Source organism: Gossypium arboreum, chromosome 4 (assembly GCF_025698485.1).
Source record: "Gossypium arboreum isolate Shixiya-1 chromosome 4, ASM2569848v2, whole genome shotgun sequence".
Lineage (NCBI taxonomy): Eukaryota > Viridiplantae > Streptophyta > Magnoliopsida > Malvales > Malvaceae > Gossypium > Gossypium arboreum.
The window spans coordinates 115,608,764-115,680,852 of NC_069073.1; the positions used below are offsets into that span (position 1 = coordinate 115,608,764).

Below are 72,089 nucleotides of genomic sequence, written 5' to 3' on the forward strand. Positions count from 1 at the left end.
AGGTGCACTGATTTTAACAAGAAATAGATAGGAAGAATTTATCTGATCCAGTGAATTCGGACTCGGTCAAGGAGTACTTTGTCTAAAGGAGAAGGAAAGCCAAAGTGAAAACCAGCAAAGGGCACTTTGGGACTTCTATTTCAAAAAAAAAAAAGGAAAAAAGAAAAGAAAAAAATAAAAAAAGAGAAAAAAGAAAAATGGAGAGGCCAAGGTGAAAACCCGCAAAGGGCGCCTTGAGACCAAAGGGGTTTTGAGTTGAAAACCCGAAAGGGCAGCTCAAATTTGGAAAGTCACACAGTAATCTTGCTAGATCTGATTCAACGAAGAGTGAGGCGTGTTGCATATCGGGGCATCAACAAAGTACTTTGGTCTTTTAAACACATGTTGAACTCAAGAAAGTCTTCATGGAGCTGGCATATAAACGCTCAAGCGGCGATATCTGGGGCATCTAACTTTTGTCCTATTTGCTATCTTTAGATTCTTATTCTTCTCAAAGATAGGCTTTCAGATTAATTTCCTTTGTATTTTTGACAAATTTATTCAAATCTAATAATCCTCAGGATCAATTTATTTGTCTCCCATTATTCATAAAGCATGTTGCATTGAAATAATGATAGATGAACTAAAATATCTTCACAAACGAAGTTTTGCATATTACTCGAAATTTATTATATATTATATTTTTATTATATATTATATTTTAAATTTATTATTAAATATTACATTTTTTTATATGCTCATTCTATTTATCAATTGTTTATATTATACATATATTTTTAAAACTTATGTTTTTAATTATTATACAATATTTGTTTTACTTTAGAATTAATGTATTATTGTTATGTTATGTATTTCATATGTTATGTAATATCTTAGACTTTTATAATTTACTTTCAAATGCATATTTTTATATATGTACATTGATATATTGTATTATATGCATCATTTCATTTATTAATCCATTCATGTGTACATTAAATTATTGGATTGTATATTTTATATTTTATGTAGATTCTATTTATCCATTTGCTATGCATGTCATCTATTTTTACTCATACATATTTTACACATTAATATTTACCATGTTTTTATATTATTTAATGTTTTATTTATGATATATTGTATATAATTACTGCATTTATTATGCTTTCTTTTGGGTATATACCTATTTGCTTAGCATGATTATTTTATTATTCTATTTTACCTCTATATAGTGATTGCGTTTATATAAAGTGTTATAATACTTTGTAATATACGCTATTTGAATATCTATGTTTCAGTAATATAGAATTGTCACTCTAAAAGGTCATTTAAAACAATATTTAAAAGTTTTATAAAAATAAAAAAGGTAATGCTTAGTATTTGAAATCTTCGAGAAAAGTAGTGCCCTAACTTATTGGGTTGCAACTTTTCTCGTTGAGTTCGAATAGTCAAGTACCCTTCTAAATTTTTAAGATTTTCAAAATACGAGCAACTGTCTTGGAATTTCAAAGCGTTGTGTCCTAACTTATTGGATGTGGCAATTTGTCGTTTCGAGATAGGGATTTCCAAAAGGTTAACTTAGTGTCAATGTTTTGATACGAGTGAACCCAAATTTTCAAAATCAAAGTATTTTAAAGAGGATTACATCTTAAATTTTTTTAAATTTCTGACATTAAAGACATTTGATAATCAATTAGGTACCAATTTTTGGGCGTTACGAGGTGTTAATCCTTCCTCGTGACGTAATCGACTCGAACCCGTTCTTTTATTTCGTGGACCAAAACTAATGATTTTAAAAAAAAATGTTTTAAAGGTGATCCAATCACACCTAAAAAGATTGGTGGCGACTCCCATTTTCATTTTTTAAAATCGATTCTCATTTTCCAAAACTCGATTTGAAAATGGTCTCGACAAACATAACTTTATTATCAATTTGGACGAATATGGTTTCTTTTTATCAATAAATATTTCGTTAAACTTTTGCAATTCTCATTTTTTTCATTCATAGCACATAAACGATCATTCTTAGATTCATTCATTCTTTGTATATTCTTTCATACCCCCACAGGCCCCTAGATATCAATGATATGAGCACTGATACCGCAACTCCTGATTTCTCTTGCGAGCAAGACATGTGTTTAGAGGAATCTCAGGATTTTGAAGATGTTCAAGATTGTGATGTGTCTCCTGATCTGTTAAGAATGGTAAAACAAGAGGAAAAATGAATTATGCCGCATGAGAAAGAGGCAATAGAAAATGTAGCCCTAGAGGAAGGGAAAGAGTTGAAAATTGGAACACTGATTACCGAGGACACAAGGCATGGTCTGGTTGAGTTGCTTCGAGAGTTTAAGGATATCTTCGCATGGTCATATCAGGATATGCCCGGGTTGAGTACCGACATTGTAGTACATAGTCTTCCGATAATACAAGATTGCAAACCAATCCAACAGAAGTTGCGGAGAATGCGACCAGACATTGTTCTAAAAATAAAAGATGAGGTTAAGAAGCAGTTCGATGCAGGATTCTTACAAGAGGTCAAGTACTCCGAATGGGTAGCTAATATTGTGCCGGTCCCTAAGAAGGACGGAAAGGTACGAATTTGCGTTGATTAAAGAGATCTGAATAAAGCTAGCCCAAAAGACAACTTTCTTTTGCCGCACATCGACACTTTGGTAGACAACACGGCGGGACATTCATTGTTTTCCTTTATGGATGGTTTGTCGGGGTACAATCAGATAAAGATGCATCCAGAGGACATGGATGAAACCACCTTCATAACCTTGATGGGGCACCTTTTGCTACAAAGTAATTCCGTTTGGACTGAAGAATGCAGAGGCAACCTACCAGTGGGCCATGGTGAACTTGTTCCACGACATGATGCATAGGGACATTGAAGTATATGTTGATGACATGATTGCTAAGTCCAAACAGAGAAAGAGCATATTGAAGTTTTGAGAAGACTATTCTTGAGGTTGAGGAAGTTTCAATTAAGGCTCAATCCGGCAAAGTGCACCTTCGGAGCTAGATCAGGAAAGCTATTGGGTTTCATAGTCAGTGAAAAGGGAATAGAAGTTGATTCAAAAAAAGTCAGAGCAATACGAGAATTGCCTCTACCACAAACTCAAAAAGAAGTTTGAGGATTCCTAGGAAGGTTGAATTACATCGCTCGGCTCATTTCACAACTAACTGAGAAATGTGATCCTATCTTTCGGCTCCTCAGAAAGTACAATCAAGGTACTTGGGATGAGGAATGCCAGAATGCTTTTAAAAAGGTCAAGCAGTATTTGTTGAATGCTTCGGTATTATCTCCACCTAGCCCAGATAAATCGTTAATACAGTACTTGCCAGTGTTTAGTAATTCTATGGGATGTGTGCTTGGTCAGCATGACGAGTCAGGGAAAAATGAGAAGGCAATTTATTATCTCAGTAAGAAATTCACTGACTGTGAAATGAGATATCCACCAATTGAAAAGTTGTGTTGTGCGCTGATTTGGACAACTCGGAGATTAAGACAGTAAATGCTATACCATACCACTTGGCTCATCTCAAAGCTTGATCCATTGAAATACATGATGGAGTCAACGGCTCTAAATGGGAGAATGGCGAGATGGCAAATTTTTCTTTCAAAGTTTGATATAGTCTACATAAGTCAGAAGGCTATAAAAGGAAGTGCGATAGCAGACTTCTTGGCCAGTAGGGCTCTAGAGGATTATGAGCCATTGAACTTTGATTTTCCAAATGAGGAGTTAATGTGTATAGCAACAATCGAAGATTCTCCTTGGAAGCTAAATTTTGATGGGGCTTCTAATGCAGTCGGAAATGGAATTGGGGCAGTCTTGGTATCCCCGAATGGCGATCATTACCCGTTCACATGCAAGTTGGACTTTGATTACACGAATAATATGGCTGAGTATGAAGCATGCATCATGGGACTTCAAGCAGCTATAGAGCGAGGTATAAAAACCCTAGAAGTATGTGGAGATTCTGCATTGGTAATTTATCAGCTTAGAGGTGAATGGGAGACAAGGGATCCTAAATTGATCAATTATCGAAAGGTAGTTTTGGGGTTACTTAAGGAGTTCGATGACATCACCTTCAATTATCTCCCACGAGACGAAAATCAGATGGTAGATGCTTTAGCAACCTTGGTCTCAATGATTAAGGCGAATAAAGAGGAAGAGATGAGAACAATTCAAATGAGTGTCTACGAGGCTCCAGCTCATTGTTGTAACACTGAGAAGGAAGAAAAGGATGATAACCCTTGGTATCAGGATATATTACGATATGTGAGAGATCGTAAATACCCTGAACAAGCTAATGAAAATGACAAACGAACTTTGAGAAGGTTAGCTTGTGACTATGTCTAGGACGGGGATATCCTGTACAAGAGAAGGAAAGACCAAGTACTTTTGAGATGTGTCAATGCTGTGGAAGCTAAGCTAATTTTAGAAGAAGTTCATGAAGGTGTATGTGGCATGCATGCAAATGGGTTCACGATGGCAAGGCAAATCATGAGGTTTGGCTATTATTGGGCCACTATGGAAGGGGACTGTATTAACTATACCAAGAAATGCCATAAGTGTCAGATTCATGGGGAAAAAATCCATATACCACCTTCACCTTTGCATGTTATGACTTCTCCATGGCCCTTCTCCATGTGGGGCATGGATGTCATTGGACCAATATCACCGAAAGCTTCGAATGGACATCAGTTTATCTTTGTGGTAATTGACTACTTTACAAAATGGGTAGAGGTCGTTTCTTATGCGAATGTTACTAACCCAGCTGTGAGTCGATTCTTGAAGAAGGAGATCATTTGTCGATATGGAATGCCTGAGAAGATCATATCTGACAATACATTGAACTTGAACAACAAAACAATAGCAGAGTTTACGACCAGTTCAAGATCAAGCATCACAATTCTTCTCCCTATCATCCAAAAATGAATGGGGCTGTGGAGGCCGCCAACAAGAACATTAAGAAAATAGTGGGGAAGATGACTGAGACTTATAGAGATTGGCATGAGAAGTTACCGTTTGCACTCCTGGCCTATCGAACATCTGTCAGAACCTCTATTGGGGCAACCCCATTCTCGTTAGTTTATGGGATGAAAGCAGTGTTACCTATTGAAGTAGAAATACCTTCTCTTCGAATTTTGACGGAGATAAGGTTAGATGAAGCTGAATGGGTTCAATCCCGATATGACCAGTTGAACTTGATTGAGGAAAAGAGGCTAAGAGCCATTCGACATGGTCAGATGTATCAAAAGCAAATGATGCGAGCTGATGATAAGAAAGTTTGACCAAGAGAGTTCCACGAGGGAGACCTTGTACTGAAAAAGATCATTCCTATTCAAAAAGACTTTAGGGGGAAATGGATGCCGAATTGGGAGGGTCCGTATGTCATGAAGAAAGCTTTCTCTGGCGGTGCATTGATCTTAACGGAAATGGATGGGAAAAGTTTACCCAACCCAGTGAACTCAGACTCAGTTAAAAAATACTTTGTCTAAAGGAGAAGAGAATCCAAGGTGAAAACCCACAAAGGCTGCTTTGAGGTTTCGAAAATCAAAAAAAGAAAAAAAACAAATAGAAAATCAAAAGAAAAAAAACAAAAAACAAGAAAAAAAAAGAAAAAAGAGAGAAGAGGAAAAAAGAGAAAAATGGAGAGGCCAAGGTGAAAACCCGCAAAAGGCGCCTTGTGACCAAAAGGGTTTTGAGTTGAAAACCCGAAAGGGCGACTCAAATTTTGAAGCATCCGGTAATCTTGCTCAAACGAAGAACGAAGAACATTGCATACTAGGGCATCGACAGAGTACTTTGAATCTTCTAAACACATGCCTTCATGAAGTTGATGTATAAGCGCTCAAGCGGCGATATCTAGGGCATCTAATTTTTGGCCTGTTTGCTATCTTTAGATTTTTTTTCTCAAAGATAGGCTTTCAGATTAATTTCCTTTGTATCTTTTTTGATAATTCATTCAAATCCAATTATTCTTAGAGATTTATTTATCTTCCATTATTCTTTAAGTATGTTGCATTGAAATAATGATAGATGAACTAAATATGTTCACAAACGAAGTTTTGCGCATTACTCTGGAATTTCTAGATAATACAAGAAACTAAAACAGGACAATTGTTTGAGAAATTCACATAAGTAAAGGATGAAGGAACTCGAGAAATTTCTTTCTTCCAGCCCAAAAGGAAAATGGACAAAACCAACGATTCAATTCTAAGGAAAGATTATCTTACAGACATCCTCAGTGGATCGTAGCATTTGAGGAAGGGTACAGGCCTACAGGCTGAGCAAGAATAATACTTTGAGAAAAGAAAAGACAAATGAAGGAATGAGTGGTGACGTCTAGGATAGGGGTCATGTTCATAACATGTTTAATTAGGAACATTCGACTCACTTCGATCATAGCATCATAATCATCAGGCATAATCATGCTATAGGTTATTAAAGACGACGCGCCTTAATCCCCTAAGCAGTAGGGTAATAGGCCGCAGCATAGCAGATCTGGCTGAAGCAAGATCCAAGATGGTTTGGCATCCTTGTGCTTACAAGGAACAAATTGAAGACATTGCTAATTTAGCTTTTACATGCTTATGTTGAAGCAAATCTAAGATGATTTGGCATCTCTGTATTGTCAGAGAACAAATCGAAGTTTGGCGTCTCCATATTCGACGAAGAGCAGACACATAGCAGATCTGGCCCTCAGATGTTTATACTAAAGCAGATCCAAGATGATTTGGCATCCTTATGTTTACAAGGAACAAATCAAAATCATAGTTGATTTAGCTTTCACGTGCTTACGCTGAGGCAAGTCTAAGATGATTTGGCATCTCTGTATTGTCAGAGAACAAATCGAAGTTTGGCATCTCCATATTCGACGGAGAGCAGACACATAGTAGATCTAACCTTTAGATGATTAGACTGAAGCATATCCAAGATGGTTTGGTAGCCTTGTGCTTACAAGGAGCAAATCGAAGACATAGCTGATTTGGTTTTCGCGTGTTTACGCTGAAGCAAATCTAAGATGATTTGGCATCTCTGTATTGTCAAAGAACAAATCGAAGAAGCAAATTTGGCGTCTCTGTGTTCGGCGGAGAGCAGATCGAAGATATCAACATGACAGTCATAAGTTTACAAGAAGTAGATTCAAGACCCTGATTTGATAAGACCGGTCAAATTTGGTCTTTCTAAATCTTTGCTCGATTCCCGTCACACAGCAATGAGCAAAGAGGGGCAGCTGTAATAGCCTGAATTTGACCGGGACTTAAAAATAAACTTAAAATAAATAAATAAATGTTTATTTATTTAAACAGTCCATATACAGAGGCCCAAAATCAGAACTACCCAATAGACCCATTTACACCTTACCCCTAATAAACCTATTAGCCCCTAAAACCCCTAACCCGATTACAAAACTTAAGTGGCCCAATTGGCCCAAACTTTTACACTGAGGCAGGAAACCCTAGGGTTTCTGCCTTTCCCTCCTAGCACCGCAACATCTTCTAGAAGATTCGGGGAGCGTCTGTCCAGCTCCCGAATCAAGGCCATCAATGCGCTGTCCAGAAGCCTGTCTCCCTCACGTCTGTCCAGCTCCTGAATCAAGGTCGGATCGACTCTGTTCCAGCGACCTTTCGCTACCGAGATTGTTACTCCTACAGCAATCCTGGCCTTGGATTGTGCCACCATTGGCGCTCCAGCATTCATCACGCCAGCGAATCACCGAGATCCTCGCGGTTACCTGCAAAAAAGGAAAGAAAACACAGCAGAAAAGGAAAATAGATAGGAGAAAAAGAAATCCAAGATTTCTTTCTAAATGTAAACAGTTCATAAAGGGCTATAAAAGCCTCTTCACAAATCTGTACAAAGGACCGGATTTGGAGAAAAAAAATACACTTACACATATTTATAAAGGAGAAGTTCAAGCATGTTCTTTCAAAAAGGTGATTCGAGTTTTTATTTTTTATTATTCTGTTATTTATTCAACGAATATGCAAATTGATCTTTAGCAAAGAATTGATAGTACTATGGAAAAGGAAGAGGTTACCTGCGATTTTCTTGAAAGAATGAGGGTTTTTTAACCCTCCGACCACCGAGTGTGGTGGCGCGTGAGCGCGTGAGAAGACTGGGGACGGAGGTTCGGCAGAACCCCAAGGCCGGACGCCCAAATCCTCTTTCAGAGGATTTCTTTCCTTTTTTTTTAAAAAAACCTGACTAAAATGATTTTAAAAGCTAAAATCAGGGTTTATATAACCCTACCAAAACGGTGTCATTTTGCTTAATTCAATAAGCACTAAAACGGCACCGTATCATGCAGAGGATCCGCGTGTTGACCCGATTATCCGGGGAGGATCCGCGTGTTTCCGTAAAGTGGGTTAATTGCTCAATTGGTCCTCTCGCAATTTTAATCTTTATAATTTCATTTTTTTTAAATTTAGCCCCAATATTTTAATTTTATTTCAATTTGATCCTCACAGTGGCTTTAAAATTGAGTTGGTGGAAACGGTGTCGTTTTGGGATTAGGGCTAAATTGCCCAGGGAGTCCTTTGAATTAAATACGCATTTCAATCAGGCCCAGAATTTTTATTATTTTGCAAATTAACCCCCAAATTTCTTAATTAAATTCAATTTTAATAATTTTTATTTTATATTTTTTTAAAAATATTAGTTATTCAAAATAGTATATATTCTTCATTAGACTATTATTATCATTTTTCAAAATTTTTATTATTATATATTTTATTATATACATGTATATTTGTTCTGCTTTTTTTATTTCCTTTTATATTTATTTTATTATATTTTATATGTTACATTATTATTATCATTATACATATTTCATATTACATTTCGTTATATTTATTTAAGTTTATATATATATATATATATTATTGTTGTGCATTATTAAATATTGTATTTTAATTATATATATTTTTAAATTACTCACTTTTTATATTTCAACACGTATTATGTTTTTATATATTATTATATTTTATATCATCTATATATTAAGTGCTAGTTCATAATATTATTAAGTGTCGTTTGTTTGATATATATATATATTACTACATTATTATTATTTTATTTATATATTGTCACATTTGTTTTAGTATATATATTTATATGTTTAATTGTATATCATGTATCGCTTTTTAAATTAATTGTTACTTTGTATGTCCGTATATTTTGCTTATTTATCTTCAATATATGCTATGTATATCTCAATATGTATGTTGTTATGTAACTAAGATTTTCTATATTTATGTATATATCTAGTATAGGACCTTTATATTATTACTATTATACTATTTAAATGCATGCCTTAGCTATCTATTATTGTAATATGCTATCTTACATGTTATAATGTGTATATATGGCTCTTCATGCATTAATTAAAATGAGTTTCAAAAGTTTTCAAATAAAAAGGCAATGCTTGGTATTTGGAAGCTTCGAGAAAGGTAGTGCCTAACTTATTGGGTTACAACTTTTCTCGTTGAGTTCGAATAGTCAAGCACCCTTCTAAGTTTTTAAGGTTTTCAAAATACGAGCAACTGTCTTGGAATTTCAAAGCGTTGTGTCCTAACTTACTGGATATGGCGTTTTATTGTTTCGAGATAGGAATTTTCAAAAAAGGCTAGCTTAGCTTCGAATGTCTTAAAAATATTGCATCCTAACTTACTGGATGTGATATTTTGATTCATTTGATACAAGTGAACTCTAATTAAAATATTCTAAAGGGGATTGCATCTTAAAACTTTCAAATTTCCGACATTAAAGACATTTTGATAATCAATTAGGCACCAATTTTTGAGCGTTACGAGGGTGCTAACCCTTCCTCGTACGTAACCGGCTCCCGAACCCGTTTTCTGATTTCGTAGACCGAAACTAATGATTTTTTAAACAAAAGGTTTTAAAAGGTGATCCAATCACACCTAAAAAGATTGGTGGCGACTCCTGTTTTCGTTTTTCAAAGTCAAACCCCGTTTTATTTCAAACTCGATTTAAAAAAGGTTTCGACAAAGGAAATTGAGTAATGTATTATGTATTAAATGATCAAAAATTGAAAAGGGAATGACTCGAAAACAAGTTGAGTATACTTATGTAATCAAAGATGAATCAAGTTCACCTTGTTATGATAATGTTTTGATACGTTAGGTAAAATATTGGTTATACACATTAGTTTAACCTATGTACTTGTTATATAAGGTAAGTTAACTGTTTATATTCATATAAGCTTACTAAGCATTTCATAATGCTTACCATATCACTTTTCCTTTTTTTTTTTTGTACAGATTTTGGCTTGCGAAACGTGTAAATCGGAGCCTCGAGGAGCTCACGCTATCCATCTCCTAATTCGGTAGACTTTGATCATTTGAACCCGATTATATGTGGCAGGTACTTAGGAGTATCTATATGTTCATAATTTTGCGTACGTTATGAGGCATTTTGAGTATGAATTCTTATGGAAATGCTAATTTGTTATGTTGGTAAGTTGGTGTCATGTTACATAAGGTTTGAATCATCAAAGTGAATTAAGTATTTTGAATTATTTGACTGCATGAAATGGATAAATGGTTTGGAATTGTATAAGTAGCTTAAATGACTTGTAGTAGACTATTTAATCTTGTTATGTTTTGGTGTCAAATGTGGCATATTGGTTAGATGTTTTAAAGGAAATGAGATATGATATGTTTTGGCATGAATTTTAAGTGTTTTAAACAAGCTTTCATGTTTGATAAGTGCACCTATTTGATGACTTGAGTGGTTAGTTTGAACAAATACCAAATGGCCCATTATTGTACCACACGGGTTGACCACACGACTGAGTGACTGACACAGGCTGGTGACACAGCCATGTGATCTCTAGAAGGAGCAAGTTTTTAGAGCCACACAGTTCCCGAATATTATACGGGCCAGCCACACGATCATGTGAGTAATATAGAAAAGGTCATTTTTAATCCACATGGTCTTAAAGAGTTACATGGCCTGGGCACACAGTCGTGTCCCTTATTCTTCATAAATGTCCTTATTTTTTGCAAAATCTTTCAGAATGGTCGTTATTCATACTTGGGTCAACTTAAGAGTTTTCGTAAACTCGAGTTAGACTCGATTTTGTTTGTAAATCATGACTTGTGTGTATGTATGAAATAATTACATATTTAATTAATTTTTTTTCAATTAAGTTTTGCATGTAACTGATCTGTTGACTGTTGTAACATTCTATAGCTTCGGTCTGATGCCAAGACCAGGTATGGGGTGTTACATCACCAATCGTGCCGATAATTTGTATACATAAATTTCAAGTCAAATTTTGACTTGAAAATTTGGGGTCAAATTTTATTGATAACTTAAAAAGAAGTTACAATCTTTGGATTTTTTTTACAAGAAAAACTCCTTTGATTCTTCTCTCCAGTTTGCCTTTGATCCAAGGGTTGTCTAAACTTGATCTTGGAAAGATGCAGTTTGCTTCAAGGGTTATTGAGACTTGATCTTGAAAGCGAGATGCTTACTTGAGAATTTGATTTAGATTCAAAGATCGTCGAGACTTGATCTTGAATTAATGATGTTCATTTCAAGAGTTGTCAAGATTTGATCTTGAAAACGAGTTTTAACCTCCTTTCTTCAGTTGAATTGGGTCAAAAAGGTAGCTTTTGATAAACCATAAATGTAACATGTTTTAATCTCATGCTTGGCATGTTTTTGGGTGACTTATTACATAATTTAGTGAATTCGATGCTCATAATCCTCTAATTTCACGTTTATATACTTAGGTGAGCATAGATCAGCAAACGGAGCAGAAAACAGGCCATATTCAGAAAAAATAGACTGTCTTAAGGATCCACACGGCCAAGCCAATCCCACACGGGCTGAGCACACACTAGTGTGAACCACATGGGCTGGCCACACGCCTATGTGGTAGCCCGAGTCGATATCGCTCCCTGTTTCCCAAACACGCAGAAAAAGCAAATTTTTAGGGTTTCTGAGGATTCTAAAGTCTATAGATACATACTAAAAGAGGACCTAAAGGAGCAAGCAGAGTAGAATGCAGAAATTACTCGAAGAACGCCAATGAACTCAACTCAGAAGCAGGATCTCCTTCAAGACTGAAGATCTCCATTCAATTTCTTTAGAAGTTTTTGGGTTTCTTTATGTTTTGTTGTTTTCCTATTTTTGAGATGTTTTCCTTTCCAAATATGAACTAAATTCCCTAAATACCTAGGGAAGATAAAACCTATGATAGATCTTATTATTTGATTTTCCCGAATTACATGATAAATATTTATTCTTGATCTCAATTATGTTTACTTACCTTCATTTTTAATGTTTCCAGGATATTAATTCATGATTGATGTGCTTATTCAGTAGAGCAAAAGTCCCTATTTAAGAGTAGAGCCGATACAATTGAGTGGAGTTGCATGTAATTCTAGAAATAGGACAACATAAATCTACCAGATTAGAGTCAAATCTAATAGGGGAATCCATAGATCGAGTTAATGCAACAATAGGGGTTTTAATTAGAAAGTGATTTCACTTAATCAACCTAGAGTCACTTATTTTTACTCTCGAAAGAGATATTAATATAATTTAGGGATTTCTACGGATCAAGTCAAATGAATAAATCGTTTAATTCAGATTTAAAATAATAAGTGAAGTCTAGGTGGATTCTTTCCTGGGTTGCTCTCTGTCGTTTAGTAATTAGTTTTGTTAAAATTAGATTTTAAAACAATTACTTCAATTTATAGACTAGATAATAAAAAGTTAGTAATTACTAGCACTTTTAGTCTTCGTGGATACAATATTCCTGACTCACCGTAGCTATACTACTATTCGATAGGTGCGCTTGCTTTTGTCGTATTTTAGCTAGTTCGTGATGTCATCAAGTTTGACGCCGTTGTCAGGGACTGAAATATTAGGAACACTTAATTTTATTACTTTAGCCATTTTTATTTTTTCTTTCATTTTATTTTTTTTATTTTAATTTACTAACTTTTTCTTTTATTTGCTTCTGGCAGGTTCCTTTAGTTCATGACTCGTAGAAACCCGTCAGGACCTCTATTATTTGACAGCAAAATTGAAAGTAAAGCTCGTAGAAACCGTAGAGAAGTGAGGCAAAGTCGACAAAGTACAATAGAAGAGCAAGAGGGCATTATTGTTATTACTGAGGAGATGGCTGAAAATCAGAATAATCAACTACTCCCTGTAGCTGCTGCAAATCTAAATCCTACTCTTCGTACTATGTATGATTATACCAAGCTCACTCTCACTGGGGCTGAATCGAGTATTGTTAAACCTGCTATTGCTGCAAATAATTTTGAGCTAAAACCTAACACTATTCAAATGATTCAACAGTTTATTCAGTTCGATAGTTTACAGGATGAAGACCCAAATACTCATTTGGCTAATTTTCTGGAATTCTGCGACACTTTCAAGATCAACGACGTTTCTGAATATGCCATTCGTCTACGATTATTCCCCTTCTTATTGAGAAATAAAGCTAAGAAGTGGTTGAACTCCCTACCACGAGGTTCTATCACTACTTGGGATCAAATGACCAAGAAGTTTTTGCTGAGTACTTTCCACTAGCTAAGACAGCCAAATTGAGTAATGATATCTCTTCCTTCATGCAAATGGATTTAGAAACTCTATATGATGCATGGGAGAGGTATAAGGACTTATTGAGAAGGTGCCCTAACCATGGGTTACTTCTATGGCTACAGGTTCAAACTTTCCACAATGGTTTGATGCCCTCAACTAGGCAAATGATCGATGCAGCTACTGGTGGTACTGTAAATAATAAACAACCTGAGGTATGAGTTCATAGAGGAGATGTCACTGAATAACTTTCAGTGGCAAGTCATGAAGACAAAGCCAACAAAAGTAACCGGTGTTTTTAATGTTAATGTGGTCACCATGTTATCAAACCAGGTAGAACTCTTAAATAAAAAGATTGATGGTTTATGTGTTTCTATGCAGGTATATCCAGTGATGCAATGCGACACAAGTGGTGGTGGAATGAACAACTCAGAATATTTACCCTACGGCCCCTAGCATAGAGAATGAGTAAATAAATTATATGGGTAATAATCCTAGACCTCAAAATAATCCTTACAGTAATCCTTACAATGCAGGTTGGAGGAACCATTGATATTTCTCATGGGGAGGTCAAGAAAATCAAAAACCACAACCCCCTCCAAGTTTTCAGCAACAACGTTATTGGCAGGAAAAGAAACCTAGCCTTAAAGAGATATTGGAAAAATTTATTACGGTGTCAGAGACTCATTTTCAAAACACCGAGACAACCTTGAAAAATCAGCAAGCATCGATTCATGGGCTCGAAAATCAAATTGGACAGCTTGCTAAATTAGTTTAAGAAAGGCAACAAGGTAGTTTGCCTAGTAACATCGAACCTAACCCAAAAGAGCTTGTGAAAGTAGTTACCCTAAGGAGTGGGAAAGTGTTAACTAAACCTAAAAAGAAGCTGCAACAGGAATTCGACACGAAAAAGGACGAGGACGTAAAACCCGATGTAAGTGAAAAATCAGTACTTAAAGAATATAAACCACGAATCCCTTATCTAGTAAAGTTGAAGAAAGACCGCATGGATGCACAATTCAGTAAATTTCTTGAACTTTTTAAACAGTTGCATATTAACTTACCTTTTATTAAAGCTATTTCACAGATGCCTATATATGCAAAATTTTTGAAGGAGCTTCTAATAAATAAAAGAAAGTTTGAAGAGCTATCTACGGTAGAACTCAACGAGGAATGTTCAACTATCCTTCAAAATAAACTGTCAACCAAACTAAAAGATCTAGGAAGTTTTACTATTCCCTGCTTAATTGGTAATTTAAATATTGAAAAGGCATTAGCTGATTTAGGTGCTAGTATTAATTTGATACCTTATAAAATATTCAAGCAGCTTGGTCTTGAGGAACCAAAACGCGCTAGGATGATTATTCAATTAGCTGATAGATCTATTAAATATCCTAGAGGTATTATTGAAGATGTGCTTGTAAAAGTAGATAAATTCATATTTCTTGTTGATTTTGTTGTGCTTGACATGGATGAGGAAGTTGAAGTAACTTTAATTTTAGGTCGCCCATTTTTAGCCACTACTAGGGCTGTTATTGATGTGGGTGATGGTAAACTTGTGCTTAGGGTAGGTGACGAAGAGATTGTTTTTAAAATCTATGATGCCATGAGATTCTCTAGAGAACAAGATGATTCCTATTATTTTATTGATTCTATTGATCATGTTATTCAAGATTTCTTTACAGAAAATTGTTCATAAGGACAGGTTGGAACTGTGTCTTGTTCAAGGAAATGAGGTAAATGACAATGATGCTGTGATAGGTAAGACAAAATTTGATTTACATTTTAATGAGTCTTCACTAAAACAGAAGAATTATGTGGGTATTGAGGTAAATGATGAATTAAAATTAAAACCCTCTATTGAAGAACCTCCTAAATTAGAACTAAAGCAATTACCAAATCACTTAGAATATGCGTTTCTTGGAAATAATTCTATATTACCAGTGATCATTGCTTAGATTTGCAGTCGAATGAGAAAGATGAGTTATTTCAAGTATTGAAGGAGCATAAAAGAGCCTTAGCTTGGAAGATCTCTGACATTAGAGGGATCAGTCCTTCTTTTTGCACCCATAAAAATTTAATGGAAGATGAATACAAACCATGTGTGCAAGCTCAAAGACAACTGAATCTTAATATGAAAGAAGTCATTAAGGCTGGGGTAATTAAACTTCTAGATGCTGGAGTTATTTATCCTATTTCTGATAGTACTTGGGTGAGTCCTGTGCAGGTTATTCCTAATAAGGGAGGCATGACTGTTGTAGCTAACGAGAAGAATGAGTTGATTCCAACAAGAATAGTCACGGGATGGAGAGTTTGCATCGACTATAGGAAATTGAATGATGCCACGAGAAAATATCACTTTCCTTTGCCATTCATCGATCAAATGTTGGAAAGATTATCTGGACACATGTATTATTGTTTCCTAGATGGACTCTCTGGCTACTTTCAAATCCTAATAGCCCTCAAGGACCAAGAAAAAACGACATTTACATGTCCATATGGTACGTTTGCTTACCAAAGAATGCCTTTTGGATTATGTAATGTTCCTGCTACTTTTCAGCGATGCATGTTGGCTATTTTTGATGAACTCGTAGAAGACATTATGGAGGTATTTATGGACTAATTTTCGGTATTTGGTAATTCTTTTCATCTTTTCCTTAAAAATTTAAAACGAGTTCTAATGTGATATAAGGAAATGAACCTTGTACTTAATTTGAAAAATGTCACTTTATGGTTCGTGAAGGGATTGTGCTAGGCCATAAAATTTCTAGTAAAGGAATTGAGGTTGATAGAGAAAAAATTGAAACCATTGAAAAATGACCTCCCCTAGTTCAGTTAAGACTATTCGAAGCTTCTTAGGACATTTTGGATTTTATAGAAGATTTATTAAAGACTTTTCTAAAATAGCTAAGCCTTTAACTAATTTTCTAGAAAAAGATGTGCCTTTCAATTTTAATCAGAAATGTTTAGAAGCGTTTAATACTCTTAAAGATAAATTAATTAATGCTTCAATTGTAGTTGCACCTGATTGGAACTTACCCTTTGAACTAATGTGTGATGCAAGTGATTTTACAGTAGGTGTAGTTCTTGGACAGCGAAGAGACAAGCACTTTCAACCGATTTATTATGCTAGCAAGACATTGACGGTTGCACAAGAAAACTACACTACTACAAATAAAGAATTGCTAGCTAAGGTTTTTGCATTTGATAAATTTAGGCCATATTTAATATTATCTAAATTTGTCTTTTACACTGACCATTCAGCTCTTCATTATCTTCTCACTAAATCAGATGCAAAACCTCGACTAAAAAGATAGATTTTATTATTGCAGGAGTTCGATTTAGAAATCCAAGATAAGAAGGGAGCTAAAAATCTTGTAGCAGATCACCTGTCCAGGTTAGAGAATTCACATCTCAATCAGCTTGATGAAAATGAGATAAATGACTCATTTCCTGAAAAACAACTTTTGGCTATAACTGACTCTGAAGGCCCTTGGTTTGCGAATATTGTGAATTACTAGCTGCTAACATCCTTCCAAAAGGGTTGACACATCATCAAAAGAAGCAATTCTTTATCGATATGAAAAACTATTTTTGGGAGAATCCTTTTCTTTTTTGTGTATGTGCAGATCAAGTAATTTGGAGATGTGTTACAAAATCAGAAGTGAGTAAAATCATGGAACATTGCCACTCAAGACCGACAGGAAGACATTATAGTGGGACTAGGACATCATATAAAGCGCTTGAATCAAGTTTTTATTGGCCCACACTATTCAAAGATGCTAATAGGTATGTTACTTCTTGTGATAGATGCTAGGGAATAGGTAATATCTCTAAACGTGATGAGATGACTCAAACGTATATGCTCTCATATGAAATATTTGATGTCTGGGGTATTGATTTTATGGGTCCATTTCCTAATTTGTATGGTAATAAATATTTCCTAGTAGAGGTTTATTATATGTCAAAATGGGTAGAAGCTCAAGCTTTACCTACTAATGATGGTAGAGTGGTAGTTAGATTTCTCAAAAAGCTCTTTTCTCGATTCGAAACACCTAAAGAAATTATTAGTGAGAGGGGTACACATTTTTGTAACGCTCAATTTGATAAAATACTGAAGAAATATGGAGTGCATCATAGAACAGCTACCCCTTATCACCCTCAAATTAGTGGACAAGTCGAAGCCACAAATCGAGAGCTTAAACGCATCCTAAAAAAATCGTAGAATCAAATAGGAAAGATTGGGAGATGAAAGTAGATGACGCTTTATGGGCATATAGAACCCTTTTAAAACACCCATAGGAACATCTCCTTACAAACTTGTTTATGGGAAAAGTTGTCATTTACCATTTGAGTTAGAGCACAAAGCATTTTGGGCTATAAAATTTCTAAATTATGATCTCAAACTTGCAGGTGAGAAGAGATTGATGCAACTGAACGAGTTAGATGAATGGCAAGCGAACGCTTATGAGAACTCATGATTATAAAAAGAAGCGACAAAACGATGCCATGATGCTCATTTAAAGCAGCCCAAATGATTCGAAGCTGGAAATCTTGTCCTCTAATATAATTCAAGGCTCTAATTATTTCCCGGAAAGCTAAAATCAAGATGGTCAAGGCCATTCATAGTACAAATCGTTTTCCTATACTGTACGATAGAGGTAACTCACCCAAAATATGGCACATTCAAGGTAAGCGATCGTTGACTTAAACTTTACAATGGTGAGGATTTTAGAAATGATAGAGAGGAGCTTCAGCTCTGCGAAACTTCGTAATCGTGCATACAAGGTAAGTCTAGCTTAGACTTTAAATAAGTATTTTTTGGGAGGCAACCCGAGTATTAACATTGCTAATTTCTTTATTTTTATTTTATAATATTTATTTAAAATTAACTAAACATTAAAAATGGAAGTTTTTGACCCACATGGCCTAGACACACGGGTGTGTCATTTGCCATGTGATCGAATAAGGGTACGATAATAAATTACACGGTCGTGCGACATGGTCATGTAACCCACACGGCATGGACCCATGAGCATGTCATCGGCCATGTGTATCTCATGACTTCGTTTTTAAATTTTAAAGAAATCGATAGAGAGTTACACGTCCAGGCGACACAGTCGTGTAACCCACATGGCCATGACACACAGGCGTGTCTTTGGCCTTGTTGATCCTGGAGCTTAATTTTCCCAAATATCGATAGAGATACAACCTAAAATAGTCCACACGGGTGTGCGATACAGCCATGTGGACCACACGACTTGGACACACGGGTGTGTCCTAGGCCGTGTAAAAATTGGAACTTAATTTTTCAAATTTAAAAGAAGTTAGAGAGATCCACGGGTAAGGCACACAGTCGTGTGTGAGGTCACACGGGCGTGCGAAAAGTCAGATGGGCGTGGGTAAAACGAAGGACATTGCACACGGCCATGCAACACAGCCGCATGCACCACACGGCTTGGACACACAGGTGTGTCTGAGGCCGTGTGAAAACAGGGTAAGAATTTTTAACACGCATGGGTTACACAGAGGCCGTACAGGCATGTGACACGGCCGTGTGCCCCAACACGGGCCTAACATGACCGTGTCACCTATAAAACCCTAATCCCTTCCTCTTTCTTTTTTTGTTTTGTCTTTTTCCTTTCTTCTTTTTCCCATCCCCGCACCGCCATCTTTTCCTCTCACTGCCCCTTCTCCAGCCATCAACTTCCCTATTCCCTTATCCTTTTTCCTCCTTCTTTCCCTCTTCCTTGCTCACAACCCATTTTCTCCTATTCATCTTCCCCCATCACCTTCGCGCACCACCAATATCCCTCATCCATCCACCACCGTACTAGTACGCCCCCACGCCCGTCAAACTGACCTGATCCTCTACCCCTCCATTCTCCCTCTTTTCCTTCCTTCAACCAAAGCCCTAACAATTCCTCGACCCTTCCCTTCGCCCAACCCTTCAGTGTCAGCTGAACCAAGGCACCTCAACACGCACTGAACCACCACTGTTCCATCGTTCTTTTCCCTGGCGCCAAACTACCGCCGTCCGCGCCTTTCGACCACCAATACCTACTGTCGGTTATATTTTTTCCCCTTTTTGCCCTTCCCTGTTCTTTATTTATTTTATTTTATTTAGTATCTTTTATTATTATTTAGATCATTTTATTTATTTATTGTTTATTATTAGTAGTAGTATGCTTATTAAAAATTTTTCTATTCTGATTCTAATTGTTACTATTGTTATTGTTTTAAATTCATACCATAGCCGTTGCTATTCTTTAATTACATTACTTACTAACTATTTTGTTTACCATTTGTTCTCTATTCTTAGCATTAGATTTGTTCTTTATTTATATATGTCTGCTTAATGCTTTTATTTATAATAGCATTAATCTATTTTGGTTACTCATTATTACTCTAATTTTGAGTCTATCATGATTTGTTCAAATTGATTTGTGCTAATGTTCATATATGGATTTTGCATGTTTAGGTATTCATACATTTTGTCTCTGAGTAATTGGATATTTGAACTAGTTGGATTTTGCGTCATTCTCAACCCTAGTTTGCATATTTGATTGGTGATGCTTTATTAATTCATAAAAGTCTTTTATCTTTTCAGGCACACCATGACAAACACACGAGGTAAGACTAAGACTCCAGTCCCAGCTTCAAAAAAGTGAAAGGGCCCAAGAACTACCTCCTCCTCGAGCGCATCTGCCGAGGCTCACCACCCCTTCCTTTGATTTGCAATTGGCCCCCAGAAGGACTTATACTAACTCCATCGATTACGACCACTCGTCCTAGAATGCTGCATTGATGGGCCGCGTTGGAACAGGTCCGATTAGATGATGATGATGTGCGCGCCATTATTGCTACAGCTTTGTGGGATCGATTTTTCGACATCATCGAGCCCACCTATACGGAGCTCACCTTGGAGTTCGGTACTACATTTTCATTCCAGCAGGTCATGACAGTCCATGACGAGCCAGGCACTATTACGTTTCGCCTTGGTGGGTTGGTGCGACACATGAGCGTCCTAGAGTTCTGTGCTGCAATGGGACTTTACACGGAGGAGTTCATGTCTGCCGAGAACTTCCTTCGGCTTCATCGGTATATACATCGTTCACCATCGTGTTGTTGGACTGACCAGACAGCTAGCCAGACACCTTATGACGCGAGTCGCTCGAAGGCGACTTCTCTTTCTCCAACCCTACGATATATTCATGCACTCCTCGCTTACACCTTGACGGGACGGAAAGAGAGCACTGGAGTCGTTAGCACCCACTACACTTACTTCTTATGGAGAATGGCCCACGGCCATATTATTGACTTGGCATACTTCATAGCCCTCTCTTTTAGCCATCAGACTGACTGCCACAGGAGGGGCCCCATCTATCTAAGCCCTTATGTGACTCGCCTCGCTCAACACTTCGGTCTTCTTAACACACCAAAGCAGTCCTCGACACTTACATTTGTTGGGTAGATGTCCCCTCAGGGAATCTCAAGCATGATCCACATGAGGATAATCGAGCAGCGACATGGAGTAGATCCTCCTCAGTACAGACTATTTCATTTTGACATTCACGATGACCTCGAGGGCTTCACTAATGACGTTCCTCCCTATCACGAGGATCCACCTCAGCCATCACCTTCGAGTCATAGACCTGTTCATTCTGCTACTAACTCCCGAGGAGTATCTTATGAGGAATTCACTAGTTTTTGTCAGTATTGTGCTAAGAGCCTCGACAATATTGATGTGACATTGCAGCAGATTTGTCAGCATTTTCATATTTCTCCTCTAGCGCCACTGACTCACGCTTCTGATGATAAGGACCATTGAGTCCATTTCATTTATTTTATTTTTATTTTTATTTTTATTTTTATTTTTATTTTTATTTTTATTTTTATTTTAATCTTTATCTTTATCTTTATCTTTATCTTTCTGTTTATTTTTATTTTATTAAACTTCTTTCGCTTTTATAATTTAAACTATAATTTTATTTATTATGGTTGTTTCTTAACGAGTAACCCTTTAATCTTCTTCAGCATTGTATTTATTTTCTTAGCAGTTGCTCAGAATCTTGCACACACCTACATTTATCTACAATTCCGCTTTTCACTATTCTGGGAATTTCATCCAATATTTAGGGCAATTTCAATTATCTCCCGCTCTTATGATATTCTGTTTCTATTGTGATTATTTTTGTTTGTACATTGAGGACAATGTACATATTAAGTGTGGGGAGGCTATTTATATGATTATTTGAAAATCCCTGAATTATGTCCTATGTTTAAGTAATTTTCTCATATTACTAGTAGAATGAATTCTTATTGATTTGTGATTATCATTGATGCATTTTAGATTAAATTCATAGGTAATTGTGCATTGATTGTTTAAACTTTAAGACATGAAAGAATCAAGCATGATAAGTCTATTTTCAGAATTAAAATTTGTTAAGTTGTTTCCCTAAATTTAGTTATTACCTTAAAATTTGAGATTTGCAAGATTGACATCAAAAACCATAATTTATGTGAGATTTTGAGCCTTTAGATCATACATTTTTCTTGCTTACTTTATTATTGGTTATGAGTGTGTCAATATTGGTTTGTTATTCTAGAACTTGCTTCGATTATACATGTTAAGACCACACCTTTGATTTGATATACTGAGATGATAATGGCACCTAGGTTTTAACCCACTTATCCCATTAAAAGCCTACCTTCATAATTAACCCCTAGTGAATCCCTTTGAGCCTGACAAACCATTTCTTGATTTACCCATTAATATTAATCCATAACTCATTTTTGATTCGTTGAGAATTTGTTCCTATTCTATTGACTCCCTTTTTTGTCGAGATTTGATTTGGGTAGTTGCCTAACTATGTTCTTTTCGTTTCAGTTGTTAAATTTTCTCTTATTATCCATTGTTCTTGAAAAGAAAAAAAAATTCAGAAAATATATATACATATATATTGATTATTACTAGTTCTTCGGTTTGAGCTTAAGTAGTTAATTTCATATTCTGAGAAGAAGCTCGTGTTATTCTTTAATAATTTTGATTGATGTAATTATTCAGTATTAGTTTATTTTTCTAGTTGAGTAAATTATCAATTCGATCTCGATTCTAACCTTCTTTTTCAGCCTTTATCCACACCTTTAACCCAAGCCCCATTACAACCCTTTAAAGACCTTTTGATTTGTGTATCATCTCATTTATAGTGGTGAAGATTTGATTTTCATACAAGCCTATGGTAATAACTTTTCATGTTTGACTTTTGAGTGCTTAATTTTTGAACCTTAAACACTTTGAGTGATTGAATGAATCTTTAGTGAGAATGTTAATTCTTGTCGGTTTTGAATTAAAGGTAATTATTTAGATAAGGGGAAATACCTATGTTTTCATGCTTTAAAAAGTTTGACTTGGATTGTTTGAATCTTTAGTGCTCTTTTAGTTGAATTATCAATGTGTAATTATTTGTGAATTATGATAAAATATTATTGATGAGAATTATGAATTGAGAAAGTTTAATTTTAATTGTGTGTTGAGGATTTTTCTTGAGGATAAGCAAACGCTTAAATGTGGGGATATTTGATAAACCATAAATGTAACATGTTTTAATCTCATGCTTGGCATGTTTTTGGATGATTTATTACATAATTTAGTGAATTTGGTGTTCCTAATACTTTAATTTCATGTTTATATACTTAGATGAGCATAGGGGAGCAAAAAGAGAGAAAAAGGGGACAAAATCGGACAAAACGGGCTGTCTTAAGGATCCACACTACCAAGCCAATCCTACACGGGCTGAGCACACGCCCATGTGAACCACACGGGCTGGCCACACGCCCATGTGAACCACACGGGCTGGCCACACGCCGATGTGGTAGCCCGTGTCGATATCGCTCCCTATTTCCCAAACACATAGAAAAAGTAAATTTTTAGGGTTTCTGAGGATTCTAAAGTCTATAAATACATACTAAAAGAGGACCTAAGGGAGCAAGCAGAGTAGAACGTAGAAATTACTCGAAAAATGCCAACGGACTCAACTCAGAAGCAGGATCTACTTTAAGACTGAATATCTCCATTTAATTTCTTTAGAAGTTTTTTGGTTTCTTTATGTTTTGTTTTTTTCCTATTTTTGAGGTGTTTTCCTTTCCAAGTATGAACTAAATTCCCTAAATACCAAGGGAAGATGAAACCTATGGCAGATCTTATTATTTGATTTTCTTGAATTACATGATAAATATTTGTTCTTGATCTCAATTATGTTTACTTACCTTCATTTTTAATGTTTTCAGGATATTAATTCATGATTGATGTGTTTATTCAGTGGAGCAAAAGTCCCTATTTAAGAGTAGATCCGGTATAATTGAGTGGAGTTGCATGCAATTCTAGAAATAGGACAACATAAATCTACCAGATTAGAGTCAAATCTAATAGGGGAATCCATAGAACGAGTTAATGCAACAATAAGGGTTTTAATTAGAAAGAGATTTCAATTAATCAACCTAGAGTCAGCTATTTTTACTCTCGAAAGAGATATTAATATAATTTCGGGATTTTTACAGATCAAGTCAAATAAATAAATCGTTTAATTCAGATTTGGAATAATAAGTGAAGTCTAGGTGGATTCTTTTCTGGGTATTGTCTCTCTCATAAGTTTTCTTCGATTATTTTCCCAATTTGCTCTCTGTTGTTTAGTAATTAGTTTAGTTAAAATTAGATTTTAAAATAATTCCTTCAATTTATAGGTTAGATAATAAAAGGATAGTAATTGCTAGTACTTTTAGTCCTAATGGATACGATATTCTCGACTCAACGTAGCTATACTACTATTTAATAGGTGTGCTTGCCTTTGTTGTATTTTAGTTAGTTCGTGACGTCATCAGCTTTCTTTAATAACAACTTTTGGCTTCCTCTCTTTGGTTGAATTGGATTGGAAGGTGACTTTTCTTCATAGCTGATATGACATTCATCAAAATTTCTTCAAGTTCTTCAGTTTCTTCATAGATTTCTACTGAGAGTTTTTAGATTTTTTGAACTTATGAATGTGGGTTGAATGGCTTGGAGGCACCCCTTCTATACTTCTAGTTAGAGTAAAAGAGAATTTTATAGAATTTAACTTCTTCATTTGGGTGTTCTACAATGATTAAACTCTTTTATTTATTATTTATCTCATATTAATTTAATTAATTAGAGATAAAATATTTTTAAAGAATATAATTTCTTTATGAAAGTGTTATAAAAGAATTTAATTTCTTAATTTATCTATTTAGTAATTTAATTTAACTTATTAGAGATAAATAATATTAACAAATGATGAATTTTGATTGGTCTAAAATATCTACCTCTATACCCTAAAAAATTATTGGCTTTGTCTAATATTTATTTTTATTTTAAACTCTTTCAATATTTATTATTTTAGATGATGTGTCACCTTATTATTAATTCATGGTGCATGATACTTATGCACCAACAGTGCATCAAATATTTTCCCAAAATTAAATTTATATTTTTAAAAAAAAAATTAAATCTATAATAATATATAGGCATAATTTTGAAATACTCTCAACATTTAGGGTTTTAAGATTTGAATTTTTTTTATCAACACCATCAAAGTTACAATTTATTTAAAAATCATCCTAATTTTAATAGTAAACTTGACTTGGACCATCAAACAAATGACATGTCAACGAAATAGGCATACCACATAAACACGATGTAATAGATGTAATAGATGTCTTTTATCTCTTCTTCTCTCTTCTTCATTTTATTTCCATTTTCTTTCTTCTTCTCTATTTCTCTCTTCCCCTCTAACAACTGTTATAGTAAATTCAAAGAAAAACACAAGTTCATCCCCAAATGAAAATGCTAAAAAAGATTTCTTTTAGTTTCAGTTTTTGTAGCCTCATGTTCATGCGATGAGCATTATGTTTTCAGCCATGGCGGACTTACCGACATGGAAGTGTATTACATAAAGCAACGACAGCTGCTTTATTACAGAGATGAGTTCGGTGACAGAGGGGAGAACGTCACCCTCGACCCGTCACTGATTTTTGAAAACCCGAGGTTGAGAAACTCTTATATAGCTTTACAAGCTTGGAAAAAAGCGATTCTTTCCAACCCGTTTAATCTCACTGCCTATTGAATTGGATCCGGTGTGTGTGACGATACTGGTGTGTACTGTGCTCCAGCGCTTGATAACAAGAGAATCAGAACCGTCGCCGGTATTGATTTAAACCATGGAGATGTCGTAGGATGCTTGCCGGAGGAGCTTGGGTTACTCACCGATCTGGCATTGTTTCATATCAACTCGAGCAGGTTTTGTGGTACGGTTCCACATAAGTTTATAAAGTTGAAGCTGATGTTCGAGTTGGATCTTAGCAACAATTGGTTCACCGGTAAGTTCCTTGAAGTGATTCTTAAGCTTCCTTTACTTAAATTTTTGGATTTGAGGTTTAATGAATTTGAAGGAACTATACCCAAAGAGCTTTTTGATAAAGATTTGGATGTTATTTTTATTAATCATAACCGGTTTAGATTTAATCTACCGGATAATTTTGGTAACTCACCGGTTTCTGTTATTGTTTTAGCTAATAACAAGTTTCACGGTTATATGCCGGCAAGTCTTGGGAACACGACGGGTCTTGAAGAGATTATTTTAATGAACAATGGATTTCGATCTTGTTTGCCGGAGCAAATTGGGGGTTGAAAATTTTGACTGTTTTTTATGTTAGCTTTAAACAGTTATTGGGTACTTTACCGGAGCAAATTTGGGGGATAGTGAGTCTTGAACAGCTTAATGTGCCACATTTCATTAACAATATATCAAATTAAGAATGGCATAAATATTTGTATTTTATTAAAAAAATATGATTTGGTTTAAAACAGGTGTACGAAGTGTGTTAATACCTATAGCAGACTATATTTAGATCATGCTATATTATATGAGAAAATTTGAATAAAATTTGAGACTTAAGTTTAGACTTAAACAAGTATAAATTATATTAATATATTCATACTTATACTACATGTAGATTGGGACCAAATCCAACCTAGATTGACATATAAACACATTTATTACATTTCCTATAGGCTAAGCAACTTCAGGGTAACAAATGCACAAATAAATATATTCCTTCTCTATTATATTGCATACAGGGGTGAGTGGAATGGGTTTACCGCTCCATGGTTACTTCTAAAATGGTAAATTACTTCTTTAAATCTTTAAAATTTATAAATTTTAAATTAATATGTAATAAGTTATAGTTTCGCTTCCAAAAATTATTAGAATTTTAATTTAATTCTTTTGAAAATTATAATAATATAAGTCAATATAAGAATAAAATTATATTTTAATTTTTATAAAAGTATATAACTTAATTCAACCCTATAAAAAAATTTTGGCTTCATCATTGACTGTGTAGTCATAATATATGTATATTAATTAAAAACATAAACGTACTATGATAGGTAAAAGTGTCATGAAAATCTATGTACAAAAGTTGGATAATCTTTTGTCTCATCCACTTAAAAATGACAAATTAACCTTTGCATGTTAGAGAAAATTGTAAATTGACTCTTCCATTAAAAATTTCATCTATATGTGTTATTAAGTGATAATTTGACTTTTCAATTTTTTATATAAGTGACCTGAAATTAAAGGATAAATAGGGTTAGATAAAAGTACCATGGAGCCCATCGTATTAGGAGTCGGGTTACATTTTACTTTCTCTACTCAAAAAATGGGCAAAGTAGCCCTTATATATTAGATCAAAGAGTAAATTAATTCTTTTGCTTATAATTTTATCAATGCTACCGTTAAATGTTGATGTAACTGACGAAGGAACCAAACACTAACAAGTGATGTGCCATATGTAACTCATGTTGACATGATAATATTTTTTTAAAAAAATAATGTTATCATAAAATAAATAATTTTATAATTATTTAAAAATCACATCTAGGATAAATTAGACAAATGATTATCCATGTTCATTTCAACCTAAACACGGTTTTCTAAAAATTATAAAAGCATAGAGAATTGTTTAAAAATTATTAAGGATATTAAAATTTTTAAAATTATTAAAATTTATTATAAACAAACATCTAGAATGATCCTAGACATACAATTGTCCAAGTTCAAATAACTTGGGCAACCATTTGTCTAGGTTCATTTTAGAGTAATTTCTTAAATAATTATTAATAATTATAAAATATAAGAAATTAATTAAAAATTATTAAGAATTATAAAGAATTATAAATAATGATTGATTTTTATATTTTAAAAATTGTAAAACTATATAGATAGACATTTAACATATTTAAAGAATTCAAATATATTTATATACACATATCAATTTGATTTTTAATTAATCAAAGGATCCTAATTTGTCAATGTTTTATAATTCTTAATAACTTTTAAATAACTTTATGTAATTATGTATAATTATGTATTATTATTTAATAATTATTTAAGAAACAACCCTATAATCAACTAGTTTATTATTAACATTGTTTTAATAGTTTTAAATAATTTTAATAATTTAAAAAATCATAATTTCTTAAAAATTTTAATAGTTTTAAATATTTTTATATTTATTTTAAAACCACGTTTAGGATGAATTTGGACAATCATTTGTCTAGATTCATTTGAACTTGGATAATAATTTTAAATATTTATTAAAAACTTATTATTTTTGAGATGTTTTAAAATTTTAAATATTTGCTGATGTGGAAAAATGTATCATATCAACATGAGGTACATGCAGCACTCCACATAGTGCTATCTTGTTGCTTTGCCAGTCACGTTATCACTTAAAAGTAAAAATAGGTGAAATTTTTAATAGAAAGAGCAGTTTGCTCTTTGATTTAACTTGGATTAATTTTCTCATTTTTAAAGTAAAAATGTCAAAATACAATCTTTCTCCTAGTGCTTGGGTGTCCATTATACTTTTATTAAATCCTACGCATATTTTAATTTCAAGTCACTTATATATTTTAAATCATCACTTTATAATACATAGGGATGAAATTTATAAAAGAATGGTCAATGTCGAAACCATTTTTTTAGATTTAAAAACGGGGATCGACTTTTTGAAAACAAAACGTGGAGTCGCCACCAATTTTTTGTTTAGGTGTGATTGGCTCACCTGATAAAACATTTTATTCCATTTAAATCAATTTTGACCTACATAAATTTGAGAAAATGGGTTCGAGAGCCGGTTACGTATGATGAAGGATTAGCACCCTCACTACACCCAAAATTGGTACCAAATTGATTAAGTATTGTCCTTATGTCTGAGATTTGAAACTATTTTTGAAATATGATTCCTTCGAAAATATTTGAATAGCCCAAGTTGATCGTCAAAATTCTCTTGTTTCAAAGGAATGCAGCATCATATCCAACATGGTAGGACACGATCCTTTATTCCGTCAAGAACACGATAAATTTTCGACTTCCTAAAATTTATACATTGAAAATTACAACTGGATGCCCAATCATTTAGTCCAACAAAAAACCGAAACCCAGCACGGTAGGGCACGATTCCTCGAACTTCCAAACATTGAACATTTCCTTGTTTTAGAATTTGAAGAATACGAATGAAATTCTAAAGGAATATTTGATTATTTTGAATAAACGAGAAATCGAAACACAGCACGATAGGGCACGGTTCCCCGAATTTCCAAGCATCAAACATTGCCTTGTTTTAGAATTTAGAAAAACACGAGTGAAATTCTAAAGGAAGGTTCGATTATTTTGAACAAACGGGAAATCGAAACCCAGCACGGTAGGGCACAATTTCCCGAATTTCCAAACATCAAACATTGCCTTCGTTTTAAGGAATTTTTAAACGAGTAATTATAAAACCAGCTTGAAATGCATTAATTTGACTTGAAATAAATCTGGAATAATTAGTTTTAAAGAGTTGGGAACTATAAAGTGATATTTGTAAACCCAAAAGGAAAAATAAAAACATAAGATAATATGCATGTATGAAGTACTATGATGGATGAATGAATATAATTCATTTAATCAACTAACAAAGTAAATAATTAAATTCAACTAATCTAAGAAAAATGTTATCAATTTTCTAAGCATGAATAAAGAATGATCCATATAATAGAAATACAAAATGGAAATAATACACAACGATAATATACATAGCCTAATACAACACAATTAAATGTCAAATATGCAAAACAAAATGAAAATTTAAAAATGTATGAGACAAATTTAAAAGGATGAACACATAATATATTGTAAATGAATTGTTGAATTTGAAACTATTTGTAATAACAAACTAAAGATATATATATGCATTCATTAAAATATGCGTTTATAGAATGAAAACTTTTAAATCAAATATTCATTAAAATGTTTAAAATACACTCAATAAAGAAAAAGTTGATAATATGTAGAATGTGAAAGTATAGCAAGGATACATAATAAGATATAACTTTAAGAAATATACATAATAGGTTCACAAAACATATATATATATATATATAAATAGATTTAGAAATTATTAGTTGTAAAAATTTGCATGGAATTAATATTGTATATAAGACTAAATTAATTTTTCCATAAGTCATATATGTAATGATTTAAAAAAAACATAATAATATATATAATAAGAAAACTATATGTATAAACACACGAATTTAATGATGTATAAATCAAATATAAATACCGATATATATATATCTATATACGTATAATAATAATGTAAAAAAATATAAGACATGTGAGATTTTTCTTTAAATAACATCAATACATACTATGTAAATAAGTTTAAAAGAAATTACGTATGCAAAATAAAATAAGATTAATAATATACATAGAATATAAAAGGAGAGTAAAAAATATATAATAAGATATGAGATTAGGAAACACTTATATATATATAATAGATTTAAAAATATATATATACATAAATAAATTTAGAAAAAATATATGCAAGAATGACATGGGATTAAATATGTATATAAAATTAAACTAATCTTACTATAAATTATACATGTACAAACATAAAAACGTTTGAATGAAATATTACATAAAATGTTAATATGATATAAGAAAGAACTTAAAATGACGATTTTATAAAAAAAACAAAGTAAAGTTATCAAAATAGGTCAACACATATATGAAAATATTAAGAACTTTAAAATAATAAGTATTTTAAATGGAAAGTTCAATTAAAATAGCATATATGTACAAATATATATACAAAAATGTTTGAATGAGATACTATACAATATATTAAAATAATACAATATAAAGTATTTCAAAACAATAATTTTATAAGCACAAAGATGGATTTTAAAACAACAATTTAGCCATTAACATAATATATGTACAAATATACACAAAATATTTAGATGAGACATTATACAAAAATATTAAAATAACATGATAAAACAAACTTCAAAATAATTATATAGAAAAAACAAAGCGAAATAATTAAAATAGATTAACAAATATACCTAGATTGATTTTAAAAATATTAATATTTCCAAATAGAAAGCTCAACTAGATTACTATATGTACACAAGTATATATAAAACATGTAAACAAAATATTTTACATAATGCTGAAATAATATAATGTAAAATTTCAAAGCAATGATTCTTTTAAACAAAGTTAAAATTATTAAAGTAGCTTTCTTTAAAAATATTAAGTGAATATTCTTAAAACAATGAATTATATAAATGAGGGCTTAATAAAATAAATTTAAAATGAAAGGGACAATTTACAAATAAAATAAGCGAATGGAATTAAAACAAGGATCGGTACAAAACATGCTCAAATGCTCAAGGACCTAAGCTGGAAACACTCCAAACCCCAAAACGCAGCACCTAGGCGTGGACTAAAATGAAATAGCACACAAATTTTGGGGGAAAAATTAAAAGAAATAAATAAGATGCCAATAGGAGTCTGCTGAAATGCGGCGCGAAAAGGGAGGACCTAGCTCGCAATTACCCTTTTCTGCAGAAACACGCGGATCCCAAGGGTAAAGGGGACGGATCGGGTCGGGTTTAACAGGTGGTCCAAAACGGCCACCCAAAAACGGTGCCGTTTCCAGGGTTGTATTTAAGCCCGTTTTTTTTAGAAAATTTCATTTGCAGCCTCCTCTCTAAAAAAAAATCTAAGATTCCCCTAACTCTCTCCCTTCTCTCCCTGTGGCCGGCCAAGGAGACACCCAAATCTCCGTCCATCGTACCACCCCTGTACCCGGCGGCCAACGGTGCGCGAGGGTGGGCATTAAGCCCCATTTCAAGGCGCGTTTGAAGGTCACAATGCCCTCAATCCTCAAAAGAGCAAGGAGAATGGTTCGTACCCCCTTTTGGGTTCGAATGCGACAACGACGAAAAGCCCTCCGACGAAGCGGTCACGGGGCGGTTTCGGTGAGTTTTTACTCCCTTTTTATTTTTTTGTTTAAAAGATTTAAAAAAAAATGAAAGCAAAAATAAAATATGAAGAACGAAAAGAAACGAGATTGGAATCAACCTTTGCTCGTATTTTGCTCTTTGATTCCTTAATAGTCTGTGTCTATTACATTTTTGTGCTTGTGGCTATATAGCCGAATACAAATGCTTTAGTCTAATCTTTGTTACTGTTTTGCTTCGTTTCTGCTTCCTGTCCTTTGTTGCCTTTTTTGTTCTATTTTTGCTTCTTTTTTCTTGCAGGTAAGGTCAACGAGGCTGCAGATGGCCGTTTTGGTGCAACGGAGCCGAATCTCGGGCGTCATGCGTGCCGAGGGCGCAAATGGAGGCGCGGCGCCTTAGGCATATTAGGGTTTCTGTGTTGTTTTATTTTTTGGGGCTATTTTTCTAGGCTAGGTTTTTAGTTTGGGCCTGTATTTTGCTTGGGTCTTGTAATGAAATGGACTATTTATTATTTTGGTTTTGGGCCGGGCAAATTAAGCCTCTTACAGTCAATTTATACCTTTTTTTTCTAATATATAGGAGTTAATTTACTCGTTTTTAATAAAAAGATAAAATACAATCTATCTCTCTTTTTTTTTTACGAATATGTATACTTTTTATTTAAGCTACCGGGAAATGTAGAGATTTCCGATTGGTTGGGCTCAAAGTATTTAATTGATACAGCGAAATAGGAGCGCGGTAGGGCCAGTTCGGGTTTGGAAATATAGAGTTGAGTCAGGTGCGGCGGCGGGCAAAGCACCTGCTTTATGCATTCTTTCTCTAAGCAATAATATGATGATAGAAATGTCAAGGTTTCACAAGTTTATCGGTTCCTTTCAGAATGTTTATTGTTCTTGTATCGATCTAGATAATCACAGGTTTTTGCGTTGAAGAACCGTAATTCTCACAGAGACAGAGCAGTAGCCGCAAAAGCAAGTATTTCATGATATATAAAGCTACAAATTCAATCTGACAAATATATTACATCGAAAAGAATTATAATTTCACTTCTAGCTAAATGCTTGTGTATGTATGGAAGGGCACTACTTTCACTTCCACTAAAGAGCTGGGAAAAAAATAGTAACAGAGAAATCCCCAGAATGAAGAAAGACTTATAAGCTCAGTGTTTAACACCATCATCTCTTGTTCTTGTAACTCGAATGTAAGCAACAACAACTGCAAAAGCAGCAGTGACAAGTCCAGCAATGATGACACCACCAGCAGCCACAGACTTAGTTGATGAAAGAATATGATGCTTTCCCAACCGTCTGATTTCTGGTGCTTCAGCTTCAACATCTTGAGGAGTACTTTCATCTGGCTCATCTGCTTCTCTAGGAACAACCCAACCTGGCTCATCATCATCCTCTTTATGAACCTTAATCTCAGGTGGTTTGGCCTCAGATCCTCCAGCCATTGCATGCACCAGCAATACCTCCAAAAAAAGCAAGGAAACCAAAACAACCTTACCCGCAACCATATTTTAAGGAAAGGGTGGTAATGTTGAGATGTTGGAATCTTTTTATGTGAGAGACAGAAGTGTTTTCTGCACATAAGGCTAGGGACTCTGCTATGCTATGATTATTCTATGGTGGTTGCTGAAGCTATATATAGGACTATAAATGGATAGTTAAGAATTTGGTAAGGTTTTGACTTTTGAAATGGTAACCAACGATGAAAGCTTCCTACTCCGACTTTGGTGTCCAGCTGGTGTAATGAATAAAGTTTGCCATTTAATGTATGGGAGGTGGAGTTTGGCATTTGGGAATTGGGAGGGTGCAAGCTTATGACAAACCGGTGTGGTTTTCTATTCGATGGATTTCATGGATTAAAACCGATTGGATTTGAATTAAAATAATTTAAAATTTTAAAAATAATGTTAAATAAATGATAAATATAATAAGCTAAAAAAATTTTGACATCACATAGAATATATTTGTTCATTTGAAAATATCATACAATAAATAATTTAAATGTAAACTTTGAAAATAATTAATAATAACATATATAATATATACGATATCAAAATAAAAATATTTGATTAAATTATAGGTAAAATAAAATTTAAACATGTAAATACATTATATTAAGAATATTAAATGCACTACAATTATTTATCGTGGTGTTGTGATCAATTTTGAGTTGATGTCGAGTTAACTTGCGACACAAACTCAATCAATAATATTATCAAGTATAAATAATTTAAACGTGAACTTTTAAACTAATTAATAATAACACATGCAATATGTACGATATTAAAATGAAAAATATTAGATTGATATATACAATTGTAGAGGCAATAAAATATACATAATAAAATTAAAATGTTCAAAAAAATTTAAGAAAATGCTTTAATTAAGTGGTAGAGTTGAAGTTTTATCAACCAACGTCATGGATTTAAATTCTACCATATGTAAATTATTTATTAATTTTTAAAATTAAAAGATAAATATTTTTAAATAATATAAGTTATTTTAATTACGAAAAATAATAGTATAAATAAAAAGGTAGGGAAGCAGTAAAAGATTTTTGCCTTATGTAAAAGGTAACTATTTGATATACAACTTGTATAGTTTATTTTTATATAAATGTGTATAGTTTTTATACAATTGAATCCACGTCTTCCTATAGTGACAGTAATGTCAATTCTAATGCTGACCTTCAATCTACTTATGAAGTCTAAAAACTTTAGAACTTCGATTTAATCATGTGTATAATATATAATAAACATAAAAGCTTAAATGGATAAAATATTTTTAAGGTTCAAGAGATTTTAAATAAATAAATTTTTGAAGAATTTAATTAAATTAATTCGACCCGTCAGTCAATAGTTTTATTCATGATAGGGAAGAGAGATTAAAATAAAATGTTAATTAGGGTTGGTTTGGGTTGGCTGTTGGGGTAGTACTATTTTCAGTTCAATCTAGGTAAGTAAATCGTGACTTTAGTATAAAAACAAATTGAAATCTTTATACACTCCATCCATATAATAAAATATATAAAATAATTAAAAATATTAAAACTGTTATAATAAATGTAGATAATGATAGTAAAATGATTACAAAGTAATAAGAAAATAAAGAAAGATATACATATTTTATATGAAAAATTCTTTTGGAAAAAATCACGTGTAGAAGTGAAAAAATTTACTAATGTTGAAAAATAAATTATACTAAAAATCCTATTCTAATTAAAATTAAATAGAAGAAAAATAGCCCCACTGATATTCTTATTTTATCATTATATTTATTTTTTAATAAATAAAGAAATTCGAGTCACAATTTTTAATAGTAAGTTACATTTTCAACTAGGATCGATAATATCGAATGAAAAATATTAATTTAAATTACTAAAAACAAAAGTTGCAAATCAAAACAGTCCATCAAACATGAGTGCTAATGCCTTGCTTTTCACCGACGTCGACCACTGCGACAAATAAAGGTAACCCAAATTCATCACCGAAGTAATTGACATTGTTTATATTTGAAAGATAAAGTTTTCAAACTTAGTTTTATTAAGGTTTACAGCCCACTCTCTTTATAAAACATCAAAGTTTTAAATCTCATAAAAAAATAACTTTTATATATCTATAAGAATATTTGTAATTTAAATTATTTTTAAATTTTGTTAAAATTTCAAATTAAAAATTATAATATATTAATAATGATATTAATTAATAAAATTTAGATAATATTTTTAATAAAATTTATAAAATATTACCAATATATTTTTATACAAAATTTAATTATTTTATTTAGATAATATTTTAACTAAAATTTATGATTTTAATTTCACTTAACTTGAGATAAAAGAGGTTGTTATAAAGAAATAATTTAATAAAAGGTGTATTTTATGTCGACAAAAAGAGTGTATTTTATGGTTTATATTTGTTACTATTTTAGATAAAACCGTTATAAAGAGTAAATATTAATTTTATAACAAATTTGACTATTATAATAAGATATAAATCTTAAAAATATATATAAATTTTGGTTTAATGTGTAATTTTATATGTAAATTTTGATTTTGTGTAATTTTATACATGATTTTTATTTGATCAAATTCTCATAATTTATTAACACAATTATTAATATAACATTATTTTATGTTTATATTATATATATAAATAATTATAAAAAGTAAACTAAACACACCGCATCTGTATTCTACGGTCTATTCAAACCCGTATTCTTCCTAAAAATAAACGAAGTAATTATGATAATTAAGTCACAATTTATTTTAGAAAGATGAGGTTATATTAAAGAGCAACAAATTGATAAAAATGGTAGCTTTAAAAAGCCAGACACAAAAGACTGGGTCAAAATATTAAATGATACAACGAACAAGAGACGAAATCCAATTGACCAAAATAACTAACTCCATTGCTTTTGACTTTCAAATGCTACTTCACTTTACACTACCCCCATTTTGACTTGGCAAGCAACCAAGACGCGCAATTTTCCTTTACTTTTCCTCTCCACATTTAAGTATAAAATTGGTTAAGTTTTGAAATTTAGTATTTTTATTTTTTTAAAATTTTAAATTAAGGTTGAATGATTAATATCTGTCGTTACTCAGTAACATATGCAATTAAAAGAATATTTAATTTACTGAGATAAAGATTCACATTTATTGTAATTTTGTAAATTACTATATGCGGAGAATATTTATTTGTTGATTAATATGAATCCATGTTAGTATAAATTCTTTTTAAATAAATTGTTTTTTGTAATTAAACTTTTAAGTAAAAAGTTTTAATGATATTGTAATTATTTTTGTATAAATAAATTTATAGTGCCTTACTCTCGAGGTAAAACTCCGAACTACGTAATCAAATTTCTTTATCCATTTTTTATTTTTACACTTTTAATTAGTAAAACGAATTGCAACTAGACTTATAACTAAAGGGCAAAATTCGTCTCAATTAGCTTTTTATTGATGGTTTAGTAAACATTACAATTAGCACTTTATATCTACTCGGATATGAAAATTGGGATGGATAGTCAGAACTTTGTGGAAGATGAATATTACATGCAATTCAGTTGGATAAAATTGAAACTTTGATGGGTCAGTTTAGGGGTGTGCAAAATTCGGGTAAAACCGAAAAAATTCGGTTAACCGAATTAATTCGTTTGGGGGTCGGTTAAATTTTTTTTGAGTTTTCGATTAATGGCTAATTCAGTTCGAAATCGGTCAGTTAACCGAAAAATTCGGTTAATCGAAAAAAATTAATAAAAAATTATAATATATAAATAGCCCACTATTCACTCAAACCCAATCCAACATAAACCCAAATACCCAATCTAATATATATTAACCCAAGTACCCAACCCAACCCAATTACCCAACCCAATCATAAAAATTACAAATAATTTAATAAATAAAAATAAAAATCTAAAACTAAAAATAAAAATAAAAAGCATATAACTTTATACAAATAATTCGGTTAAAGTTATTTCGGGTCGATTAACCGATTGAACACCCCTAGGTCAGTTAAGGAAGATGATGGCAAAGCAGCTGGGCAGGGAAGAGTTATTTCAAGCCCAATTATAATAATAACAACCTATTTGAGGAATTATCTCAAGCGCCCAACCATCCTATTCTCTTGACTTTTTCCTCTTATTATTATGTCCCCATTTAACTTAAAGTCATTGACTTAACAAAATATTAAAAATTCCACTAAAAACAACCTTCCACAACTAGGAAACTAAGTTCAAGACGAAGGTAAACCTAAGGCATCATCTTGCAGAATTCTCCAGAGCAAAGCAGGCGCATGGTGGAAACTATAAACATTGTATTAGGTTCATAAACATGAGTTCAAAAAATAGATTTTATTTGTTATATAAATTATGAGAATGAAATGCATATATTATAAATTAAATAATTAAAATTGTTTGAGAAAAATATACTTGTTATGGTACTCGTCATCATCGACTCATTATCCAGTTATTTGATTGGGTCCTGACCTGTAGTTTACATGATTCGCATCTTGAGTTCAAACATGAGATGTTCACATCCTTTTATGAGACCGCCCGATGTGGGTTCGCACCACTATGTAGTCGAACCTATATCTAGAAAACACGTGTTAACCCTAGAATAGGGTACATGTTGGCATGCATAGAGGCCTACCTATGACGTCCCATCAATGAACAATAATCGTATCATATAAATAGAGAATATAACCCTTTTGAAAGGGATACACACTAAAAACACTCAATAATTTTATGTGAGGACAGTGGACAGATTTCTAACCATTAAAAAACCAAAAATCTAAAATGACTCACCCCTTACGAGAATTTCCCCTGTAGTTTCCCATCGGGCCAGGCAGGAGGTTTTGACATCAGCAATCAACCCAATGAGATGGACCTTTTTACTGGTTGGATTGTTAACTGACTAGAAAATCTAAGCAACTCAGGCCAAACAGGTGCTTCCTATTCTTTTAATCTCAATGCTCCCTCTGGTCATGGACCATCATTTCCCTCTAATCAGAGAGCATCGCCTACAACTATTTGGTTTGCAAGGGCAGCTGAGGTTGATGAAGGAACAATGACTTAACAAAGTGACAGGTTTGAACAACAACAATTGATTCTCAATAGGAATTACTAAGGCATAATAAAGAACCGAGAAGAAAGGTACAATTTGACCACTCTGATCTTCAGGACCATGTCACGCCTCTCTAGGAGGAGGATGTGGGAGCACATGCAAAGCCATGGCAGAACGAGATGGATGCTTTGCATAGAGATGTGCAAGCATTGCATCCTAATGTGCAAGACATGGACTGGTTGTTTTGTTTTAACAACCCATTGTCTCCAAAGATAGTAGTTGTGAGCCTACCAACCAAGTTTAAAGTCTCAAAAGAGATGTTCAAAGGTAGGAGGGATCCTCGGGCACATCTCATGCAGTATAATAATTATATGAATATGTTAGGAGCTTCTGATGCAGCAAAATGTAAAGCTTTCTCAAACACTCTTAGAGAAAGTAGGAAAGATTAGTATATGTCTTTGCCACAGGGCTCTATCCAAAGTCTCTTGCAGTTGGGTCAAATGTTCCTGAAAAGATTTTGAGCTCATAGGATAATAATGAGAATTCCTATAGATTTGATGTCAGTGAAACAAAGGGATGAAGAATCTTTCCAAGATTCTGTCAAACGGTTCCATGTAGCCACGTTAAACACAAAGAACTTAGAGGATGAGTAGGTCATTGATGCCTTCATCATTAGAGTCCAAAATGAGCATATGTAATATTCATTTACTAATAATAAGCCATAGAGTTTTTCAAACTTGTATGGGAGGGAGCATAATTTTCCTGAGGCAGAGGAAATTAAAAGAGTATCTCACAACACTTTTAAAAGGGATGACAAATAATTTTAGGGTCGTCAAAGAGTTTGCAACCAATAAGGTCTTCCTTCTCAGAGTCTGCGTGTACAAGGTGGGGGATAACAGAGGAACTATTTGCAAAATGAATCACCAAGGGCATTCCAGAGGCCTCAAGGTGAGCACACGATAAGGTATGTTCCTCATGGAAAATTTGAAGTTTATACTCCTTTCAATGTTTTGTGTACCTAGATTCTTAATTAGGTCAAGAGTTTGGGCACTTTTCCAAGCCCTACCTATGCGACGCAGTTAGTCAAGAACCAACTTGAGAGATAGATGTAATTATCACAATGACAGGGGGCACAAGACCGAGGATTGTTTTTTTTTGAAAGATGACATAGAAGAGGCAATTAAAAATAGTAAGTTAAAGCTCAGAATTCTTTACCATCGAGTTAAAGTTCGTGGGGCACTTGTAAAGGTAAACAAAAGGTTAGAGGCACAATACATGTGATAATTGGTACAAATGAAGAGTAGGCGACCTCTAACACGAAGAGAAATGCTCATATTAGAAGTGTGATCTTGGTCAGTTTGCAAAAGAGGCTGCATTAAAAAGAGAAGTGGAAGCTAGAATTTAATGAAGAATATGATAATTTAGTATGTGATAAGGAAGAAAATGACCCTATGGTCGTATCAGCAACTATAACAGGATTTGAGATTAAAATAAATTTGGTTGATAACGGAAGTGTTGTGGAGGTGATGATTTAGGATGCATATCAGAAGATAGGGTTGAAAGAACATGCTTTGAAGAAGGCAATCCCTTTCCATGGTTTTGCAAATCATCTAGTCGAGGTGAAAGGGTGTATTACTCTACCTGTCACCCTTTGAGATGGCGAACACACCACCATAAGATATGTTTAATTCTTTGTGGTAGATCATTCAATGGCTTACAATGCCATTTTTGGGTGTCTTATTATAAAAATAACTAAAATGATGGTTACCACCTTTTGTATAAAGATGAAATTCCCTACCAAGATGGGGATATGTTTCATGAAATTTGACCAATGAACAGCTAAACAATACCATATGTTGTCAATTAAGCAAACGCATGAGCAAGAGCTATAAGGTCAGAGTTCACAACATGCAGAGATAGTAGTTGCCACAAGAGGGGAAGGAACCACGGGAGGAATTGTAACAGTAGTTGCCACATCACCAGATGTTGAAGCGTGATCCTTCCTTTTCTCTCGGTGAAATTTCTTTACTGGATTACCCTCATCTTCACTACTTAATATAATGTTGGCAGTTCTAGCAATAGTCTTTTGTTTATTTCGACTGCTTGCACTCCCTTACACAGTAGAAGTACTAAAGGGACCACCTCACACATTTTGCATAAAGGATTAAACATACATGTATTCATTGATTTTCCTGGATAAACTTGTGGATTCTCCTGAATTCTCTTCAACAACGAACTATGCCTGCATCACTAACAAGTCTATTATCAGCACCAAGAGATACCATAAGGGGGTTCGCACCACTTTCTTAATCCTCTGTAGATTCAGAGGACCACAAATGAGGCTTTAATTTACAAAAGGTATAAAAAAAAAATTTAGATTCTTCCTTCTTTCCTAAAAGAATAAGCCCAAAATCATTAATGGCTCCATGTGGCCACGTGAACTACTGGCAACACAATCATGGTGTCTGCACCATTGTGATCATCAATTGGCCGCCATCTATTAGGGTTTAGATTTATGAGACAATGCTGAAACACATTTCTAACAATTAACACTTCTTCTAAATCTTGTACGTGACCTCAGCGAAGCCTATAATATTGTGTCCACCTTACTTAAGATATAATAACTCGTTTTTGCATGCACATATTCTTACTTGGTACGGACCATTTAGTTGGAAAATCAAAACTAGTTCCAAACTTGTACTTGACCCGTATGTATTTATAGCTATTTAGGCGAAGGTTCGAGGACCAGTTGGAGATAATTGATTCCACTCCTTCGCGAGGAGTAAAGTCAAACTTACCCACTGAACCTCTTCAATTTTATGATTTGCATTTATATAGATTCTAGAAAACAACGATCAACAACATCTCCTCTCGCCGGCTACATTCGATGAAATATTTAACACCCCTATACCTTGTCCGATCGTACGGACCAGGTATAAGACTATTACATTTGGTGCCAAAATTGTTTTGGCTAGACACTATTTAATTTAAGCATTTATACATAATATTTTAACTTATTGAACTAAAAAAAAATATTAATATAAACATGTGGGGTTATTATTGGATGTTAGATTATGTTTGGAAATGATTTAACACTGTTTCTAATCAAAATAGGGGAAAAATCAATACCAATAACAAAAACAATACTAAAATCACATTCTGTTTTGGAAATTTTGTATTTCATAGCCTAGGTATCGATACATATACCCTTGGGTAAAATTTGGCAAAAATAAGTTTAAAAGTTCACTAAAAACCCCCTGCAATATATATATATTCTTCTCAACACTTAAGACCAATTCAAAATATATTAAAATTACTTAAAACTACTCCAACTCAGTCATAATCATCATGTTAGCAGACCACATTTGCAAACATACTTATAGTTTCAATAATTCATTTAGAATTAAAGTACTTCAAGTAAAGCCAAAATAGATAGAGTTTCAAGAGTTTGTATTTTAGTCCCTAACACATGGGAACACATTTGGTCTACCTATGTACATGTCATTTTAATTCAAAATATGATACCTACTCTTGAAGCTCTTGAGGATGTGATGAGATGAGAGATCTTCTAACCCGACTCTACCTCTTCGCGTCTAACTATCTCTACACGTTAAAAATAAACGTGTTAAGCCGGTGAAGGCTTAATAAGTACTACAAGAATAAATAGGTAAATGAATCATAACAAAATATTTTAAAATTATTCAATTAATACATATTTACACACATACAAGTTTCTTCAACTATACCTAACTTTAATAAAATTTAACTTACCTTTTGTAAGTTATCAAACTTACCTCAACACATTGGTGATTCACTTTTGTTCACAACTCATATTCTTAGCCCAAAGTAGACTTAATAGAACACACCAGATATATGGAACAAATACAGGGGTGCATTATTATGCACTATTGAACAGAGAGCATGAATATGCTAAACGGAAATCACTAATGTGCTAATAATCGGAGAGTGCGCTAAGGTTCCTTAATGGCATGCCACTAATATCCCTATAGTTCTAAATTCCATCTACTTGGGCATTAAAGCTGAATTTCATACATTTAAATGCTTTACATAAATATTTCGAAAAAGATTTCTCATTTCTCCATTATCTACAATTTAGTCTCCATTTCACAAATCACAAATATTATACCTTTTTCACACATACTTTTACCACAACATCATTACTTAGTGTTCAAATAATATACCATTTCAAATTCTTCACCTATAATTTTATTTACAAATTTCATAATTTCATAATCTAATCTTTTTTTATCTATTTACAAATTTAAATATATATTTTACATTTCTATTCTAAGTAATTCTATACTACAATATAAGCATTTAATTAAAATAATTTAAAATCTTGTAGTACTTACAACAAAAAGTTGAGATGATGTATTTTCTTCTTCCTTCACTCCTTAGCCTTCTCTTTCCTTTTTTTTTCAATTAGGTCTCTCATTTCTTTTCTTTTTTTTTCTCTTCAATTTCATATAAAACATATAACATTTATATGTTAAAAAACAAAATTAAATGACTTTCCTATAATATTTAATAAAAATAAGCATGTATGGTATGATAATTTCATCATTTCTTATCTTAGCTCTTTGATTTTCACTAAGGAAATTTCAAAGAAAAATGAAGGTTTGAAGCTTGGATGGTTCAACTATGATGGAAGGACATGAAGGGAATAAAAAAAAAGTTGGATGAAACTTGGGGGAAATAAGTGACGGTCTAGCTTGTGAAAAGATGATATATATTTTCAATTTTTTCTCCCACTTTCTACACCATTCCACTAAAATATCTCACCTTTTTAATTAAAATGGTCAAATTGCCACTAAGTCCTTAAGCCATCCATCTTTTTTTACTTTTACCCATCATCATTACACCTAATAAATATCTACTTGGCTAATTACCACTTTGTCCTTCCTCATCTTTCATATTTCCTAGTATGACTCATACAACACTTTGGTTAAATTCCTTTTTAATCCTTCCTTCCTTTCCTCTACTATTATATATCTCCTATCTTAATATTTTTTCTACTTTGGCCACAATAATTTCTTTATTCTTTCAACTAAATCAATGTATCTATTTTAAAATTTCCTATCTAAATAGTATTTTTTTTTCTAATTTCTTATTGAATCTATATACTTCCTAATTTAATACTTAAAATTCCTATTTATTATATTTCAAAAAATTTATACTAATTCTTGACCCGATCCATCACTGTACCAAACCCCGAATTAAAACACGAATGTTACAAAATAGGCCATGGTGACCCACCATGAGAAACCAAATAATTGCTTTGAAGCTATCCTATATTCATCAAGAAGATGATAGATGAAGGGGTAGAGAGGTAAATGAAAACCCGCTTTTAACACGTGCAAGGGAAGTAGAAAACTTTCATCGGTGGTGTCACTTAATCAGTTTGACCCTTCAAGAATTGAGAAGTGATATACAAAGTTGGGTATTTGAATTCCCTAAGTAGCCAATGACAACTCATTTCTTCCTCTTTAGTGGTGCAAACATAAGCTTTCACCTCCACCGGAGCATTTACTTCATGTCATTGTGAAGGTTCACTTTTTGAACCACAATGGATGCCCTGAATAATATGACCACTTCCTATCGCCCTAACAATTGTGCCCAAATAAACACAAAAAAAAACCACAAAAACAAATGGTAAATTTTAAGAAAGTTACCTCTGAAACACGATTATCCTCCTCAATAGAAACTCCTCAAAAATTTTAAATTCAAACGGTTTGATTCTTAAGGTTAAGATAACCTCCTTTTAAAAGAGTTTTACACTTTAACTATTCATGTATCCGAGAAAGAAGGCATAATCAACTGTATACAGTTGTACCATTCCTCAACACGCGGTGAAGTGTATGTGACAATCTAAAGCAAAAGTGTACGCGATAAGCTTCTCTATTAGTAATCTCTCACCTCGTGAAGAAGAGTCACTTTGTAACTCTTCTTTGAACTAGGTAGGGGACAAATTGTTGTGGTACTCACCATCACTGACTTGTTACCCGGTTACCCGATTGGGTCTTGACCCATAGTCTACATGGTTTGCACCTCGAGTTTGCACGTGAGGTTTTTGCATCCTTTAATGAGATCGCACAATGTAGGCTCATACCACTATGCGGGCAGACCCACATCTAGAAAACACGTGCTAATCCTAGAATAGGATACGTGTTGGCATGCATAGGGACCTACCTACGACGTCCCATCCATGGATAATAACCATATCATATAAATAGAGAATATAACCCTTTTGAAAGGGATACATGCTCAAACACTCAACAATATTAAATATATATTTCATAAAACAAATAAAAAATATTAAATAGTAATTTGAAATTCATAAATATCATAACTATTTTCTTGGATTTTTTACCTGTATAATACTAATTAAAAAATTAAATACTAAAATGGTATGCCAATACCATTATTTACCAAAATGGGGTGTTTGAAACAGTTCCAAGGGGTGGAGGGAGAGAGATGGGTGACACCCATGTTTTTTCTAACACAATAATTGAAAACATCATCACAAAATGATGTTTTTTTTTAAAAAAATTTTAAGGGTGGAGGGGGAGAGATGGGCAGCACTGGTATAAAAAAATATTTTTTAAGGGTGGAGGGAGAGACATGGGGGGCACTAGTATTTTCTGGTGCAAAAATACCGTCTAAATGGTGGAGAGTGAATTTTGTACCGTTTTGTTATTTTTTGAAGAATTACTAATATTTTTATACATATAAAAAATCAATAACAACGTAATTTAAAGAATTACTAATATTGTTTTGAAGAATTACTAATATTTTTACACATAAACAAATCAATAACAACGTCATTTAAAGAATAACTAATTTTTTGAAAAATTACTAATATTTTTACACATATTTTTCAAAACAACCTCATTTATTTTTTGGGTAAACTACCAAAATAATCACTTTTGTTTGTCTCAGGTTACATTTTAGTCACTTATATTTGAAATGTAACGTTTTAATCAGTTACGTTATCGCGTTGTAACATTTTAGTCACTAAGCCATTAATTCCCATTAACAGTGTAATAGTAAGCTGATGTGGCACGTTAAATCATCATTTCAAATGAAAATTTTAAGTTAAATTCTACAATTGGTTCCTATATTTTTTTCATTTTGAGTAATTTAATTTTTTCTTTTATGTTGTTTTAACTTTCTTTTTTTTTTCCATTCTCTTCTGCTCCTCCCTCTGTTTTCCTCCCTTCTTCATTTCCTTTAACGTAGTTTTTATTTTTTTTTATGTTTTTCATTTGTTGAAACTAGTCCACAAGCTCGCCTCACTCAAAAAAATTAAATTGTTCAAAAAAATAAAAGTATAGGGATTAGTTTTAACAAATGAAAAATATAGAAAAACTACGTTAAAAGAAATGGAGAAAGGAAGAAAACAGAAGGAGAAACAGAAGATAAATGGAAAAAGAAAAAAGAAAAAAAAGTAAAGTTAAAAAACATAAAAGAACAAAAATTAAATTACTCAAAATGAACAAATAAGGGGACCATTTGTATAAATTAACCTAAAATTTTTATTTGAAATAATTATTTAACATGTCACGTCAGCTTACTGTTATACCATTAATGACAGTTAACGATTTAGTGATTAAAATGGTACAACGCGATAACGTAAGTGACTAAAATGTAACATTTCAAATATAAGTGACTAAAATGTAACTTGAGTCAAACAAAAGTGACTATTTTGATAGTTTACCCTTATTTTTTTATTTTTTATCCCAATAAAAAATTATTATTACATAACACATCTTCCATATTTGTAAAACGTAGTTCTTTTACCACAATAATCCAAAAAAAAAAACAAATCAAAATGAATCACCATAAAATTTTCAAACAAATAACCCATTTCGATATTTATTTTTGTAAATCCATTTTGGAATTTATTTTTGTGTTTTTTTTTTTTTAAATATTTTTGCAGTCTCCATCTTTACCAAAGAAAGTTTCGGTGAACAGCCTAAAAACTAGGCAGCTGGCAGAAAAATACAAGCAGATCCTTCTCATCCCTTTCATTGGACTATAATTTCTTGGTGATTTTCAGGTGTTTATTGATATCCTTGTGTTGGACGATTTGAAGATAATCTTAATATTTGACCATATGAACCTCCCATCATAATTCATAAACGTTGCTTTCTGAGTTCAATATCTAAGGATTCCGTGGTTAATATATATTTGACCTTTTATATATTTATTTGCTTTTAAATCTCTGGTTATAAATGCATAGGACGCTGTTTTCTTTTTTTTGGCCTAAGAAATTCATAAATTAGCACTGCAAATTCCAATCATCTGGTGTTTCTTAGTTCGCCCTGTACAGTAAATGCTTGTGTCCTACATAGCAACATTTCCAAGCTTGCGGTTCTACATAAACACGAATTTCTTCTTCTTTTTAAAGAAAACCAAAATATTATTGTGGCTAAGACATCCTGATGTTTTTAGGTATTTGATTTGTTTAAAAGTTGTGTTTTTCATATAAAAATAATAGAAGATATAATTGCAATTATAATAACATGTATTTTTTTATTGCTTAAATAGGACCGTTGCGGAATTAATTTCTTAAATGTGTCTTTTATTAATGCATGGGTGTTAAGATTTATTTGAAATTTAAAGCACAACCAACTCTGAGCTCACATAATTGAGCTTGATACCCTGGGTATTGAGATAAGATTAATAATAAAAACAGTAATTTAAAACATAGATTTTGGATGACTTAAAATTTCATCTCATCCTCACTAAGTAATTTGCTCAACTTTAAAGCAAAATAAAGTGAAATTATTAAGTTGATGCTTTCTACCATGTCAAATATAACCCCTTTCAATAATATTTCTCCGCAAAATATCAAAAAGAAAATAATATTATGCCACAATTTTGTTTTACACGTCAGCCCTTATCTCATTCCTACATCATCTATTCTTTTTATTTTCATTCTTTTTGTACTTTATTTTCTTCAAGCACGTTGTGGTCAACTGTAAACAGAAAAGAATCTCGCTGAAGTCTGTGGAGGATAATATGATAAATGTAGAATCTGAACGGTTTGAATGCTCAACCAATATAATTTCTGTAATGTCAGCTTGAGAATTGATCAGAAAATGGTGTGAGGTGTATTTACCCTATATCTTGGATATGTGAATACTTGGATCTGAACTGTATCAAGTCCTTGCAGTTAGAGAATTTCCAGATATATTTCCTAAAGAATTGTTAGGCTTACTTCCTGAAAGGGAGGTTGAATTTGCTATTAAGTTAGCATTGATAAACCGTAATTTATACATATTTTTATCCGATGCTTGGCATATTTATGAATGATTTTTCTTTGGTTTTAGTGAATTTGATGTTCTTAATCCTTTAATTTCATGTTTTTATACTCAAGAGAGCTTAGGATAGCAAAAAGAGCGAGAAACAGGCCAAAAACGGACAAATTGGGCTTAAAACAGTGTTTCACACGGCCTAAGCACTTCCACACGGGTAACCTACATGCTCGTGTGAGGCACACGGGCAGACCACACGCCCGTGTGTCATGGCCGTGTCGACATTAATCCAAGTCAGAACTGCATACGGTTTGAGCACTTGCACACGGGTGTGGCACACGGCCGTGTCCCTGTCGAGCCCAAGTCTAGTTCTACTCGGAAAAGGCCACTTTTGAGGGTTTTGAAGCATTCTAAAGCCTTTATAAACACCTTAGAAGAGGATTAGGGGGGAGACGCGGAGTTGAAGGAAAAAAAATACTCAAGAACAACCATCGGAATCACATCGGAGATAGGATTTACATCAACACTGAAGATTTCCATCCAATTTCTTAGAAGTTCTTTGGGTTTCTTTATGTTTTATTGTTTTCCATACTTTGAGATGTTTTCCATTATTATCATGAACTAAACTCCCAAATACCTAAGAGAGATAAAACCTAAGATGAATCTTATTACTTTTTTATTTATATGATAAATATTGATCGCAGTGATTCGTAACAAGTAATAAATATTTATAAAGATCAAACCTAAACTAACTATTATCACGAAGAAAAGGCAAGCGCACCTATCGAACAATAGTATAGTAACGACAAGACCGGGATATCGTACCCAAGGGAACCAAAAGTACTAGTAATAACTATCTTTTTATTATCTAGGCCTAAGAATAAACGGGTTTGTTTATTAAACTAATTATCTAAACTAATTAACTAATTTAATTAAAGCGAAGAGAGAATTTGGAAATAGACTTGAAGAAAAGTAATTGATAAAGACGACACCCAAGGAGGAATCCACCTAGATTTCACTTGTTATCTGACTCTGAACCAGACGATTTATTCACTTGACTTGTTCTGTAGAGATCCCTAGGTTAAGTTATTATCCCTATTCAAGACCAATAACATCTAACCCCTAGATTGAATAACCGAGACTTTTCTCTAATTAACACTCCAGGGTTGCATTAACTCGATCTATGGATTCCTTTATTAGGTTTCACCCTAATCCGACAAAATCTCGTAACCCTATTTCTAGGCACCCGATCAACTCCGCTTAATTATGCCAAATCTACTCTTAAGCAGGGTCTATTCCTCCTTTGCATAAGCACATCAAATCATGAATTAATACCCGGAATATTAACTCAAGCATTAAGAACACATAATTAAGAACAAATCAAGTATTTATCATATAGTTTAGATAATAATAACAAGATCCATCATAGGTTTTATCCCCCTTAGGTATCTAAGGGGTTTAGTTCATAATAAAATAAGAGTACATCTCAAAAGTATGAAAATAACAAAACATAAAGAAAACTCTAAAACCCCTGAAGGAATTCTGAGAGAGATCTTCAGTCTTGGAGTAGCTCCGGCTTTTGAGATAGATCGTCTGGCTTCCTTTAAGTAATTCCCGGCTTGTGGTTCTGTGTTCCAGAAAAGTTCTGGAGAGCGAGGCCCCTTTCTAGGTCATACTTAGGGTGTTTTTATAGGCTTTTGGTTGGCTTTCTTCCCCCCTAAGTATCCTTTTTCCGTGTAGAATACAACTCCTTGAAAAAGGGACACGCCCGTGTGCCACGGCCGTGTGACGTGGTTGCCAGGCCGTGTTCGATCCGTTAAATTGTCACGGCCATTTGGGCTCAATGGCCAGGCCATGCGAGTCATGTAAACCTTGGTCGACACCCTCGAAAGGTACGGGCGTGTGAGCTGCCCGTGTGGCAAGGTTTAGGCCGTGTGGTCTTCTCAATTTGGTCTGTTTTGTCCCTTTTTAGCTCGTTTTTGCCTCTTTTTGACCCTTGGTGCTCTCCTGAGTACAAAACATGAAATAACCAGATTAAGAGCACCAAAATCCACAAATCTAATAGTAAACATCCATAAATAGGCTAAGTATTTGGGGTAAAAACATGTATAATTTGGCGTTTATCAAATACCCCCACACTTAAGCATTTGCTTGTCCTCAAGCAAAATTCTCACTTACTGCTAGAATTCATTCTTTTCGATTACATAATCATTATTGATAATGTTACAAACTATTCCACGAAAATTTATACAGTGAGAATTTAACTATAGGGGCATTAAAAGCCTCAAACAATCTAAATTGAATATTCTGATAATAAAATTATAGGTAAGCTCATTCCTTTAAGTAATTAACTTTAGTCCTAAATACACAAGAGATGACATCCTCACTAAAGATTCACTCAAATCACTCAAAGTGTTTAAGGGTCAAGACTAAGCACTCGATTGTCTAACATGAAAAGTTATTACCATAGGCTTGCATGAAAATCAAATTTCCACCACTTGTAAATGATATGACACACTAATCAAAAGGTCTTTGCATGGCTGTAATGGGGTTTAGGTTACAGGTATGGATACAGGTTGAAGAACAAGGGTTAGAATCGAGATAATTTCAATATGTTACCCCACTATCAAAAACTTAATCACTGAATCACAAACAAATAGCTAGAATTATTTTATATGAGTTCATGACAACTTTAGCTTGCTGAGAATTACACTAATACTACTGAGTTTTTTTTTTTTAAAAACAAATCAGAAATTATACTTCATGATTCAGTAACAAAAAAATGGTGAACATAGTGAGGTAACAATATTAAATTCAATCTCGATAAAAAGGGTCAAATTAAGTAAGAAGATTTCAACAATAATGGGTTAATGGGTTAATGATGAGGGTTAATCAATGAAAAAGGGTTAGTAGGCTCAACGGGGGTTCACTAAGGGTTTAATTATGTGGGAAGGCTTTTTATGGAGTAAGTGGGTTAAATCCTAAGTGCCTTTATCATCTCAGTATATCAATTCATATGTGTGATCTTGACATGTAAAATCGAAGCAAGTTCTAGAATAACAGTTCAATGTTGACACACTCAAATCACAAAAGAAGTGAGCAAGAAAGAAAGCTATATGCTCAAAAGACTCAAAAATTTCACCAAAAATTTGGGTTTTTAATGTCATTCCTGTATACTTAAGATTTCAAGTTAATACCTCAATTCAGGAAAATAACCTAAAAATTTTAGTTCTCAAATTATCACCTTATCATGCTTGATTCTCTAATGTTCTATAATCAAATAACCATGCATAATTCCCTTGGTCTAATTCATGACATATCAATAATAATTATAGATCAATCAGAATTCATTCGATCAGGATTATGAGAACATCACTTAAACACAAGACCAAATTCAAGGATTTGAGAATAATGCAAAAAGTTAGGTTTCATGTTCACCCCCCCACACTTAAGATGCACATTGCCCTCAATGTACAAAGGTAGACTATTCAACATAAAGAAAATCATAAGAGGGAAATAGGTGAAACTCCCTGTTAGAATGATGCGGAGCTTGATTCTGAGGATGGAGTGTTTGGGGAAAATGGTAGCGGCCACTATTCTTGGCTAGATGAAGAAATTGAGTCATTGAACATGGCACTCGTTAGGTATTGTTCCCTATTCATTTCCTTATTGCGTAAAATATTCCTAGCAGCTTTGCTTGAAAGTCTGTAGAATCATGAAGAGCTGATTAAGAGTTGGTGTGGAAGAGAGTGTAGTGGAATTACTTGTTAGAAATACTAGAAAATGGAAAATAAAAATTTACTAATATTGATATGTCTTTATAACGAAAAATAAACATAAAAATAAAAATAAAAATAAAAAGAGAAATAAAAATAAAAAGATAAGAGGATTCAATGATCCTCATTGGTGGGGCCCTCAGGTGGTGGTGCTGGAGTGTCGATGTGGAAGTGCTAGCACAGTTGCTGCATCATGGCCTGCATGTCGTCCATCTGTCGGTCCCGTTGCCGATCTCGCTCGTGAATTATCTTGAATTGTATAGTGCAATACTGCTCGAAGTGAGCGAGTCGGTCGGAAAGGTGCGCCAATGAAGCAACCGCATGAACTGGTCGTTCCCTAGGTGGCGCGGTGGAAGGCTTCTCATGCTGGGGGGAACATCATCAGGGATATCGTCAAGATCCTCCTTGTCAATGGCATGAGAGAGACGGTATTGAGGAGGATCGGTCCCACGTCAGTGTTCGATCATCCTCATGTGTAACATAGTCGTGATGCCCTGTGGGGACATCTGACCGATCAGTGTAAGCGCGGATGATTGAGCCATGGTGTCGAGGAGGCTGAAGTGTCTAGCAAGGCACGTCATGTAGGGGCTGATGGAGATCACTCCCTTCGATGCCTCTCGCTCTGATGGCAAATGGCGAAAGCAATAAAGTATGCCAAATTAGTCACGTGTGTATTCGCCATGCACCATAAATAGCAGGCGTCGTGGGTGTTGACGACGCCAGTGCTTTCTCTCCTCCCGGTCAATGTGTGAGCCAATATAGCATGGAGATAGCGGAGGGAATGGGGGGGAGCTGAGGCCTTCGAGCGACTGGGGTCGTAGGTGGAAGAGAGTGGTGCCAAAGCCTTCCAACATAAGGAGGGGGAGATGTGGATATTGTATGGGAGTGCATTCATGTCCTCCTCCTCCATAAACTCATCGGTGTAAAGTCCCAGAGCAACTCCAAACTCTAGGACACTCATCGCACGAACTAAACCACCTAATCGGAAGTGAATGGTGCCTGGGTCGTCATTGTTCATCATCACCACCTGTAAATGAAAAGTAGAGCATAATTCTAAGGTTAGCTCTAAATAAGTAGGCTCGGTGATAGTGAAGAACCTTTCCTATGGGTCTGTAGACAGGAGGGCTCGGATGGCATCAGCGAGCTGGACTTGTTCTACGGTAGCCCAATCGATGTAACGACCTGTGGTGATGGGTCGTGTACGAAGTATTTGAAATAGTTCCTCCTGCGAGGCTTGTGGAAATTCAAGGAACGAGTGCCGAACTTCGGCTATAGCTCGTACCGAGGAAGAACCCGGTCCCCTACGTCTCTTTGAGGATGGGACTACGGCCTGCTTTCCTCTCGATGACGACATAATGTACCTGAAAATATATGAGCATTGATAGAATCTGAGATACATTAGTAGTTAAGCAAGAGGCCCAAAAAACTATTATATACTATTTAGTGGCTTAAATATAATATAGAGATTTCTAAGTCAAGTTCCTAACTTATCTAAAGCAAAATAGTACAATATCTATGTAAAGCATGTATAATACTAATGTAGTAATACAAATTGGAAAAATAAAGTTGAGGAAGTAAACCAAGGGTGGTTGTATGGCGGCACACGGGTGTGTAATGGAGAGCACGGGTGTGTGACGCGGGGAGGAAGCCGTGTGGTGGGAAAATAGAGGGTATAGGGAGGGAAAAATGGGGATTAATGCAAGTGGAGTGACTTTGAGGGTGGTTTGGGGGTTAGGGAAGTGAGAATCTAAGGAATGGTGGCCGGAATAGGGAGTAGGGGTTGGGGGAGGGTGGATTTCGGCTAGGGTTTTGAAAGGACGAAGAAGATGAACAGTGGTTTGTTTATATATGGGAGGGGCACACGACCTAGGGCCACGCCTGTGTATTGTGAGGGTAGCCTGTGTTTTTCAAAATTTTCAAATGTGGTCGTGCCCAGCTACTATCACACGCCCGTGTGTATTGGGCGTGTGTAGCACACAGCCATGTCGCACGGTCGTACCTAGCGTTGTTCGCTTCTCCCACGCCAGTGTGTTATGGTACCACGCTCGTGTATTGTTGTACACGGCTGAATGGCATGGGCTTGTCGCACGCCCGTGTCGAAGAAACAGAATCGAGCCTTGTCCTTGGCACGCTCGTGGTTTTCTATCCCACGCCCGTGTTCTTCCTATCAAGTTCACCCACGGCCATGTCGCACGGCTGTGGAGATTTATCGCACCCCGTGTTTTGGGGAAATCATGTCCTGCTTCAACACGGCCGTCTCGCACGGTCGTGTCTCTTCCCTTGTTTGGCCACGGCTTCAGGCACACCCGTGTTCCTGGCCGTGTGTGCTGAAAAACTTTGCAATTCAAAGATAACGTTAATGATTCGAAGTGTTAGAAATTAATTAAAAATAAAGAAATCAAAATATGTTAGTGCTCGGGTTGCCTCCCGAGAAGTGCTTATTTATAGTATAAGCTCGACTTACCTCTCCATTGATTTATCATGGTGGTGTGAGGAGTTCATACTCTTCGTTCCTGCTATCAATCTTAAAACAAGGTTTTAATCGGGTGTTGTTTATCTTAAAAGTGCCGAACTTGGGATGACTCACCTCCACCATACCGAATGGAAAAATACTGAGTACTGTAAGAGGGATTTCCTCATTTGGTGTGGTAGTGACAATGTGAGGATCGATGGCATCTAGTAAGACTTTATCGCCTACTTTAAGTTGATTAGAAGAGGTATCGGGCTTGTTTTGGCGTAGTTTCAGTTTATCATGTGTTCTCAGTTTGTGTTCTCGCCATTCGTCTAGCTCCTTTATCCGTAGCCTTCGTTCTTCATGGACGTATTTGTTCTTTTCATGATAGTAGCGCACTGTCTCTGTTGTCTTGGTTTGAGAAGGTTCTGTAAGGACGATTGAGTATTATTTTTATCATCGACAGGTTTTATAGCATTATCCTGAGTCTTAGGGGTTTTGACTGAGTCACGTGCTTGGAGTGTTACTGCGTCGTCACCTGCACGAAGTGTTAGCTCCCCTATGCTTACATTAATAATGGTTCCGGCAGTTGCTAAAAAGGGTCGTCCTAAAATTAAACGTACCTCGTTATCCTCATCCATATCTAAGACGACAAAGTCTACTGGGTAAATAGATTTATCAATTTTAACGAGAACATCTTCAATAATATCCTTAGGAAATCTAACTGTTTTGTCAGCCAATTGTATGCGGTATAACATTTATACTTTCCCCTAGATCAACTAAAGCATTATTCACAGATAAACTACCAATTAAGCAAGGAATTGTAAAACTCTCTGGATCTTTCAATTTGTTAGGTAGCTTATTCTTCAGAATAGCTGAGCAGACTGCATTGAGTTCCACATGCGGTGTAGCGTCTAATTTCCTTTTATTAGCCAGAAGTTCCTTTAAGAATTTTGTTGAGTTGGGCATCTACGAAAGAACTTCAATAAAGGGTAAGTTAATATGTAATTTTTTTAAAAGTTTGACAAACTTACCGAATTATTCTTCTGTTCTGTCTTTCATCATCGCCTTAGGATATGGCATACGAGGTTCATAATTCGTACTTACCTGTTTAGAATCATCATCGTTTACCTCTTCTCGACCTTTGTTCATCGCGTTGTCTTGCTGTAATTCTGGCTCAGGTGCAATGAATCCTTTCTTATCTTGGGCACTAATTGCATTGAGGTGTTCCCTCGGATTAGGTTTTGTATTACTTGGTAAGCTACCTTATGGTCCCTCAGAGATTAGTTTGGAGAGCTGGCCGAGTTTCAAGTCCTTGGATCGATGCTTGTTGATTCTTAAGTGCAGTCTCGGTATTTTGAAAACGGGTTTCTGACACCGAGATGAATTTAGAGAGCATCTCTTCAAGGTTTGGCTTCTTCTCTTGTTAATAAGGTGGCTGTTGAAAACCCTGAGGATTTTGTGGCTTTTGATTCCCTAGACCACCCTAGGAGAAATTTGGGTGGTTCCTCTAACCTGCATTAGAAGTATTACTGTATGGGTTATTTTGAGATCTAAAGTTATTATTACCCATATAGTTGACTTGTTCCTCGTCGGTTGTGGGATTGAAGGATTGATATTCTGTATGCACGCCTCCTCCGTTTGAGTCACACCTCATTACTGGATGTACCTGTGTAGAACCAAGAAAACTATCAATCTTTTTATTGAGAAGTTCTACCTGATTAGAGAGCATGGTGACTGAATCGATGTTATAAACGCCGGCTGTTTTTGTTGGCTTAGTCCTTATGACTTGCCACTGATAGTTATTCAGTGACATCTCCTCTATAAATTCATAGGCATCTTCCGGTGTTTTATTGTTGATAGTTCCGCCAGCAGCAGCGTCAATCATTTGTCTTGTCGAGGGATTCACACCATTGTAGAACGTTTGAACTTGCAGCCATAGAGGTAACCCATGGTGAGGACACCTTCTCAATAGATCCTTGTATCTCTCCCATGCATCATAAAGTGTTTCTAAATCCATCTGCACAAAAGAAGAGATATCATTATGTAATTTAGTCGTTTTAGCCTGCGGATAATATTTTAGTAAAAATTTCTCGGTCATTTGTTCCCAAGTAGTGATAGACCCTCATGGTAACGAGTTCAACCACTGTTTAGCTTTGTTTCTCAGTGAAAAGGGAAATAACCGAAGACGAATGGCATTATCAGAAACACCATTGATTTTGAATGTATCGCGAAATTCCAGGAAATTTGCTAAGTCAGTGTTGGGATCTTCATCCTGCAAACCATCAAACTGAACAAACTATTGTATCATCTGAATAGTGTTAGGTTTTAATTCAAAATTATTCGCAGCAATAGTAGGTCCAACTATACTTGATTCAGTTCCTGTTAGAGAGGGTTTAGCATAGTCATACATTGTACGCGGAGCAGGATTTTGATTAGCTGCAATTGCAGGAGGCAGCTGATTGTATTGGTTTTCAGCTATCTCGTCAGTTAGAGGTTGAGTATTGTCTTGTTGTTCGTTTTCTGTGTATCGTAAACTATGCCTTATTTCTCTTTGATTTCTACGAACTGTTCGATCGATTTCTTCATCAAAAAGTGTGGTCCTGATGGGTTTCTTCTAATCATAAACTATAAAAATCGGCTAAGAGAAAGAAAAAGTAAATTAATAAATAATAATAATAATAAAAAAATTAAATTGCAAGAAAAATAAATGGCTAAAGTAATAAAAATTTAGTGTTCCTAATATTTTAGCTCCCAAGCAACGGCGCCAACAACTTGATCGCAGTGATTCGTAACAAGTAATAAATATTTATAAAGATCAAACCTAAACTAACTATTATCACGACGAAAAGGCAAGCGCATCTATCGAATAATAGTATAGTAACAGCAAGACCGGGATATCGTACCCAAGGGAACCAAAAGTACTAGTAATAACTATCTTTTTATTATCTAGGCCTAAGAATAAACAGGTTTTTTTTATTAAACTAATTATCTAAACTAATTAACTAATTTAATTAAAGCGAAGAGAGAATTTGGAAATAGACTTGAAGAAAAGCAATTGATAAAGACGACACCCAAGGAGGAATCCACCTAGATTTCACTTGTTATCTGACTCTGAACCGGATGATTTATTCACTTGACTTGTTCCGTAGAGATCCCTAGGTTAAGTTATTATCCCTATTCAAGACTAATAAAATCTTACCGCTAGATTGAATAACTGAGACTTTTCTCTAATTAACACTCTAGGGTTGCATTAACTCGATCTATGGATCCCCTTATTAGGTTTGACCCTAATCTAGCAAAACCTCGTAACCCTATTTCCAGGAGCCCGATCAACTCCGCTTAATTATGCTAAATCTAGTCTTAGGCAGGGTCTATTCCTCCTCTGCATAAGCACATCAAATCATGAATTAATACCCGGAATATTAACTCAAGCATTAAGAACACATAATTAAGTACAAATCAAGTATTTATCATACAGTTCAGATAATAATAACAAGATGCATCATAGGTTTTATCCTCCTTAGGTATCTACGGGGTTTAGTTCATAATAAAATAAGAGTACATCTCAAAAGTATGAAAATAACAAAACATAAAGAAAACTCTAAAACCCCTGAAAGAATTCTGAGAGAGATCTCCAGTCTTGGAGTAGCTCCGGCTTTTGAGATGGATCGTCTGGCTTCCTTCAAGTAATTCCCAGCGTGTGGTTCTGTGTTCCAGAAAAGTTCTGGAGAGCGAGGCCCCTTTCTAGGTCATACTTAAGGTGTTTTTATAGGCTTTTGGTTGGCTTTCTTTCCCCATAAGTATCCTTTTTCCGTGTAAAATACAACTCCTTGAAAAAGGGACACGCCCGTGTGCCACGGCCGTGTGACGTGGTTGCCAGGCCGTGTTCGATCCGTTAAATTGCCACGGCCGTGTGGGCTCAATGGCCAGGCCGTGTGAGTCATGTAAACCTTGGTCGACACCCTCGAAAGGCACAGGCGTGTGAGCTGCCCGTGTGGCAAGGCTTAGGCCGTGTGGTCTTCTCGATTTGGTCTGTTTTGTCCATTTTTAGCTCATTTTTGGCTCCTTTTGACCCTTGGTGCTCTCCTGAGTACAAAACATGAAATAACCGGATTAAGAGCACCAAAATCCACAAATCTAATAGTAAACATCCATAAATATGCTAAGTATTTAGGGTAAAAACATGTATAATTTGGGAAAGGGATAATAAGGGAATCCGTAGATCGAGTTAATGCGACAATAGGAGTTTTAATTAGAAAGAGATTTCAATTAATCAACCTAGAGTTAGTTGTTTTTAGTCTCGAAAGGGATAATAACATAAATCAGGGATTTCTACGGAATAAGTCAAGTGAATAAATCGTCTATGTCAAAGGTAATAAGTGAAGTTTAGGTGGATTCTTTCTTGGATATTGTCTTCTCCATTGGTTTTTCTAAAGTATTTTCCAACTTTCATCTCTATCGTAATCTTAGTTAAATTAGAAAATTAGTTTAGTTTAAAAACAGTCTTCAATTCTTAGGCTAGATAATAAAAAGATAGTCATTACTAGTACTTTTAGTCCTCATGGATACGATATTTACGGTCTCACCATAACTATACTACTGTTCGATAGGTGCGCTTGCCTTAAGTCAAATTTTTAGTTAGTATCACGACCATCAAGTTTTTGGCACCATTTTCGGGGACTAACATATTAGGAACACTTAATTCTTATTACTTTAGCCATTTTTATTTTTATTGCAATTTAATTTTGTTTTTATTTACTAAATTTTCTTTTCTTTACTTCTGGCAGGTTTTTATAGTTTATGACTAGAAGAAACCCATCAAGAGCTCTACTTTTTGATAGTGAGATCGAAAGCACAGCTCGTAGAAACCGAAGAGAAATAAGATGAAGCCTACAATACATAGAGAAAGAGCGAGAGGCCGATATCCATATCACAACCGAGGAGATGGCTGATAATCAGAATAATCTGTTACCTCCTGTGGCTGTTGCAAACCAAGTAAATCAGGATCCTGCTCCTCGTGCTATGTATGATTATGCTAAACCTACATTAATAGGAACTGAATAGTGTATAGTTAGGCCTGTTGTTGCTGCAAATAATTTTGAACTGAAACCTAACAGAATTCAAATGATGCAACAGTTCGTTCAGTTTGATGGTTTGCAGGACGAGGATCCAAACACTCATTTAGCAAATTTTCTGGAATTCTGAGACACTTTTAAGATAAATGGCGTTTCTGATGATGCCATTCACCTTTGGTTGTTCATATTCTCCTTGAGGAACAAAGCTAAATAGTGGTTAAACTCGTTACCACGAGGGTCAATCACTACTTGGGAACAAATGGCCGAAAAATTTGTACTTAAATATTTTTTGCCGACTAAAACGGCTTAATTAAGGAATGATATCTCTTCTTTTGTGTAGATGGATTTAGAAACTCTTTATGATGCATGGGAGAGATACAAGAACCTATTGAGAAGGTGCCCTCACCATGGGTTACCTCTATGGTTGCAGGTTCAGACTTTTTACAACAGCGTGAACCCCTCAACAAGGCAACTTATCGACGCAGCCGCCGATGGAACGTTAAACAATAAAACACCTGATGAGGCTTATGAATTTATTGAAGAGATGTCACTGAATAAATATCAGTGGCAAGTCATGAGAACAAAGTCGACGAAAGCTGCTGGTGTTTTCAACCTCGACGCAGTTACTATGTTATCTAACCAGGTGAAACTTTTAAATAAGAAGATTGACAGGTTGTATGGTTATACTTAGGTACATCCAGTGATGAGGTGTGATTCAAGTGGAGGAGGAGTACACAACACAGATTATCCATCCTTCAACCCTAGCACCGAGGAGGAACAAGTCTACTATATGGGTAAAAATAATTCTAGACCTCAAAATAACCCGTATAGTAACACTTATAATGCAGGTTGGAGGAACCATCCTAATTTCTCATGGGGTGGTCAAGGAAATCAAAGACCACAACATTCTCTAGGTTTTCAACAACAACCTTACCAGCAAGAGAAGAAATCGAACCTTGAAAAGATGCTCACAAAATTTATTTTGGTGTCAGAAACCCGTTTTCAGAATAGTGAAACAACACTTAAGAATCAGCAAGCGTCGATTCAAGGGCTCAAAACTCAAATAGGACAGCTTGCTAAGTTGATCTCTGAACAACACAAGGTAGCCTGCCAAGCAACATTGAAACTAACCCAAAAGAGCAACTTCATGCCATTACCGTACACAATGATGAAGGGTTAGTTGAGGATGAACCTAAACCAGAATAGAGGCAAGGATTTGTGGTAAATAAAGGTGAAGATGAAGTGGACCACAGTAAGAAAAAACCGGTAGGTAGAGAATATAAACCTCGTGTGCCATACCCCAGAGCGACAAAGAAAGACCACTCGGACGAACAATTTGGTAAATTCCTTAAATTATTAAAGAAATTACATATTAACTTACCGTTTATTGAAGCTCTCTCGTAGATGCCAAACGCAGTTACATTTTTAAAAGAGCTTTTAGCAAATAAGCGGAAGTTGGATAATGCGTCACATGTGGATTTGAACGTAGTTTGCTCAGCCATTCTACAGAATAGACTACCCAACAAGTTGAAGGATCCAGGGATTTTTACGATTCCTTGCTTAATTGGTAGTTTAAACGTTAACAATGCTTTGGCTGATTTAGGGGAAAGTACTAATGACATGCCCTATAAAATGTTTAAACAACTCGATCTTGGGAAACCCAAACAAACTAGGATGAGCATTCAATTAGCAGATAAAACAATTAGATTTCCTAGAGGTATTATTGAAGACGTACTTGTCAAAATTGATAAATTTATATTCCCAATTGATTTTGTTGTTCTAGACATGGAAGAGGATAGTAACATACCTTTAATTTTAGGAAAACCCTTTTTAGAAACTGCTAGAACTATCATTAATGTTGGCACAATTAATTGATACTTCATGTCAGTGATGACATGATTAAGCGTCAAGCTTGTGATTCTGCAAAAATATCCAGTAATCGAGATGATTGTTTAAGTTCTATTCACTTGAATAATGTTGTAGCTCAAACTCCTTTGCAGGACTCCCCTAGGAAGAACGGGATGGAGCCTCATTCTAATCCACGCAACAAAAATAGAGCGACTCATGAAGAACGAAGACTTCAGATCGATGAACTAGACGAATGGCGAACATATGTTAAGGAGAAACCAAAAGCACACGATGAATCAAAGCGGCACCTCGATAAGCATGAGGATGAAACAATGAAATTTAAGGTTGGGGATAAAGTATTGTTAGATGAACAGGACCCCTGAACTGCTACTTCAGAGCTTAATACAAACGGAGTGACTCCCTTCACGGTACTGAATATTTTCCCATACAGTACAGTTGAGGTAAATAATTCTCAATTTGGCACTTTTAAAGTAAATATTACTCGACTTAAACTTTATGTGGATAATATAATTGATAGTGAGAAAGAGGAGTCTTGACTCCGTGATCAGCCGTAATCACACAAAATTGAAGTAAGTCGATCTTAGACTCTAAATAAGCGCTTCTCGGGAGGCAACCCGAGCATTAACACCACTAACTAGTTTATTTTAGCTATTTTTAGTGTTTTTTGTGCAGGCACAGTGGCCCACACGGCCTGGACACACTGGTGTGTCCTTGGCCGTGTGGAAAAAGGGCTAAAAATTTCCCAAGTATCGAGGTACAAGGCCATGAATTCTATCCACACGGTCGTGCGACACGGCCGTGTGAAGTACACAGCCTGGACATACGGGCGTGCCAAGGCCGTGTGAAAACTGGAGCTAATTTTTCAAATTTTAAATAAGTCAGGGAGCCATACGGGCAAGGCACATGGCCGTGTGTTCAGACACACGGCCGCGTGGGAGAAGCGAAGGACTTGGCACACGGCCGTACTACGCGACCGTGTGCACCACACGACCTGGACACACGGTCGTGTCCCTAGGCCATGTGATGATTGGGCATTCAATTTTCATGATAAAAACCGGGCTTGACACGAGCTACACGGGCATGTGACACGGTCGTGTGGCCCAACACGGGTCTCACACAGCCGTGCCCCTTTAAAACCCCCAAACCTTAAGTTTTATTTTCTCCTTCTTCTTCCCCACAAACCCCCAACCCTAGTAGCCGACTGTCACGTGCTCCCCCACTGACCGACCATCATTAGCTCTCCCTTCTTATTCCCTTTTCTTCTCTTCCTATCCTCCATTCTTTCTTCCTCTTCCATTTTCCTTTTTCCCCTCTCTTCCTCCTCCTCCCTCCTTTACCCCTTCGCGCCGCACAGCCTAGTCCCCACGCCTGTGTCTTCCTCAGAACAGCATGCCCCTCCCCAATCTAACCGACCCACAACTGCACGGCCTAGCACAAATACTCGTGCCCTCCTCGTTTACCACCGTTGACCAACATCCACCTCATCGGTTGGCAATTCCACCATTGTTTTTCCTTTCTTTATTTTTATTCTTAATTTTTTTTTTACTTTATTCTGTTCTTCATTTATGTTTGTTTTTTTTCTTTCATTTATGTTTATTATTTTGATTTGGAGTTGGTTTTGATGCTTTCTATGTTAATGAATACTAGTTTAGGTTAGTTCTTCTTATTATTTTAACTCTATTGCTACTATTATTCCCTTCTATTTCATTATTAATACTCCCATGTTTAGTTCACTATTTTAGTCATATCTGTCTCTTACTAATGCGTTTAGTATATTGACTTATTACTCATATTTTAATGTTCATTGCATCGTCCTTTTTGATTCTTTATCATTTGATTTTTCACTTTTAAATTTTGCATGTGACGACCCTAATTTGACCCTAGTCGAAAAGTGGTTTGGAGACCACAAAACCGAGTCATAAAAATAATTAATCGTTATATTCTATGCTTATTATATGTGTAAATGCATGTGTGAAAGTTTCATGCTTTGATTTTGTCATTTGTGTGTGAAATTTAATGAATAGGACTTATGTGAGACATTTTTTGAAATGTGATAGGTTAATTTTAAAATGGTCTATAAATGCATGTTATCAAAAAGGTGGACTTGCATGCCAAATTATCCATTTTTGTTAGTGGCCGGCCATGATATTGTTTAATATATATTATATATATTTTCTATTAACATTTTTTTATTTACTAAATGAATTAATGAATAAAAGATAATAGAATAATGGTTAGTGAGAGGAGAAACCAAAGTTGGTTCATCTTTGCTCCTCCATTGCAGTAGCTAGAAGAGAGGAAGAAGAAAAATTCTTGTTTGAATTTCGGCTTTGGTGATTGCTTGAATGAGGTATGTACAATGCAACTCTTGGAAATTTATGCATAATTGGGATGATTAGTTTGAATTCTACCTATTTCATGGTTTGAATTTAGGATATTTGGAGGTTTGAAAATTCAGCCAAGGAGCTTGAAACTCTTAGTAGATACTTTAATGTCATTAGAATGGATAGTAATGTTGGGTATGATAAGTTGTTAGTTGTTTTTAACTTGAAAGTTGAGGTTAGTATGTGTTTATAGGGAGATGCCGAATGTGGTCTTTGAATATGACTTAAGGAATAATATTTGTGGCTTGAGTTAATAACATTCGGCCAAGGACTATATGTGTTAGCAAATTCGGTATAAATGTATAAGTGTTAATTACCTTGTATTCGATGTTTTGAAGAATAGGTAGTGGTAAATTAATGTGATGTAGGGTAAATTTTTAGTTTAGTTAAGTTTGAGCATTCGGCATTACTTATAACATTAGATATGAGAGTGCGAAAGGTTAAAATTTCTTTTAAGTGAGTTATGACCTTAATATGAACAAAATAGAATCGGCTTTAAACATGATTGAATGGTTCGGTCATTGTTTGGCATAGGTGAAACCTATATGAATTTGCTACATTTGGTCATAAAACGGAATTGAATATGAAGGCTAAGTTTGAGTAGTTAGGGCCGAATGGGTTATATATGATATTAAAGCATGCAATAAATATATATACATGTGTATACGTGGTTGTGCATAAATATGAGTAAACGATTAAATTGTGACAGTCACATAGGTATATATATGCCTTATGTATGTACCTTGTGTTATAGAGACATTCGGATATATATATATAAATATATAGTTAAATTCATGTATAAGAAAGCATGGTAAGTTATGTGAATCTTTGTTTGTGTATACTAATTAGATATAGATTAAATAAGCATGAAATCGAGTCATGGCATATTTTATAAAATATAATATGTATTGGAGTTTTATATGATTGTCAAATATGACTACTAAGAAGTAAAATTGAGTAAGTAATTAAACAAATTCATTTGTTTAAATTAAGCTCAAGAGCAAAGAGGATCTAAATCAGATAGGGGAAAGGAGAAAGCAATCGAGTAGCCTATCCGCAACTGTTCAAATATATCCGAGGTAAGTTTTGAGTAGTCTCCTTTAATATATAATTAATGATGTTTTTATATGAGTATATTTGGTGAATTGTGATCTTTTGATATTTCTTTGAATGAAGTTGTGAAATAAATAATTCCTGTATATGACTTATAGTCTAATGGTCACTTTGGGTTTAAGCTTAAATGGTGAAATGGATATGTGATATTTATGTATGACTCTTGAGCCGAAATGTAAATGATGGTGTGCATATTGAGTATTAGATCCGAATGTAACAAATGACTACTAAAGTGATAAGTAGAATGAGATGTGTTAAAGTATGACTAAATATGCATGATATTTGGAAATATATCCGGACTTAAGGTCCGCAGGCTATATGCTGGAAATATATCCGGACTTAAGGTCCGTAAGCTATATGCTGGAAATATATCCGGACTTAAGGTCAACAGGTTGCGTGCTGAAAATATATCCGGACTTAAGGTTTGGAGGCTATATGCTTGAATTATAATCCGGACTTAAGGTCCGCAGGTTGCGTGCTGGAAATATATCCGGGCTTAAAGTTCCGAAGGCTTTGTGCTAGTGACTGGACTCGGGTTTTAAACCTAGCAGGCTTAACACCGATGATTCGAGTAAGATTATGAATTCGAATGTTCGAGGTAAACTACTATTGATTTTGTATGATACATTATAATGGCCAGGTACGTATTATGTACTCATATGTGAATTGATTGTAAAGTGAATTATTAGTATCAAAGAGTGATATATATGTGTGGATGATTATTGTATCTACGAATAAGAGAATGACCTATTCAGTCAATGTTTGTCATTATAGGGAAGTATGTCACTTAAACTAATTGTATGAGTCATATAGTAGAGTGAAGTATGTACTGAAGATTTTCTTTGTGTATGTATATATAAATATATATTCAGCTAATTGACTTCATAATTAGTATACTTGAGTATATTTAGCCAAGTGATTTATAATTAGAATACGAGATTTGTGATACTTAATGTTTGAAGTAAATGATAAGTTTTAAATGTTTGTAATGCTCAAAACTTACTAAGCCTCGAAAGCTTACTCGGTTCCTATTTCTCTGTTTTATAGATTGTTGATTTTAGCCACCGACTCGGGGATCGTCAGCAGTTCATCATACTATCGACCTTTTTGGTACATTTATATTTTGGACTCTGTATGGCATGTATAGGTTAGGCTGATGATAAAGATGTTTTGGAATTGTAAATATTTTGGCCATACGAAAATGGCGTATAACTTAAATATCAGTATGTATTTCAGCTCGATCTCTATTTATATTTATTTGCAATGTGAATGAGATAATTAAATGTTTAGTTCGGTAAATCCTCTTAGCCTTAATCCGGCGATCGAATTCGGGTTAGGGGTGTTACATTTTAATTGGTATCAGAGCTACAGTTTAGTCGATTCTAGGACTAACGTAGAGTGATTGAGTCTAGCTATACAGGTCATATAGTATTAATACGATAGTGTGATGAATTCTGACAGTTAAAAAAAATGTGTTTCCGTATAGTAATGGATCCCGATCCCAATCGAGCGGTAGCTAATGAATGATATAGAGAGTGTAGCGCCTGCTCCCGCTCATGGGACAGCGCCGATGGACTCTCAACGTATCGCAAGCAATCAGAACGATGAGGCTAGAAGGCTTTTTATAGTGTGATGAATGATTGGTTCAACCAATACATTCGAACTAATACGGCTGTTCCACAACCCCCACTCCCGAATAATACACCCCCTGCACCTACGATACCTCCGGTAATTGATCAGATGAGGTTGAATAAGCCTCTGGTTGACAGAATTCGAAAGCACGGGGCTACTGAATTTAAAGCTACAGACAGTGATGATGCCGAGCAAGCTGAATTTTAGTTGGATAACACTATTCGAGTATTTGATGAACTATCTTGCACACCCGATGAATGCCTGAAATGTGCTATATCTTTGCTACGTGATTCTGCCTATTATTGGTGGAATACATTGGTTTCTGTTGTACCCAGAGAGCGGGTGACGTGGGAGTTCTTCCAAACTGAATTCCGGAAAAAGTATATCGATCGAGGTTCATCGATCGAAAGCGAAAGAATTTCTTGAACTTAAACAGGTTCCATGTCGATTCATCGATTATGAGCGGAAGTTCGTCGACTTAGTAGATATGCTCGGAATGTGTATTATCTGAAGCTATAATGTGTAAGCGTTTCAAGATGGATTGAACGAGGATATAAAAGCGTATGTTGGCATTCTTGAAATCGAGAGTTTGTAGTACTTGTCGAGCGAGCTTGCAAAGTCAAGAGCTCAAGAAAGAAAAAGAAAAGTGAAGATGGAGCTAGAGAATTCGTAAAAGATCTTGAAAGCCCTTTCTGCGATTCTATCAAGAAATTTCGAGATGATTCAGGCCGATCTAAGAACACTTCTGGCTTTTCCAGACGGGACTGTGATCGACCCCCTGTGAGTACGCGAGCCACTTCGGTTGCCAGTGTTGGAAATGATCGTCGGGACAGGACCGAGTGCAAGTATTGTGGGAAATGGCATTAGGGGAGTTGTAGATTTCATGACCACTCCTGTTATAAGTGTGGATCAGCTGGCCACTTTATCAAAGGCTGCCCGAGATTGTCAGAACAAAATGTGAATCAGAGTAGGAAACCGAGTACTGCTACAGCCCGAGGTAGACCACCTAGGAATACGGGGAATGCTAGTGGCGGTCAGAGAGGGTCTAGAGATGTTACGACTAGATCCGAGGCTCGTGCTCCTGCTAGAGCTTATGCTATACGCGCACGCGAGGATGCTTCTTTGTCTGATGTTATTACCGATACTTTTACTCTCTTTGATACTGATGTGATTGCATTGATTGACCCTGGTTCTACTCATTCATATGTATGTGAGACTTTAGCATCCAGTAAGACTCTACCTGCTGAGTCTACTGAGTTCGTGATTCGAGTGTCAAATCCCTTGGGTCGATATGTGCTAGTTGACAAAGTGTGCAGGAAATGTCCCCTGATGATTCGATGTTTCTATTTTCCGGCCGATTTGATGCTTTTACTGTTTGATGAATTTGATGTTATTCTCGGTATGGATTACTTGACCGTACATGATGCAGTCGTGAATTGCAAAAGAAAGACGATTGATTTGAGATGTGCAAATGATGAGATAATCCGAGTTGAGTCTACTGATTTGAATGGGTTACCAGCAGTAATATCCTCGATGTTGGCTCAGAAATATGTAAAGAAGGGGTGTGAAGCATATCTTGCGTATGTACTTGATAGTAAAGAGTCAGAAAAGAAACTTGAATCAGTGCCAGTGGTTTGTGAGTATTCGGATGTTTTTCCTGAGGAGTTACCGGGATTACCACCTGTTCGAGAGGTAGAGTGTGGCATTGAACTTGTACCTGAGACAACACCAATTTTGATAGCTCCGTATCGTATGGCACCAACCGAATTGAAAGAATTGAAAGCTAAGTTACAAGAGTTGACGGATAGAGGTTTCGCTCGACCGAGTTTCTCACCTTGGGGTGCACCAGTATTTTTTGTGAAAAAGAAAGACGGAACCATGAGAATGTGCATCGACTATCGTCAATTAAATAAAGTGACAATAAAGAACAAATATCTGTTACCGTGTATTGATGATTTGTTTGTTCAGCTGAAGGGAGCCTCAGTGTTTTCAAAGATAGATTTGAGATCGGGTTATTATCAGTTGCGAGTTCGAGACTCAGATGTGCCTAAAACTGCTTTCAGAACGAGATACAATCACTACGAGTTCTTAGTAATGCCTTTTGGACTCACAATGCCCCTGTGGTATTTATGGACTTGAGGAATCGGATTTTCAGACAGTATTTGGACCGGTTTGTAGTTGTGTTTATAGACGACATTTTGATCTATTCGCGAGATGAAACCGAACATGCCAAGCTCCTAAGATTAGTGTTGCAGATTTTACGAGACAAGCAGTTATATGCTAAGTTCAGTAAATGTGAATTTTGGTTGAGTGAAGTCAGCTTTTTGGGGAATATTGTATCCGTGATCGGTATCCGAAGTCGATCCGAGTAAAATATCACCATACTTGATTGGAAGCCTCCTAGAAATGTTCTTGAAGTTCGAGCTTTTGGGACTTGCAGGTTACTACGCATGTTTGTAAAGGGTTTTCGATGATAGCCACACCATTGGCGGCTACTTCAGAAAGATGTTAAGTTTGAATGGTCAGAAAAGTGCCAGAAAAGTTTCGACCAACTAAAAACTTATTTGACTGAAGCTCCAGTGTTAGTACAGCCCGAATCCAGTCAAGAGTTTGTCATTTACAGTGATGCGTCCTTACATGGGCTGGGTTGTGTATTGATGTAAGAAGGTCGAGTTGTAGCTTACGCTTCGAGGCAATTGAAGCCACATGAGAAAACCTATCCGACACATGATCTTGAATTAGCTGCCATCGTATTTGCTTTGAAAATATGGCGACACTACTTGTTTGGAGAGAGGTGTCATGTATATTCGGATCACAAAAGCCTCAAATATTTGATGACTCAAAGAGATTTGAATCTGAGACAAAGACGTTGGCTTGAATTGTTGAAAGATTCGAGGTCGTCATTGACTATCACCCGGGAAAGGCTAACGTGGTTGCCGATGCTTTAAGTTGCAATTCACTATTTGCTTTGCGAGCGATGAATGTACACTTGTCCATTTCATCTGATAATGTGTTGGTAGCAGAATTAAAAGCCAAACCGTTATTGATTCATGAAATATGTGAAACTCAGAAAGTCGATGATGAATTGGTTGGTAAACGAGCTGAATGTGTTTCGAATTCAAAGTTTCAAATTGACAACAATGATTGTTTGAGGTTCAGAAGTCGATTGTGTGTTTCAGGAAATTCAGAACTTATTTCGATGATTTTGAGCGAGGCTCATAACAGCCGAATGTCAGTTCACCCGGGTAGTACCGAAATGTACAACGATTTGAAACGTCAGTATTGGTGGCATGGTATGAAACGAGACATTTCTGATTTTGTCTCGATGTGTTTGATATGTCAATAAGTGAAAGCGGAACATCAAGTGCCTTCGGGATTACTTCAGTCTATCATGATACCCGAATGGAAATGGGATCGAGTCACAATGGATTTTGTATCTGGGTTGCCATTGTCACCAAGCAAGAAATATGCAATCTGGGTTGTTATTGATAGATTGACAAAATCGACTCATTTTATTCCTGTATGTACGGATTATTCACTTGACAAGTTAGCCGAACTGTATGTTTCTCAAATTGTAAGGGTACATAGGGTACCTACTTCTATTCTGTCGAATAGAGATCCGAGATTCACATCGCAATTTTAGAAGAAATTGCAAGAAGCTTTGGGTACCAAGTTGCATTTTAGCACCGCTTTTCATCCCCAGACTGATGGTCAATTCGAGCGGATAATTCAGATACTCGAAGATATGTTGAGATGTTGCATCCTTGAGTTTAGTGGTTCATAGGAACTGTATTTTCCTTTGATTGAATTTGCTTACAATAATAGTTTTCAATCAAGCATTAAGATGGCACCTTACGAGGCTTTGTACGGTCGTAAATGCCGTACACCGTTGTTTTGGACCGAGCTTAGTGAAAGTAAAATCTTCGGGGTTGATTTGATTAAAGATGCTGAACAGAAAGTAAAAGTGATCCGAGAAAGTCTGAAAGCAGCTTCAGATCGTCAAAAGTCGTATGCGGATTTAAAACGAAAAGACATTGAGTATCAGGTAGGAGACAAAGTATTTCTTAAAGTTTCACCTTGGAAAAAAATGCTCAGATTTGGTCGTAAGGGCAAATTGAGTCCGAGGTTCATCGGGCCGTATGAAATATCTGAACGAGTTGGGCCGGTAGCATATAGATTGATTTTGCCCCCTGAACTTGAAAAGATTCACAATGTTTTTCATATTTCGATGCTTCGACGTTATAGATCCGATCCATCACATGTAGTTAGTCCATTGGAGGTTGCGATTCGATCTGATTTGAGTTACGAAGAAGAACAAGTTTGTATTTTGGCTCGTGAAGTAAAAGAACTGCGAAATAAGAAAATTTCATTAGTGAAAGTACTGTGGCTCAAACACGGGGTTGAAGAAGCGACTTGGGAGCTAGAAGACTCAATGAAAGAACGTTATCCTAACTTTTTCGCTGGTAAGATTTTTGGGGACAAAAATTTCTAAGGGAGGGAGAGTTGTGACGGCCCTAATTTGACCCTAGTCGGAAAGTGGTTTCGAGACCACAAAACCGAGTCACAAAAATAATTAACTGTTATATTCTATGCTTATTATATGTGTAAATGCATGTATGAAAGTTTCATGCTTTGATTTTGTCATTTGTGTGTGAAATTTAATGAATAGGACTTATGTGAAACATTTTTTGAAATGTGATAGGTTAATTTTAAAATGGTCTATAAATGCATGTTATCAAAAAGGTGGACTTGCATGCCAAATTATCCATTTTTGTTAGTAGCCGGCCATGATATTGTTTAATATATATTATATATATATTCTATTAACATTTTTTTATTTACTAAATGAATTAATGAATAAAAGATAATAGAATAATGGTTAGTGGGAGGAGAAACCAAAGTTGGTTCATCTTTGCTCCTCCATTGTCGTAGCTAGAAGAGAGGAAGAAGAAAAATTCTTGTTTGAATTTCGGCTTAGGTGATTGCTTGAATGAGGTATGTACAATGCAACTCTTGGAAATTTATGCATAATTGGGATGATTAGTTTGAATTCTACCTATTTCATGGTTTGAATTTAGGATATTTGGAGGTTTGAAAATTCGGCCAAGGAGCTTGAAACTCTTAGCAGATACTTTAATGTCATTAGAATGGATAGTAATGTTGGGTATGATAAGTTGTTAGTTGTTTTTAACTTGAAAGTTGAGGTTAGTATGTGTTTGTAGGGAGATGCCGAATGTGGTCTTTGAATATGACTTAAGGAATAATATTTGTGGCTTGAGTTAATAACATTCGGCCAAGGACTATATGTGCTAGCAAATTCGGTATAAATGTATAGGTGTTAATTACTTTGTATTCGATGTTTTGAAGAATAGGTAGTGGTAAATTAATGTGATGTAGGGTAAATTTTTAGTTTAGTTAAGTTTAAGCATTCGGCATTACTTATAACATTAGATATGAGAGTGCGAAAGGTTAGAATTTCTTTTAAGTGAGTTATGACCTTAATATGAACAAAATAGAATCGGCTTTAAACATGATTGAATGGTTCGGTCATTGTTTGGCATAGGTGAAACCTATATGAATTTGCTACATTTGGTCATAAAACGGAATTGAATATGAAGGCTAAGTTTGAGTAGTTAGGGCCGAATGGGTTATATATGATATTAAAGCATGCAATAAATATATATACATGTGTAAACGTGGTTGTGCATAAATATGAGTAAACGATTAAATTGTGACAGTCACATAGGTATATATATGCCTTATGTATGTACCTTGTTTTATAGAGACATTCGGATATATATATAAATATATAGTTAAATTCATGTATAAGAAAGCATGGTAAGTTATGTGAATCTTTGTTTGTGTATACTAATTAGATATAGATTAAATAAGCATGAAATCGAGTCATGGCATATTTTATAAAATATAATATGTATTGGAGTTTTATATGATTGTCAAAT

General features: G+C 34.7%; 1 protein-coding gene, 1 long non-coding RNA gene and 3 other non-coding genes across 5 annotated transcripts; 2 read left to right on the forward strand and 3 right to left on the reverse strand.

Annotated features, from left to right (window-relative positions):
* Nucleotides 1-13,585: 13,585 nt before the first annotated feature.
* LOC128292206 (small nucleolar RNA R71) lies at nt 13,586-13,692 on the reverse strand. The gene has a single exon (XR_008282191.1). It is a non-coding gene; the product is annotated as a small nucleolar RNA R71 (small nucleolar RNA).
* Nucleotides 13,693-25,320: 11,628 nt separating this feature from the next.
* On the forward strand, nt 25,321-26,463 carry LOC128291475 (uncharacterized). The gene is made up of 2 exons (XR_008281268.1): nt 25,321-25,976; nt 26,169-26,463. It is a non-coding gene; the product is annotated as an uncharacterized LOC128291475 (long non-coding RNA).
* Nucleotides 26,464-33,124: 6,661 nt separating this feature from the next.
* LOC108459045 (uncharacterized) lies at nt 33,125-33,481 on the reverse strand. The gene has a single exon (XM_017758413.1). The coding sequence runs from the start codon at nt 33,479-33,481 to the stop codon at nt 33,125-33,127; it is 357 nt and encodes a 118-aa protein (XP_017613902.1).
* A 22,518-nt stretch (nt 33,482-55,999) lies between these two features.
* LOC128292166 (small nucleolar RNA R71) lies at nt 56,000-56,105 on the forward strand. The gene has a single exon (XR_008282151.1). It is a non-coding gene; the product is annotated as a small nucleolar RNA R71 (small nucleolar RNA).
* Nucleotides 56,106-59,439: 3,334 nt separating this feature from the next.
* LOC128292328 (small nucleolar RNA R71) lies at nt 59,440-59,545 on the reverse strand. Its single transcript, XR_008282312.1, has one exon. It is a non-coding gene; the product is annotated as a small nucleolar RNA R71 (small nucleolar RNA).
* Nucleotides 59,546-72,089: the final 12,544 nt, after the last annotated feature.

Bases quoted from the DNA above. Each gene is read 5' to 3' on its own strand.
- LOC108459045 (XM_017758413.1), bottom strand. From the start codon at position 33,481: ATGGTTGCGGGTAAGGTTGTTTTGGTTTCCTTGCTTTTTTTGGAGGTA.